The sequence below is a fragment of the Pipistrellus hanaki genome, assembly GCF_964339955.1.
Source record: "Pipistrellus hanaki genome assembly, chromosome: 17".
NCBI lineage: Eukaryota > Metazoa > Chordata > Mammalia > Chiroptera > Vespertilionidae > Pipistrellus > Pipistrellus hanaki.
The window spans coordinates 34,513,513-34,585,601 of NC_140519.1; the positions used below are offsets into that span (position 1 = coordinate 34,513,513).

General features: G+C 38.8%; 1 protein-coding gene across 1 annotated transcript; it reads left to right on the forward strand.

Annotated features, from left to right (window-relative positions):
• Window positions 1-5,193: 5,193 nt before the first annotated feature.
• Window positions 5,194-34,523, forward strand: TRHR (thyrotropin releasing hormone receptor; the record flags this gene model as incomplete). Its single annotated transcript, XM_084864473.1, has 2 exons — window positions 5,194-6,018; window positions 34,116-34,523. The coding sequence occupies exons 1-2, from the start codon at window positions 5,230-5,232 to the stop codon at window positions 34,521-34,523; spliced, it is 1,197 nt and encodes a 398-aa protein (XP_084720599.1). The 5' UTR covers window positions 5,194-5,229.
• Window positions 34,524-72,089: the final 37,566 nt, after the last annotated feature.

The following is a 72,089-nucleotide window of genomic DNA, read 5'->3' on the forward strand; positions in this document are numbered from 1 at the left end:
CTCTTTCTAGGTTATTCTGATTCATCATTGCTCTTTACCTCCCGCATCAGAACCATTGAACTAGATCATATAGTGATTCCCAGTGTTACTCAAAGTGTGGTCCACCGACCAACAGCCACAGCATCACACGATGTTTATAAGAAATGCATGCACTCAGGTCCCAACCTAGAGCAACCTAAACAGCCATTTGGGGAAGAAGCCTGGGATCTAGGTTTTAACAAGGTCTCTGGAAGATGCATGCTAATGTTTGAGAAATGCTGATAATGTAAATAACCATCCACCCACTATGTGTTTGGGACAACCCGTATAGAGGACCACCTACAACCTGGATAGCTAAGATTGCCTCCAGAAACAAGTGCAGGTCTGGTCTGATTCCTCTTGTGTAGAGAGGTAGGAGGGTCCGGCAGGGGTGATGTCATGTCAGCCACAGTATCGCAAGGACAAAGACTTGGCCAAGCAGATGATTTTTGGGGTAGCAAGGAAGGAGAAAGCGTGATACTGAGGGCAAATTATATGATTAGGAATGCCAAGTGTGGGAAGCAGAAGTACTAAATCTTTTTAGAATTCAAGGTAAGATCTAAAGTCAGACCTCTCCCATCTCCCCCGCAAAAAAAAAAAAAAAAAAAAAAAAAAAGGTCCTGACTAGGATTCTAAGACCATACATAGAAGAGCCTGTGAAGTCTCATGCTCATTTTTATTATTTTTTATTTAAAAAAAAATATATTTTATTGATTTTTTTACAGAGAGGAAGGGTGAGAGATAGAGAGCTAGAAACGTCGATGAGAGAGAAACATCGACCAGCTGCCTCTTGCACACCCCCTACCGGGGATGTGCCCGCAACCAATGTACATGCCCTTGACCGGAATCGAACCTGGGACCTTTCAGTCCGCAGACCAACACTCTACTGCTGAGCCAAACCGGCTTTGGCTCATGCTCATTTTTATTGATGCATGAGTGTGATGGCCTGGCTAAAGGCATGAGGGCAGAGGAAGAAGGGTGAGACTGAAATTGGCATGAAAGTGTGTGCAGTATTTTAGGCTCTCCAGCTACACTGTCCTTTTTTAAAACCACTGGCCTATTCACAAAGGAGGCATTTCTCTGTAGTCTTAGTACTAAAAAGATATAAAATGCTATAAAAAGACACAGAAGCCACAAGTTGAATGTCTTAAAATTTAAGCCATTGTGAGAAAAAAATATCTCAACCCAAATGCAAAGTTTATTTCTAATTTGTGCAGCTCTTTACACAGAAGGAGCATTTATTAGCTATTAGCTGATTGGGGTTTACAAATGAAACACCCAACTAATGAAATCACAGTTATTTTGAAAATATAATTTTGCAAAGAGTATTAAGGTGATTGGAATAGGCAGGACCATCATAAACAGGCAAGTCTGGGACGGTGGAGTCAGAAGTTTGGGCTCTCTAGAGTTGAAAGAACTAGTTAAGGGGCGGAAGGGAGGATGGTCCCTGTCAGAGCAGGAGGAGGACTCTTTGCTAGAAAACCTGCCTGTCTCATCACCAGCTCAGACTTCTATGGCCAAAGCAGAATCATCAATCACTCCCCCACCCTCCAAAATCCTTGTCATTTTACACAGCAGGGCTTTACATGTCCTGTGGCCTTCAGTCAGAAGAGCTTCTCTCACCCCACCTAGCAAAAGGAAGTTGTACGTTACTTTGAGACTGTTCTCAGATTACCTTGCCTAGGAAGCCTTCACTGGTCTCTCAGTCCATTGTCCCCACCACCCACAGACGACGTCTCCTTCACAATCTAAACCCTCTCCCAACATAAGTAGATTTTTTGTTGTTGTTGTTTTTCAATTGATTTTAGCGAGAAAGTGAGAGAGACAGAGAGAGAAACATTGATGTGAGAGTGAAACATCGACTGGTTGCCTCCTGCACTCCCACTATAGGGGATGGAGTCCACACCCAGGCATGTGCCCTGGTCGGGAATCAAACCAGTAACTCTTGTTTGCATAGAGTGATGCCCAACCAATTGAGCTACACTGGCCAGGGCAACATACATTTTTTAAATGTATATCTCCCTGTAGCTGTTTATAAGTTTACTTCTCCCAATAGATCATGACCTATTTGAAAGTAAAAAAAAAAAAAAAAAAATTATATATTGATACTAGGCCCTTGGTGCGTAGTAAAAGCTTAACAATTATGGGCTAAAAAAGAATAAATAAATAGAAACCCAAAATAGAGACTCAGAATGATGACCTTGCATAGAATTGTTGGAGAATGTAAAAATAAAACGACTTGTGGCAGAGCTGGCATTGCCAGAGGAGAAGGCATTAGAGATGATCTCTCCCTGACCTTTACGACTTAAGGATAAGCTTGAAGTACGGTTTTTTGAAGAGGCCTGGAAGCTGACTCTCACCCCAGGGAGAATGGCAGGGCAAGATGTGCTTTCTGAACTGTGACTTCAAGAGGCATTTGGGGTTGAAGGTGAGAGGGTTAAGGCAGGGTAGGGAAGCCATGCCTTCATCTGAGAATTTTTTTTTATCCTGAAATGGAGAGGTCTAGTCAAGACATGGGGCATTCAGAGCAATCTCCGTCCTCTAGATGAGAGAGAGGTAAAGGGTGCATCCATTGTCCAGTCTGCTAACCCAGTTGTGGGAACAAACTAGAATGTGGGCTGAAATTCTACTCAGGGTGAAAGAATTCGCACGTGGCTGGTACTCTCCATCGCCTCTCTCAGGAACAGAGGGCGAGAGTCAGATGGCTACAGTGTGATACGGAGGGAAGCTGGCCTGTGTGACAGATGAGACGTAGTGTGAAGTGAGGAAAATAGGAGGTGCTTCCTGTATCAAGAACCCCCACAAACTGCGACCCACAACCACTGCTCAGCTCCCGATGATAATTTCTATGCAGGAATATGGGCCACTATTGCCAGATCTCTCTTATTTTGATGAGAGGCAGAAGTCCAGATATAGAATACAATTTTCTCAATTTCAAAAGGTAGACAATGACCAACTTATTTTAAATTACACTTGAGCTTCCATTGTACAGGTCAAACAATACACATCTGAAAGCTGGATTGTGAGTTATTAGTTCGCAACTACAGATGATTTGAAAGGAGAGAGAGATACTCAGAGGGCCCTTATTTGTTCATTCAGAGGGTGGAATTTGCTTAACATGATCCAGAGCTTCCCCTTCATCCTGTTGTTACCTGGCCTTGGACATGGCTTTGATTCCCCCATGGCCTTGTCTGCTCAGAAATATATCCTTCCATGAACATCTTCTAGAAGGAAGATCATCTAAATGTCTTAAAAAACAGAGTATCAGCCCATTCAGTGTACAGGAAATGCAGTTAAGCGCTGTTTTTCTTACTCAGTTAATAAAACCAAAGTGGACAAGCATTAACATTTGGCATATTCAGTTGGAGCCTGGAGAAGGGAGATAGCTTACCTGGGCTTCCATAAAAAACGTATAAAGATTTGCCCACAGGCTAAGTTAGAGAAATAAAAATCAAAGTGAAGTGCACTTTTCTTAAGATAAAAAAAAAAAAAAAAAAAAGATGGGTCTATAAAGTTTCATTTCCGACACATGGCACAGAGGGGCACTGGCCTAGATTTCCACTGGACAAGTTTTCACCTGCAAATACACTGACAGAAAACATGGCTGGGCAGCACATGGGGCTGGCAGTCCAGAGGGTGGGTGAAGACTCTCAGAGCAATTAGAGAGGTTTTACTAAGTGACGCAGAGGCCGAATTGAAAAACAAACTTAGTTGATCAAATGCAGGTTTAAATGGATGTTCTCAGCTCAAATAGTTTTTTTTTTTTTAATACAGCAATATTTATAAGCCCCAGAAGATGGAAGCTGAAAAGGTTTTAAATACATTTTAACTCCTTTTCCTTTCACAGAGTAGGAGAGGAGGGAGTCGCTTTTACTGGTTCACAGGAGAAACAGTCTAAGGGTTTCCGTGGTAGAGAAAGAAGTTGATTTCAGCTCAGATTTTTCAAGCTTCCAGGGGTTGTGTCTGGGCTCAGAAAGGGGCGGCATTCCCGAAGTCCTACCAAACAGGGTGGGTCAAGCTATTTCAGGGGCTGCTCCGGTCCTGAGGGGCCCATAGAACTCAGACCATAAGCAACTATGAAGACTGTCTGCCTCTGGACCCCTCGCTTGTGATCAGCCTTCTAGACTGAGGGGTGTCACATCAGCATAGTTCAAAGTAAACCCTTCAAGGGGGAGAAGATTAAGAATCAGTGAGGACTGATTTGCATCTGTGAGTGTGTGTGTGTGAGTGTGTGTGTGTGTGTGTGTGTGTGTGTGTGTGTGTGTGTGTGAGAGAGAGAGAGAGAGAGAGAGAGAGAGAGAGAGAGAGAGAGAGAGAGAGAGAGAGAATTCTCATTAGGGGCGATCTGTGATTTGCCAGCCTCGCTGCTCCTGCTGCTGCTGTCTGGCTGCGGCTGCATGGTCCGTCAGCACTTGAACAGGGCTGCGAGGGCTCAGGAGGAACTGCAGTTCTGAAGACAGACTGGGCGCTGCTCAGTGGGCTCCCAGTCACACAAAGTGGATGAGAATCCCTGCAGGTTTGGAAACTTGGACTTCTTACTGCTTCCCCCACCCAGAGAGGCAGGCAGCAGCGCTACAGGAGAAAAGGTAAGGGATTGCTCTTTTCCTGGGTGGGCAGGGCAGGGGGCTCAAAGGAGATGGAGACTCCAAGGCTTGCTTTGATCCTAGGGAAGGGATCTCACCCGCTGAGAGCTAAGGAGGCAGATGCTCATTTCCTGCCGGGCTTAATCAGTGAGCCCCCTGGCTCCCTCCACCCCGTCACTCACCCCTCGTCCCTTTTTCTTATTTATACTTTCCCCAAGCCTCTGAGAGGTTTCTTGGTACCTGTTTTTCAGTTAGCAGATCATGTTTAGTTGTTCCCTCTGAGCACTCTTTCCAAACAGAGAGCTTTTTCTCAGTGTCTCATTTCTTAAGCATTTTTTTTTTCTCCATAAAACTGGTCCCTCTTTCCATAAGCTGCTCAAAAACAGTTTCTCCATCCTACACTAGAGGAGTTTTCAGAAGGACGCAGGAGCCCCGTTCTTGCAGCAAGAGGGGAGGTGAAAGGAGAGGAGGTGAGGGTTCCTGGGCAATTCCCTGGGTTTGAACGAGGCTGTGACTGACTGTGGGCTGTTCCTCTTCCCAGGGGCAGGGGAGCACTGCGATAAAGGCAGGACGCTGGAAAGAGAATGTTCTGAGAAGTGTCTCAAGAGAAACTTATAAGCCACCGAAGATGGAGAACGAGACAGTAAGTGACCTGAACCAGACCCAGCTCCAGCCACGAGCCGTGATGGCCCTAGAGTACCAAGTGGTCACCATCCTACTTGTGCTCATCATCTGTGGGCTGGGCATTGTGGGCAACAGCATGGTGGTCCTCGTCGTCATGAGAACCAAGCACATGAGGACCCCCACCAACTGCTACCTGGTGAGCCTGGCGGTGGCCGATCTCATGGTCCTGGTGGCCGCGGGCCTACCCAACATCACTGAGAGCGTCTACGGTTCCTGGGTCTACGGCTACATCGGCTGCCTCTGCATCACTTACCTCCAGTACTTGGGCATCAACGCTTCCTCTTGTTCGATCACAGCCTTCACCATCGAGAGGTACATAGCCATCTGCCACCCCATCAAAGCCCAGTTCCTCTGCACATTTTCCAGAGCCAAAAAGATCATCATCTTTGTCTGGGCGTTCACATCCATTTACTGCATGCTCTGGTTCTTCTTGCTGGATCTCAACATTAGCACCTACAAAGATGCCATCGTGGTGTCCTGCGGCTACAAGATCTCCAGAAATTACTACTCACCTATTTACCTGCTGGACTTTGCTGTCTTTTATTGTGTGCCCATGATCCTGGCCACTGTCCTCTATGGCTTTATAGCTAGGATCCTCTTTTTAAATCCCATCCCTTCGGATCCTAAAGAAAACTCTAAGACGTGTAAAAATGGCTCAACTCATCAGAACAAGAATCTGAATTCGAAGACCTCTAATAGGTGTTTCAACAGCACCATATCGTCAAGAAAACAGGTAAGCAAATCTGGACATCCAGGTCCACGAAGGAAATGTGGGCTAGAGTCCCCCTGTGAGATGGGATCAACTTTGCCCTCCTTAGCTGATGCCTAAACCAAAATACCATCATGTAAACATTTCACAGTGTAAGCTTCTGCTTTGCATATTAAATCCATCTCTAAAGCAACTGAAGATCTAAAAATAGATGGGAGAGATGCTGATAGCACATCAGCAGGTACCGGTTTTGGTGTTATTAAAGTATAAGGAACTATAAACAGAAGCCCCAGAAATCCATCTTTAAAATATTTGTGCCTCCCTGGGAAATGGTATGAAAATGTTTATACCCTTTCAGGCTTCTGTAGGGAGCAGCTGGATGTCTTTTAAGAATTCTATTGCACTGCAAAGATTTGATCAGATAGCTTGAGAAAAGATGAGGTAAAGCAATAATGAAACTTTTACCCTTCAATTGTTGCTCACGACTGAGACACAGCACTGAGAGGGGCTCCTGGACTTGCTTTTAGTCTCAGTGGGAAAGATTCTATCACCCTCACCTCCAGCCCCCCACAAAGTGTGTCGGCCTGCAGAAGCTGAGAATGTGCTTTACTCAGTCAATGTTCTGATAAAAAGGCTAACACCAAGCTCAACTGGTTACACACACACACACACACACACACACACACAGTTGCATTTTTAAAAATGTATATTTTTCCTACTAAAACGTAACTAAAAAGCCCTTTATGCTTTCAGATCATCTGAATCCCCAGGTGGCTACAGCTGGATAGTGGTTTTAGCAAATGAAGTATAACTTTAGTTACAGTTGATATGGTTTCTAAGAAAATATTGGAAAAATACGTTTATATCAGATACATATTTCCTATATTTACACAATTGTTTTAAGTTACTTATGAACTCGGCTTTAAGTTCCTTTCTTTCTTTGCTAAACAGAATAAACACATGGTAAACATTTTTGCTCACAGCTGAAAAAGAAAACTTGAAGTTAACCACTCTGGCTCTTTCAAATAGGGTGTCTCTGTGTGTGTGTGTGTGTGTGTGTGTGTGTGTGTGTGTGTGTAGAATATAATTCTTCCTGTGTACATTGATAGAAACTGAGTATACCTTGAAAGTACTCATATGGATCATTTATGTTAACTCTAGATTAACTTATATATGAAGAGTTATAATAGGAAATGTGGGCACAAGTGCAACAAGCTACTAATAAACGTCTGTGTTTTAGGTATACATGAAATTAATAATGAACTGTAACTGAAAAGAAATATTTACAGCATTTTAAATGATTATGTGGTACTTGATTTATATAACTTTAATATTTGAAGATACTTAGATGATAGAAAGAAAAGACCTGAACAACTATTGCCAACTCTTAGATTCCTACTGCTTTGGTCCAGCAGTACTACCTAATACAAGGCATATTTGGCCTTCTAGATCCCAAAACTCGATTAAGGAAATTCAGAGAGAACTGCTGACCATCTGCCAAGACAAACATTAAAAGATACAATAAGGTAGTAAAGCATATGTACATCTCAATTAGAGACCAAACGTGGGCTAATGTTTGCAGCAAAGAAGGTCAGTGAGGAAATTTATTCATTAGATGCCTATTGATATTCTTGTTATAAGATCTGAAATATTGCTTGTCTGGTCTAATATTTCCTTCCTTTCAATTACAGTGATTAGTACCGAACTGCATTAATAATGTGCTTTAGGTTGTTAATTCTGTTACATACGCACACTCTTATTTCAGAGCTGTTACAGATAGGCTGTCTTTACGGAGGCAGTGTGGCAGAAGAAAAAGGCAACATTTTGGCTCCAAACAATCCTGAGCTTAAAGGCCAGGGTTCCAACCAAGTTGTGTGATCTCGGAGAAGCAGAAATCTCTGAGACTCAGGGCAAACCAACATCCAGGGCTGTCTATCTTATGAAAGACATCTAAAATGGCATGGTAATTAACATCTGGGTGTTAATTAACCTCCTTCATAATTTTCTGGCATGCTGACAGCTATTAAGGAAACTACAGCCAGTCAGAGAAAGACAAATATCGTGTAATATTTGTCTTTCTCTGACTGGCTGTATTTTTCTTAATAGCTGTCACATGTGGAATCTAAAGGACAAAATAAGCTGACAAATAAAATAGGGCCAGAGGCATGGAAAAATGAACAGACTGACAGTTCTCAGAGGGGATGAGATGAGGAGGACAGGAAGAGATCAACCAAAGAATTTACATATAGAATAGTCCATGGGCACAGACAGTCATGTGGTGAAAGCCTGGGATGGGGGTGAGGTGGAAGCAGGGTGGAGGGGGGGGCATAAAAGAGGGGGATATAGAGTAAATCTGTAATAGAGTCAACAATTAAAAAAAAAGAAATACAGATTTATTCTTAAAAACATACATTTGTATTTAAACAGATTATTTGTTAAACAAATGTGTATATCATACAGTCACTTCTTTAAGGAGACTTTTAATAATTAGGGCATTTGGAATCGTATTGAGCAAATAGGGTTGTCAAAATAACCACAGTCGGCTAGCATCTGGAGCCAGGGATACCAAACGTGCTGGAATGTGCAAAACAATCTTGTGCAAGGAAGGGCCTTGTTACAAAAGTCAATAGCACGCTCCGAAAGAATTATGGGATGACATATGAATCAATAGAGTCGTATTTAAGTACCGTGTCCTGTCATTTAGCCCTAATTATAGAGGGGCTAGGAGTTCAGAGAAAAGGAAGGAAATTATGAAGCAAGCGACAACAGAGAAGACCTCACAGAAGAGGTGGCATTTGAGAAGGCTCTAGAAAGGTGGGGATACTTTAGAAAGTGAACGTCAGGAGGGGGACAGCACTCCACACAGAAAGGATGTGGCTGGGATGAGAAGGGCATGGGTTCAAAGAGGAAACAAGGAGGAGCACCTAGGGTGGGGGTTTTACAGGACGGAAGGACTTTGAGGAACAAAATGAATGATGTATTGGGGCAAGTAGTAAAGAGAAAGATGGGATCAATAGGTGAGAGAGAGAAGGGGGCGGGGGCTTTGGAGGATTTCAAGGATCAGGCAGAGAGGGGAGATTGAACTTAGTGCAGAGGCAACAAAATGAGAGTGGTGAGCAGGAGCAGCAGGAGGAAAGGGGTGTTGAGGGTGATGACAGGAACAGTTGTGGAGGAGGGAGAAGGCAGGTTTGGAGGGCAAGAGATGGGGGCAGAAAGACCACTCAGAAAGCTGGTGTCAGTGACCCAGGAGTGAGGCTGTAAGACCCTCTATCAGGAAAATGTAAAGGAAGGAATGAACCGGGGAGATGTTTTGAAGACAGAAAGGGTGAGATGTGTACATATTAGATACAAGCAATGCAGAGAGGACCGTTTCATGTGGACCAGTGTTCTGAGTCTGGAACAATGGTGGTGCCCCAGATAAATGGGAACGAGTGCCTTGAGGTTTTGTCCACAACCAATGAGCCTTTATTAGGCCTTTTCCTCTTCTGAAGTAATGATTTTCTTACATCTTTGAAAGTTCAAACCTCCACCTTCTATTACCCATGGACTTCTCTTTTAATATTTTCTCTGCATCTTTTTTTCCTTTCAGGCAAGTTTTAATAAATATTATGTCCAGGCCAGGTCTTTTTAACCAAGTTATTAAAGTCAACTATGCTTAGCCTAAAAGAACTACAATTAAAAGGGACAAATTGTAAGAGACAAATGTGAGTGTTTTTTTGTTTGTTTGTTTGTTTGTTTGTTTGTTTTCAACTTACATCCTCTATGCAGGAAACCCAGACCAGATTATTTCTTGCTCCTATTACTCAGAGATTTAATTACATTTTAGGAAACTAAATAAATATTTGGTAAATCCAGTGAAGTAAACTGTACAAACTAATGGCTTGGAATTGCATAGACAAGAGAATTCCCTGATTGACTACATCTTTTGCTTGCAAGTAGTTGTTTTGATATTGAGGAGACACAGTTTAAATGATCGGTTTGTCACATTTCAGCTATATCCTCACAATGGGAAAATATTCTCCCCGTTCAGGTTCAGTCCAGTCAGGTGTTCGGCATTGTGTAGGTAAAATAGCTCTATCATTGACTGCACATTTCAAAGGAATTGATTGGAACTTTTGGCATCCTGGAGGCAACAAAAACATGGGCTATCATATGGATAAACACAATCCATTCAAACATTTGCTTTCCACGGGAAAGAGGGGACTGCACAATACTTTGGTGATCACGCCACCAGCTTTAATTTCAGTTGAGTCACTGTAGTTTTCTTTTCTGTGAGCATAGCTGGTGGGGGAACGGTAACATAACCCAAATAGAAAGCTTTAGCACTTTATGGCCAAATTTTCATTATGGGTTTTATGTGACTAAACAAGTCTATAAAATACCAAACAGTTTTTGTGTCCATAAATTTCTTAAATGCCTTCTACTTTATTAGAAGAATGTTGGTATCCAAGAAACAAAAGCAGGGTTTTTTTTTAAAGCAATATATGCCTTTTGTTGCTGTTTCCACTGTTACCACAATGAAAACATAAAAGCAATCAAGTGTCTTATGAAAAAAAACAAACCAAAAACATAGAAAACTAGGAATAAGAAAAAAAATATCCTTTACCCCATCTCTTAAAACCACAATTTATTAGTATTCAGTTATATTATTTTTCTGATATTTGCACTGCTCTTTTTATATTATGGTACATATACATAGTATATGTAATTTTATGTCCTGCTTTTACATAAAAATGTTAAAATTATTATTCTCAAAGAGAATAGCACAGGAAAAAAATGAGAAAGACCGTGAGTCCATTTCTCTCAACCTCAGTTTCCTTATCAATAGAATGGGAATAACAATTACTCATGGAGTCACTGTTGAAACTTAGTCCAATGCATCAGACAAAAGTCATGTTTGCTCTCCTCCTACCTGCTCCATCAGCTGTCTTCCCTCACTCCTGTCCTCAGTGACTCCGACCCCTAGGCAGCCTCCTGGCTCTCTCATAAGCAATTTCCTACAATATGATGTGCTTGTTGAAATTGAAGACACTCAAATAAAGAAGGGGTTTTAATGTATCATCTCTCTTCTTCCCCTGCCTCCCTCCAACTCCCACCTCTATTGCTAGTTACTTTTAAAAGAAGAAATCTTAAACAAAGAGGAGGGAGCGAAATGGTGGAATGTCAGGCAGTGGATCTGATATTTAGGAGGATAAAGACCTTAAGTTGTACGGGTGGCTTAATCAATGATTCATCTTATAAGGCAGATTAATGATACTGAACTCTTCAGTGTTAGGCCTGAATTAGCAGTGTCTGAAGTTCACTGGGACTGTTTTAATAGTGTTTTCACAGGCCCATCTTTCATTTATAATTGTTCTATTTGTTTCACTTGTCTGGGTTCAAGCATATCATTCATAGTAAAAAAGTGCAATTTTGTCACTTAGCACACAATTATGCAAAGGTGCCATCTTGTTTTTATTATTAAAAGAAAAACAGCTTTACATTTTCTGGTTCGTATTCTACATGAGTAAAGACCCTGTGCACATCCCATAAAATGAGTAAGTGACAGTCCCCTGAAGTTAGACGCTTTGTATCCTATGGTTAGATGAACACTCATTGTTTGTTCCCAATGTTATACTGGAAACTTGGAGCCATCACTTTCTCTAGCAAAGAAAAATTAATTTTCCTAAATGTCTACAAAAAAAGAAAAACCTACACTCCTTCAGATTCTCATTTGGTCTCTCACACACACACAGTAAAATCAGCTAACCTTGAAAATGGTAAGATACTTTATACTTCTTAATGTATAATATAACGTAGCCTCTTGTGAATGCTTTATACTGCAAATAGATATCCCAGGTTCAAAAGAGATAATGCTGGGGCTGTATCAGACTGTGTACTCAGTCTCCTAATTGATTTAATGACTTGGAGCAAGGGTGAAAGGTATAAAGCTAGGTCTTGGGGTAAACATTAAGTAAAATTTTGCAGTAGGTCATTTTATATTCACTATCATCCTCAATGTAATTAAATGGACCCCAAGGCACTCAGCACTGGGAGAGGTGCAGATGCTACAGGGACACATAAAGACTAACTCCACCTTCAAGGAGCCCACCGTGGGCCACATACTCCTAAGTGGGCCATTCATTACGTTCTACAACAGAGGACACACATCAGTGAGGGATGAAGGAAAAAGAGGGGGATGGAGGGATGTTTTATGGAATTCATGACATTCAGCAAGGCCTGTGCAGGTGGGCAGAAAGTCTCAAAGTAGCAGTAGGGAGAAAGGGGGGGAAAAAAGAAGAGACAATTGAACACAAAAGGGCACTGTCTAGTGAGGGAAGTTCCAACCAGGTTCTAGTCCTGTCACATTCACCTTCTGTCTCTCCTCCCTGCCCTGTGGCATTCCACCTACTTCCATCACCCCCATCCTTACCACTACCACCTGCCAGTCTCCACAGACAGCTCCTGCAGAGACATCTCCTGACCTGTACTTAATTGTTCTGTGGACCTCATGGAAATACATCAAATTTAATATGTCTAAAACTAAACCCATTATTTTCCCTGATAAACCTCTACCTCTGTGTTTCTTTCCTAGTTTAGGTGCCCAAGCCAGACATACAGGAGTCCCTCTAAGAGCCTTTCTGGCCCACTCACCTGAAAATCTCAGCAGTAGCCAAGTCCTGGAGCTTCTAGCTCCTAACTTTCACCTCTGACCTCTTCCATCACATTGACATTGCCCCAGTTCACCATTTGTCACCTGCATTCATCCAATACACACCTCACCAACCTCTCTGACTTCCATTCTGTGCCCTACACCCCCCTCCCCTCCATCATTCTGTACATTGCTCACTCACAGGTCTAACACTGAGATGTGTTATCAAAGTGATCTTTATAGCTCCCCGAGGCCTAGAATTTAAACTCCTCAGCATAAAAAATAAGATCCTAGATCCTTCCTGTGTTCTCAGCTTCATCTCTTCCAGCTCTCCTAACTTACACTTTATGCTCCATTGATACCAGGTTATTTGTAGTTCTCTGAACTTGCTCTGTTCTCTCAGCTGGAATGCCCTTCATCTGGCAAACTCCCAGTTATCTTTCAAATCTAAGATCAAATGATGCCTCCCATGCACCCCATCAAGCTTTCCCTGAACTTCTCAGGCAGATTTCTATATCTAAATGCATAGCTCTAACTATATATGCTAGGACTTCTACCTATGCTTTTACAGCACTTTGCATCTACTTGTGGTTGAATAATTCTTTTTTAAAAATATATATTTTATTGACTTTTTACAGAGATGAAGAGAGACGGATAGAGAGTTAGAAACATCGATGAGAGAGAATCATCGATCAGTTGCCTCATGCACACCCCCTACTGAGGACGTGTCTGCAATCAAAGTACATGCCCCTGACAGGAATCGAACCCGGGACCTTTCAGTCGGCAGGCCGACGCTCTATCCACTGAGCCAAACTGGTTTCGGCTTAGTAATTCTTATGTATCATAATTGTTAGCTTGTCAGTCCTCCCACTGACACTAATATCCTTTGGAGTAAGGCCTTGCATCCCCAGTGCCCCCAGCACTGAGTTTGGCAGTGCCATCAACAGGAGGGAAAGAAAAAATCCCAGAATTAAAAAAAGCATGTGCTATCTGAGGAATAGCCATATGTGGGCCATAGATTCATATTAGGGAGACATGGAAAACACATTTGGAGGATGCGCAGGCTGGGGCCGGATTAATGAGGCCAGAAAACCCAACACAGGATCACCACCTCCTGCCTTCCCAGGTCCCTCACCCTGCTATTGAGCAATGCCAGGGTCACACTCCGTAGGCAGCGTGTACTTTAGCTGTGGAGTTTCCATTCCAATGGGCCCTCAGTGATCTCTGCCCATCCATTTACAGGACCATAATGAGTTCCCTCTTTTCAGGCCTTAAATGTTTATTTCAAAACTTCCTATTCTCCTCGAATCATTATACCTGGAATATTTTCCCTCTGAAATCCTCCCACAGCCAACCTCTTCTTTCTACTGCCATTTCCTCAACCCCAGCCTCATTTCCTCTCTGCACTATATATAGATGAGAACTCTGATATCTCTGCTTCACCAAATCATTGCAAAGCCTTCCTAACCAATCACCCTGCCTCTTAATTCCCCTCTTCTCAATCATCCCCCAGAATGTTCTTAGGGTCACTAAAGGTAAACTTGATAGCATCACTATAATACACTGCCTGAAATCCTCCAATATCCCTACTTCTTATAGGTCTAAACCCAACGACATTATCATGGCACACTGGGGCATATTTATGTCCAGTTTTCTGCCTGCTTTCCCAAACTCATCTTCTTCCTTCCCCTACATGCCATTTGACAAGAGGTTTCCTAAACTGGCCGTACTCTACCATGCCTCCAGCCAGTGTGCACATCCTTAGTCACAAGCATTCTGCAGGCCTCACTTTCCTCTTACTTCAAATCTACCCTCTTGTAGGCCACCTCTCAGAGCAGGCTTTCCGGACCTCCACTGGCAGGCTTTGGTGTTTCCCCCTCCCCTTTGTAGCATTTTGTATTTATGTCTGTTCAGGACACCTTGTTGCTGTAGTAATTTTCCCAAATGTCTCTCCCACCAGATTGGCCGGAACATCGTCCCATTCATATTTGTGTTCACAGTGTCATGGTTCCCAGGGGACATATCGATAAATGACAAAACTAGTAGTGATTGGATATAAAGGATGAGAGAGAGGACAAAGTCGAATATGTCTCCAAAGATTTGTTTTTTTAAGGAGACTGAAAATGGAATTGTTAAAAGCAATGCTGAGGGAGAGATGTTAAAATCTTCAGATTAAGATGGGGATGTGAAAAATTTAAATTGTAAGTATATGGTCAAGATCAGATATGTGAATTTGGAAATCATTAGGATAATGGGGAAAAAGGTGTGACCAAGGTTGAGTTTTAAAAGAGATAAGAACAGACTGACAAGTACTGAGTTCCAGACCAAGCTTTCCCTTTAGGAAGCTAGAAGAGAAATTGGGTCTTTGCTAGAGATAAAAAGACCTGTTTTTCTTATTTGGAACCTAGCCAGAGGACTAAAGACAAAATTTCATTGGATTCTCTCATCTGGGAAAGAAAGTAAAGAAAGAGAATGATCCAAGGAGAGAGAAAAGGTTCAGTTAAAACAGTACGTGGCTTGAATATATTCCTTGATGAACATCATTCAACAAATACATTTTGAGTTAAATTTTAAACAGTGAGTTATTCTACAAATATAAAACGTGCACAATGGTAAAAACGTTTATATGCAAGTCATTCAAGTCTATTTTCTTTTCAAAGTGAAAGAAAAGAATAAGTGGACTTATCTAAAACTGAAAAGTCATGGCCTGGTCACCAGAGTCAAACACAGCTCTTCAGAGATTTGTGACAGGCACATGGGAAGAACTTGAATAAGCTAAAAGTTCAATTAGCTCAGAAAATTAAATAGGGCCAAATACATGTGCATATGAAATGGGATGAATAATGTAAAAACACATGACAGCCATATTTAGTTGACATAAAAATAGATAACATCCTTTTGGAGGAGAGAAACTGCTACAACCTTCCATAATCAGCACTGCTGACTTTTGGCTCCATCCCTTGCATAGATTGCCTGAACATAATTATATAGCTGCGGCAAGTAAGTAAGACATCCTATGCCTCTCCATTCGGTGCCTTTGTTGTTTGAGTTTTATGGGGATTTATGATTATGGAATAGCTCCGCATATTTTCTGAAGGCAGCAGTTCGGAGCTTAGAAAATAAGGAAGTGATTCAGAGAGCGGTGGCACCATCGTGAGAGGGAGAGAGGGCAGAAGCGGGATGAATGCAGAGCACGCCGGGATGCTCATTTTAAAGATCATTGGTAAAGTCAAGTGATTCAAACTGCCACCAATAAGCAGACTGACTCCCTGCCATGCTCTCCCCCTGACAGGGGTTCATTTTTTGTGACTGATTCTACTTGGCACACGTTTGAAAGATTATGCATTCAGAAAATTTGAGTTGGGGAGGGTGGGAGAAAAGCATGCATGGAGATATTTTCTGCTCTACCTGGAAAGATAGAAATAGGCTCAGATTCAGGGTGAGTTTACAAGAGAACTGTTTAACAGAAATTATCAAATGCTAGGATGGCCCTCCAGGCATGTCTTTACGAATCAATTAGACTGCTCCGTGAATACGTTAACATCAATCAAGTCAAAACATGTGTATCAACCAACTGCAGGGTACAGACGCGGTGCTATCCTACAGCTAAGAATGGTCTTGTTAAATGATTTCAATCCCTTCCAATGTGTTGTTATAGGAAATAGTGGAATCAAGGGCAGATTTTCACCTACTCACTGATGACTTTATTGAGAACCTACTGTATATAAGGCACTGTGTTAGGCACTGGGATTGAAAACAGAGAATCTACTCATAAAAACATCACAGTCTAATAGGAAAAACAGGGAAGTAAGTGGATAATTAAAGCCATAAAAAAATAAAAAAATAAGTGTTACTGTAGGGAAAAGCATGGATTAGTGTTACCTGACCTAGGTGGCTTGGGAAGAGATGAGCATCAGAAAGGCTTTTTGGAAAAGGAAATGCTTAAGCAGGGCCTTGCAAATGAACAGTAGTTTTGTAGGTGAAAATGGGAAGGGAGAGATTATGCAGTGGGAACTATAGAGGTGAAGATCAGGGGTCCCAAAAGTACACAATTAGTTCAGAGAACATCAAGGGGCTCATTAGAGCTGGGCAACAAAAGATGAGCCTAATAGAGTAAGGAAATATGGGGTTTATGTAAAATATTGAGGGGATATGGATGGAAAGTTACATGGAAAATCATATTATAATCAGACGTATGCTTGAGGAAGGTCACTGTCTTCAATGTAGGCAAGGAATAGACCAGAGTCAAGGACGTTAATTAGAAGAGTGCCATAACCATATGGGCAAGACAATGATTCTGGTAAGGCCTAATGTGATACCAGTAAGAATATAAAGAAATAGATACATTGAGATTAGAATCAATAGACTTGGTGTGAGTAGATGCAAGGAGAAGGGAAGAGAAAGGAGTCAAAGGTAACTCACTTGAGCCATTGAAAAAGAGAGTGACTGACAGTGGAGAGCCTGTATTTCAGAATATCACTCCCTGGGGTCAGAGCCACTGACTAAGTGATATGAGCAAGTTAATTTGACTCAGTTTGCACATGTGCAAAAAGGATGCTAGTAACAGCACCTATCTCTAAAGGTAGTTATTATTATATTATAATTTAGTGTAAAAGTCCATATAAAGTACTGAGCATGGTGTCTGGAACATAGAAATAGTAAATGGTAGCTACTATTATTATTAATTGTATAAGGCCATGGTTAGCAAACTGTGACTTGTGAGCCACATGTGGCTCTTTGGCCCCTTGAGTGTAGCTCTTCCACAAAATACCACAGCCTGGGCGAGTCTATTTTTAAGAAGTGGCATTAGAAGAAGTTTAAGTTTAAAAAATTTGGCTCTCAAAAGAAATTTCAATTGTTGTACTGTTGATATTTGGCTCTGTTGACTAATGAGTTTGCCGACCACTGGTATAGGGTAAGTTGCCTAAATGAGGAACAATTGATAGAGGCACATATTTCAGAACAGTGAGTATATTTCATTCAGTTTTGCCCATGTTGTATTTAGTGTCTATAGTCTGAAACGGTTCAGTTAGAAATATAGGATTAGAGCTCAGAAGAATCATCTTGCCTAGAGATGTAGATTTGGAAGCAAACAATATACCGATGATGGCTTATTGAAGACCCTGGAGTAGATATGATTATTGGGGGAAATTTGGTAGAATAGAAAAGAAACTGGAGTAGCTAAAATTCTGGGGAGAATAGGATGGAGAACCTGTAAATAAATGGAAGGAATTACCAGAGAGGAAAACCAGAAGAAAGTAGAGTCACAAAAGCCTAAGAGAGAAACATAGGAGTGGTCAATAGAAAGAGGTAAAGACAAGAACTGGAAAAGCACCTGAACAGGCATTGGTAACCTTAAATAAATTAGATTTCATGGAGTTGATGAATGAATAGATGGGGAGCAGGGGACTAGAGGTCAGAGAATAAGAGTAGACAGCTGTTCTAATAAACTTGACTAAAAGAAAGAGAGAGAGAGAGAGAGAGAGAGAGAGAGAGAGAGAGAGAGAGAGAGAGAGAGAGGACAGTAATGACAGGGAGAAATAAGTCAGAGTATTTTAATTTGTTTTATTTTTTTTACTTCTTAAGAAGAAACCTGAGCCTGCTAAGGTAGAAAAAAGATACTAGAGTGGGAGGAATTATTTGTAGATACCAAGCAAGATTCAATTTCGATAGGGCATGGTCCTGAGGAGGCCAGAGGAATACCATAAAGACTGTAGCAATTTACCTTGGAGAGAAGTGGGGTATCTTTCTTTTCCTGTCTGCTGAGATTGTGTCTAGGTCACTGATCCATTTGCAGCACTGAGCACCATGTCTGGCACCTAGAAGTATCCAATGAACATCAAACAAGTAAGTGGATAAACGAGTGGATTAAAGAAGGAATGAGTAGGATGCTAGGATAAGAGATAAAGATGATTACTGTTACAGATCAATTTTAGGTTATGGGGCAGGAAATGATGAGTTCTCACAAGCTGGCTTCTGCTTTCTCAGTGAAAGAGAATGGAAAGTCATCAACTGAGAATGAAGAGGCAATGGCAGAGGGAGGGGACTCGAAGAGAGACTTGGCAATTCATGCTGGGAAATGAGAGAGGTAGATGACAGGTTAGAATGATAACAGGACTAAGTCCCATTCACATTTAGGAAAACTAACCTGGCACAGCAGTAAATTACAGGTGCTCTGAATTCGTTAGCGACATCTAGACACTTTGCAGTGGGCCTGTCCTGAGACTCATTCCCAGTAAACATATTAAGAAAATTAGGAAAAATGCATCCCTTTAGAGTCTAAACTTTAGACTATTAGAGGCCCTGATCCTGATGTTCTTTACACTTGGTGTCCTATTTATTTATTTTTTAAATCTTTATTAAAAAGAATTACTTATGTCCCTTTTCTCCCATTGACCCCTTCGAGCCCACCCCCTGGGGTCCTACTTAGATGAGCATTTCATCGTCCTCAGTTTGTTTACTTTACTGTGGTGGCAAGTGACATACCCACAACCAGTTCAATTTTACAGTTAGCACTTCATTCCCTTCGCTGAGGCAAGGATCTGCTGATAAGGGCTGGACTGATCGGAGGCGGTGCATCACCACAGGGCAGAGACTTCTACAGTCACAAAAAAGTTCCATCCGATGCCCCGCCTTCGAATGGATAGAAGCCAGGGGCCTCAACAAATCCCTTACTCAAAAACCCGGAGAAACAAACAGCTCATGACGATAGCTCATGGCGACAGCTCTGTACTCGCCGCAAGGAGCCACGTCTCCCCTGTATCAGCACCTTCAGCTGGCATATCTGGTGTTTTATTTTCCCTCAGACATCTTGGCTCTTTCCAATTTATCTTTGAAGGATCCTGGAAACACACTCAAGAGCAATTAGCCTTGTGACAAAAAGCAACCCACTCCATCTTGCACACGGTTCTTGACTGTGTCACTGACTTCAGCTCAAAGACAGATGGTATCATAAGGTGTGAATAACAAACAGGGATGGACATGATCAAGGATGCTTGACTCTTGCGGGCTTTGTGCCTCAGAAGACCCTAGAGAGGCACTAAAGGTAAAAGCCAGGCAGGCCCCACAGCACAGCCCTTCCTTTATCCGTGCACCGCTCTCCACACTTCAGCATCATAAAGGAGGTTTGTTTATTCCTTAGGGAAGCTTTCCCAACTCAAGGAGACTGTGTGCACACCACTTGAAATCCGATGCAGACCCAAAATCCAGAGGGGTACAACACTGCTGTTATTGACTGCGGCCTTTAAGCTAATGAATAACCATTTCTGTTTCTGGCTCCTCCCCAGCTCCACCCAGCTCCTCAGGATAATTAGTCAGGGGAGGCTATTAGATCCCATAGGGCCTATTGTCCCCATTCTAAACATGCTTTAAAATAGATAATTATCTATGCATATACTACAACTAGAAAAGGCAGTCTTGAATGTATATATATATATTTTAATCTCGAAGACTGCTGCACTGAAAGAAAACTCATGTTCCTATTACGCCCAGTTAGTCAAAAGACAGAAATTTCTGGGCTGTGACAGCATGAATTATCTTCTCTAATAATCTCTAATGGTCATTAAAAAGCTCTTGGGAGCACTGAAGGAAGGTTCATTAATTTTTACAAACTGATCCTTGAGTGTAAGCCCACTTTCCGACAAGGCTGCTATCTTTTAAAGAGTTATCAAGGAAAGCTATTCTAATTAGAATGTTATTTGTCCGGGAAGGTCACCTTTCGGCCTCGGCTAAACCAACCCAGTAAGATTCCAATATTCAAAATAGAAACAAGTTGTTTAGAATACCACGTATTCTCTCAACACCCCAACAATTTATCATAAAGATGGCGTAGAGTATGAGGATTATCTGCAATGAAGCTCACAAAATCATTTCCCCCCCAAAAAAGAAATGTCTGCAAAGTAAGGAATCCTGGTGAACCATTGCAACTGGGCTATAGGAAAGGCTCTGTACAGGAGCCTCTGAAATGAGTAGTGATTTCCTTGTGAGCTAACTAGCCCATATTTCAGCTCTATGCCGTGTTTACAGTCATCATAAAAATTTGAACATATTACATCTTACATTATAAATTTGTCAACTTTTATTTCACTCCCAAGCCCCAGAGGTGCCGGACATTTTACCTTCAGTAGCAGAAGTACATCCAAACATAAATCCCATCCCGTTACAAGAGTCACTATCTAAATATGCTAGCTCAGATTCTTCAGTTAATACTGTGCACCACGCTGCTTGCCTGGGCTTCTCCCCACCTGGAAGGCAACCTGGAAAACAGTCTGACCCACTTGCATAGGGGCCTGTGGTTTATTAACTTTTCTGATAGGTGTTGTTTATGAGCTTTTAGTATGCACCAGGCATTGTGCTCAGGGTGTCTGCCCATCATCTTCTTTGCACTAATGACAATTTATCATCTCCATTTTTTTTATTTATTTGTGAGGGAGGAAGGGGGAAGAGAGAGAGAGAGAGAGAGAGAGAGAGAGAGAGAGAGAGAGAGAGAGATTGATCAGTTGCCTCTTACACATGCCCTAATTGGGAATTGAACCTGCAACCCATGTATGTGCTCTGAATGGGTATTGAACTTGTCACCTTTGGTCCATGGGACATTTCAACTAACTGAGCCACACCGGTCAGGGCTAGCCCCTCCAAAATCAGGTAATAGATACAAATAACATATAAACAAATAAGCATAGTATATTCCAATTGTGACATATCAGGTTGTGGAGAAAAATTAAGCAGATAAGGAGGATATGAAATGCTGACATTGAAGAGGTACAATTTTATATAGGGTGGTCAAATAAATAGCCATTTTCAGAATGCAGTGTTCTTTTGATTCTATATGCAAGACACTAGCTAATGTCACTTAATAAATCAATGCCTGAAACAACAGAGTTTTTCCCATTAATGCAATGCTAAAACACCAGGCTGGCCTACATAAGTCACTGGCTTTTATTCACAGGAAGTATAATAGCATTATTGATACTATTCAATTATATTTCATAAATTCTATAACAATTTTTCTGAAAGAAAATACATTCTATGTTCTAATGCAGAACCAAAGCATCTCCCAGTGGCAGGAATGGGACCGCTAGGTAGGCCAGAGATTGAGAGAGGTTTGAGATGAAGGTTCCTTTAACCCAAATACAGTGTCAGCTCTCTAAGAAACACTTGTCCTTTTAGGGCCAGACAGACAAGAGACTGCCATCTTTTCTGTGGTAGCCAGAGTGGTTAAAGCACCGATTGGGACAAACTGTCTGGATGGAATTCCAGTTTTACCACCTGCAGGTGGTACATGGCTTCCCTCATTTGTAAGATGGAGTTAATGATCCTACCTTCCTCACAATGCTATTGTTGAGGGTAAATGAGCAATATGTAAATAAAACACTTAGAACAAGGGTCCAGGCACAGTAAGTCATGAATATTTTCTATTACTAGTTTCAAACATAGCTTTCACTTTTCTAGCGTTTACTATGTTCCAAGCACTAGTGTAAGAACTCAGTATACATCATCTCGGTTGTCCACAGCAACGCTGGGAATTAGGTAAGATCTCTTTCACCATTTTTCCAGAATAGGAAACTAAGACTCAAAAATAGTAACAGACTCCAAATTCTAACAGCTGGTTAGTGGGGGGAGCTGGATCCCAACACAGAGTGACTGCTATAAATGAGGAGTCTCTGACATTGATTAATTAGGAGAGTCTGATTTAAACACACATAGAGAGATGAGAGAGAAAGAGAGAGAGAAAGAGAGAGAGAGAGAGAGAGAGAGAGAGAGAGAGAGAGAGAGAGAGAGAGAGAGAGAGAGAAGGGTTTGTCTTTCTCTGGGCCAGGAGTGTAAATTGCCATCAATCAAAAGCACAACTTCTCTGACTGGCTCCTGTCCTGATGCCTGTATGACTCCTAATTTAAACTTCTATGACAGCACATGCCTTCTGGGGAAGTTGCTCCCACAATTAAAAAAGGACAGCGTTACCATTGCATTTTTCGGTGATATATTTTAGAGAGGCAATGCCAACCATGATTCTGTCATAGGAAAAAATCAAACATAAAATCAAAACTTTGGTCCACAAGCTGACAGCCAGTATTACTAGTATTTGACCCACATTTCTCTTAGGCTCTGTGGATAATTAGATGAAGAACTTGAAAAAATTAGCCATAAATCCTCATCATGAAATCCTCTATATGTCCTTTGTCCATTTTATTAGAAGTGTTCACCTCTCCCACTGGTTGGCAAACTAAGGTCATGGGCCCAATTCAGCTCTACTTCTTGTGTTTCCAAATCAGGTGTTCAGGGAGCACAGTCAGGCCCATTCATTTATGTGTTGTCTGTGGAGGCTTTCATGTCACGGCAGAATTGAGCAGTTGTATGGCCCACAAAAGCTAAACTATTTGCTACCTGATCCTTTATGGTTAAAGTTTGCTGACCCCTCAACTATGTCTATGTAAAAGTATATTTGTGAAAATATTGTGTGCTTAGTAAAGACTCCAGCACATGACAGGTGCTCAAGAAATAAATGATAAAACATGTTTGGATTCCACAAAATTACAAAGACAGGAATGTTCAAGCTTATCACAGACAGCCAAAATTAGCAGCTAGTGAATCTCCTGCCTCCATCTTGATTCTGTATCCCCTAGAGAAAATGCTTTGGCCCTGATATGGGAGCAACCTTGATTTCAATGGGCCCTAAAAATACAAACTTAAAGATGCAGGGTGACATTTAGAGAGAAAGCTTCACGAGTGACAGAGAAACCACCCATGAATAAATATGAAAGGAAATAGATGAACACAGAGCAAGAAGCCTATCAAAGTGAGATTTGTATCTTTGCATGGCAAATCTTACTTTACCTTGGCATATATTAACATAGTATTAATCAACATCCCGTAATGGGAAATGAGCTCAACATAAATCATATGGAGTCAGCATCTCCTTAGCTCTTTACTTTTCCTGGGTTCTTTATAACAATACATCCAATAATTATTTCTAGAGTAACAGACTAAATAACAGAATATCAATAGAATAAAATCCCCCAGAACATTTTCTTCACCAGAATTATAGTCTGATCTATCATGCTCCTTTTTGAGACTGAATCTTTGCCCATTGATTTTAATGTTTAACTTCAAGCATTTTTTGATGCCTAGCCTGATTTTAGTGGCTAGTGAGAAAAATAAGCAATACACACTGTTTCTGTCATCAAGATCTTAAATATCAGGAAATAAAAGCCCCAAAATAATAATGGTATTTGTATTAGAGCTGAAAATACTAAAGAATAGCATAGTGGATTTCTTCCTTCCCTCCCTCCTTTCCCTTCTTTCCTTCCTCCCTTCCTCCCTTCCTCCCTTCCTTCCTTTCTTCCTTCCTTCCTACCTACCAGGTGCCAGATCTGCATGTTGCTCCTTGCAGGCAGGGCAGGGATCTTCAAGGAGCCATCATTCTAGGGAGTAAAGAGAGGCAATAAACAGGTAAACAAATGAAGTAACAAAACCCTTTCAGAATGTGACTATTAGGATAGATAAAATAAATGGGGATATGAGAGAAAGTGATAGGGAGGGCTTAGTTTCCACCATTCTCTCTATAATAATAACATCTCTAGATCTCTTTCTCTTCACCTATAAAATAAAGAGAATACTTACTTTATAAAGACTGAATAATTCAATAAAGTATCTGGTGCTGTGTTTAAAATATATTTAATGCTAATAGAGTATCATCATCATCATCATCATCAATCATCATCATCATCAAAGGCTTCTCTGTCACTTGGTTAAATCTTCCACATTTTCCCAGAGACTGAGATATATAATCACTCTAAATATAATATTAGATATTGTTTTTTGAGGACCACACTTTATACAAATCACCTCATTTATTCTTTATACTTACTCCTGTTTCACAGATAAATAAACTGAAGCTTAGAAGGGTGAGCTGTCTTGTCCAATGGCATACAGCTAGTAACAGGAAGAACTAGAATTAGAATCCAGCTATGTCTGAATCCCCAGCCTGTCCCCTTCACAACTATACTAATACTACAAAGTGTCCTGGACAATGTGATCCAATAGAGACCCTGATGACGTGGTGCTCTGGGGTGAAAGCTTGGGCCTCACAGCACAGGACCAGCATGCCGTGGTTTGCATCACTCACCTACAGAGCCAGAGGGATTCTAGTCAAAGAGGCAAGAAGCTGATCCATGCAACGAAACTTCATTAAACCTGTTAGTTTAACACAGAGTAGTCATAAAGCTAGGCCTCCTTACTAGGGATGCAGATTTCAAGGCAAGCTAAGAAACACAATACCCCTTTAGATCAGAAAGTTCTAATATATGTTACAAACTGTGTTTTGTTTTGTTTTTCATTTCTTTTTTTTAAAAAATATATATTTTATTGATTTTCTACAGAGAGGAAGGGAGAGGAATAGAGAGTTAGAAACATCGATGAGAAACATTGATCAGCTGCCTCCTGCACACTCCCCACTGAGGATGTGCCTGCAACCAAGGTACATGCCCTTGACCGGAATCAAACCCTGGGACTTTTCAGTCTGCAGGCTGACGCTCCATCCACTGAGCCAAACCCGTTTGGCACAATGTGTTTTTACATCCTCCTCGCAATTGATCTTCCAATATGTTTTCATATATGAACTGCTGACTCTCAAAAAGCTTTGAGTGATAATGAGTGGTCAGGCTGAGACTTCAAGCCACGTCTCCTGATCTTGAGTCCCATGCTTAGCATATTCTGAAGCTAACACCAGTGGAAAACGCTGAATTTGTGGTTTGCTGAAGGAAAGAGATGAGCCACCTCCATGTTTGTTGTCTCCGTGAGTCCTTTCTGGACATCTAGGAAGTTAGGTCTGAAACTCCAGGGGCACTAGCATGGTCCAGGCAGTCTTCCCCGGGAGATGCACAGGCACGGGAGGAGCTGGCTGTCTCCAAGGCAGGCTCAGCCCTGTGGAATTTTGTCCAAGACTTTTAGAAGCAAAACAACTCAACGCCCACTAAAAATTTGGCAGCCCTGAGAGCTTTCCTCCCCTCTCCATCACTCACGTTTTACATTTTAAAATATTCTCATTGATTTTCCATCCCCTGCTGCGTGAGCAGCTGAGGGATTGCTTCCCTGGATCACAGTCCATAATGTCACCCTTACCGGGCTGTGTGGCCAGAGACGATCAGGGAGGAGATTAGATCGGGAAATATGTCCCCCAGAAAGGATCAATTTCTCCATAGAAGTATGACAGGTAGCATCTAGGCTTCTAGCTCAGAGCCGGCCACGATGCTTCATTCAGAATTTCGAAGGTCTGGTTCCAAGGAGAAAAATGATCAGGAAAAGTAAACATGCGCTAGAGAGCAAAGGTAAGAAAACCACAGCAGGTGTGTTAGGGCAGACCTCTCCACATGCTGAGCCATTTGCCAATAATTTACCTGGAAGAGAGAACATAAAAAAATAAAAGGCTAAATAGTCCTGGCCATTTTGCTCAGTGGTTAGAGTGTTGGCCCATGGACCAAAGGTCTGGGTTCAATTCCCAGTCAAGGGTATGTACTCGGTTGCAGGCCTGATCCTGGCCTGGGTCAGGGTGTGTGCCAGAGGCAACTGATCAATGTGTCTATCCCACATCGAAGTTTCTCTCTCTCTCCTTCTCCTCCTTCCATTTCCACTCTTTCTAAAAAACCAGTGGGAAAATATCCTCGAGTGAGAATTAACAAAACAAACAAACAAACAAACAAACAAACAAACAAACAAAAAATGGGGGTGGGGGCTAAAAGCACATGCAACCCACAGCCGACAAACTGGAGCTTTGTCCCAGCGTGGCCCATAAAAGAATTCAGAATGACACTTTATTTTCTAAATTAAGGTGTTATTATAATTTTGAATTCCAATTCTGCCAGCTGAGTTATTCCCTTCCCAGTGTGTTCCCAAATATCTGCCTCCCGCGAACAAGAAAACACGCAGGTAGCTGGAGGGGGCAGCCATTCAGCGAGCACAATTACCAGGCCACAATCAATACTGGCACCTCCGCACGGGCACCGTTGCTAATGTTGTGGAAAGTTCTGCATCTAATCCTTGGCTCTGGTTGCAAATGTTACCTAGTGCACAGCTCTTTTCCACCCTGAGAAGAACCTTGAAATCAGAAGCATTCAAAAATGTGTTGCATGAGGACTTCGAATCACGGTGTGAATAGAAATATCTTTGTTAGAGGCAACAACCCTTGGCTGGAAATAAAATTCTCCTTCTCCTACTTCATGCTCACATAAAGCCTTCACCAATTCCACCCTTTCACTTCAGAATTAAATATGTTTCTTCCCCAAATTCAAGGTATTATAGTAAAGAGGAGACTTTGGAGTAAACATGGGTACCCTAGTACATGTAAGGTAGAGGTTGACTTTTATTCATTAGCATATGGTTTTTCTCAGCATTGGTCTTATTCTCTGTAAAATGCAGGTAAAGTGGGACTGTTATGAGGAACATGCCAAGCACAGTGTCTGGCACATATTTTAATGGTCTTCTTCTCTTTCATCTGCTACTTCCTACTGATAGATTGGAATGCCCTCTCTTTAAACCTGGTTTTCCTCATTCTAGATGGGAACATGTTCAGAAGTACTGCACAGACTGATTGGTGCTTCGGATTTCTTAGGATATATTCCTAGAAGTGGGATCAATGGGTCAAATGGTAGACCCATATTTAATTTTTTGAGGAAACTCCATACTGTTTTCCATAATGGTTTCACCAGACTCCCAGAGATTCTCAGAAAGTGAGGCTCATGACCACTCGTGGTCTCTAAGTGAACCTTCTCCATGACTGCCAAATGTTGAATGGGGCCCCGTTACCTTCTATTAAATAACTTTTGTCTGCCTGTTCCTTTTAAAACTTACACAAATTCAGTGTTTAAATTAGCAGTTCCCCTTTGGAAAGATGTATTTCTTTTATTTCTAAAAGTGATACCCCTATACCTTTGAATAACTTCATTTCTTCAACAATATTTCAGTTATAGTGAATTTTCAAAGATAAAATAATAGCAGGTCAGGAAGCCAGGGTCCTGGGTCTAGAAGGCACCCTGTTTTTAGTTGGCTATAGAGAAGTAAAAAGAATTCTAGTAATTTCTTCAGCACTTCAGAAAACTGCACCACCCCTGCGAATACAGCAATTAAGATGACTCTCAGCAATCAGGGTGATTAAGAGCTGAATCTGTTCCTTTGGTTTATCAACACCTTGAGAAATACACACATACACTCTGGGTACTATTTTCCTTTCTACTTCTGGGCTGATAATTGGCTCCATGGAGCTGGCATTTTCAGAAAAACCTCTGCCCTGCAGCTCTATCTGCTCTGGCAGATGCACCCCTCCTTCTGTCCTGGCAATGGAGAGCCAAATACCCTACAGAGTGTGGCATCGCCTCATCATATAAAAAGGATGGCTTTGTAATGGTTTCCACATGCTTCCTAGTCAAAAGGATGCTCCACTTCATTACACGGTCTGCTGTTAGACTGAATTACTTCTCATCCCTAGGATAGGCCCTGCCACCTCATGTCTCTTGATCATCACACACACCATATCGTGTAGGACCGCTCTTCCTGTCTCTCCTTACCTTCAGGTTTTGGCTTAGATGTCACTGAAACTGAAAGGCCCTCACCACCCATCCTCAACCCCAAGTTCAGATCAGGTGCTGTCCTAGAACTCCACATTTCCTCTATCTTAGCGTTCATCACATTGTATTGTAACTGCCCGTCAGAGTACAAGGTTCCTGAAATCACTGGCAATGTCTCTCTGCATTACCGTCAAATCCACAAGGGCCGGGATATGGACAGGTGCACAGCACGGCTGCAAATGAATCTCTGAGAATGAATGGGTGAATTCCTTTCCAATCAAAAATATACTGTAAGATCATTTCCCCTGGATGATTATGTCATGCTGTTTCTCAAGGACATCTTGAGGCAGAGATCTCTATAAGGAAGTCTTATATAATTGCATAGCCCATGCTTTGCCTTGGCAAAAATGGCAATGCTTAGATATAATGGCCCAAGATATTTTCAAATTAGCATTTTTGTTACTTTATTTAGGATAAAGCATAACAACAGAAATAAAACTTCTGCTACCACTGTGAAATTAATTGAGGGTGAAAGACAATTTTCAGGACATTTTCTTTCTGGGTGCTTATTCTCACAATAAGAGGTGCTAAAATCCAAGCTATAGCCACACTGAAAACTTGTGGAGTTAGCCCCAGGTGCCCTTCGTGGTAGGTATCTTCTTTCTCACAGTCAACAATGCCAACAGCAAGTGTGAGATCTTCTGATCTCACCTGGCTTCCATGGTCTCCAAGAAGCAGAGAGCTAGAGAGATGGAGGAAAGTGTCCGGTGATACCTGTTACTTTTACTCATTATGCATTGGAAGGGGTTTCGTCACATGAGCATGCCTAACTGCAGTGAGGGCTGGCAAAAGTGAGCCAGCTGTGCACCTGGGAGGAAGCAGAAAGAGGTTTAGTGAAGAGGTGGCTTGCCTTCCCATCCCACCTCATGGGGCCACTGACTCCTCTTAGAAAGGAGTTGTTAGCTGCAGCAGAGAAGGATGGTGTCACACAGGGATGAGGGCAGTAAGTGCTCTGGTGATGATTAATGAGAAGAACATCTTTGATTTACTAAAGCAATGTATTCCTGAAGACAGTGCTCACTTAACAAAAGTAGTCCCGCTGGTGTTTCCTGGTGATCTCCCATTGGGGATTTCAAATAGGAATTAGAATTTCAAAAAAGAGTGATCTGTTTGCAGGAGCCCATAGAAGGTAGGACGCTAATATTTGTATTCATATTTATTGCCATTTTTAATACCAGCCATCCTCCAATCCCATTTCATAAAAGGGTGAGTTTTATAATTCGAATCCTGACCCCGCCATTTACTGGCTCTGTGACCTTGAGCTAGCCTCTTCGTGTAACCTCTTCACTAAGCTTCGGTTTCTGTGACTGTGATCTACTAATGGTACAAATAACTCAGAGGAGGTGGTGAGAATGGCCATAGACAGTGCAGGTAAAGAGCACAGTATGGCCCAGTGGGAGTGGCTCAGTGGTTGAGCATGGACCCATGAACCAAGAGGTCACAGTTTGATTTTCATCAGGGCACATGCCCAGGTTTTGGGCTCAACCCCTCGTAGGGGGCTTGCAGAGGGCAGCCTATAGATGATTCTCATCCTTGATATTTCTACCTCTCCTCCTTCCTTTTCTCTGAAATCAATAAAAACAAAATAAAACTTTGTGAACATTTTAGGAAATGGTTATATTCAATCAAAGATTTTGAAATTAAATAAAAATAATTATGAGTAGAATTACATGTAATCTCTGTTATTCCACTGGAGACATTTTCCTCTGGGTCAATCTTAGAAACTCGTTAACATTTATTTCATTTCATACCTCCATAAATTTAAAAAAATATATTTCAAATAAAAAACTGAAATATATTAAGGACTCATTTTACTAATTAACCATCTCCATTTAAAAGGATTTTTGATATTAAAAAGTAAAGCACTTGTAAAAATTCTCTAACAATATGTTGGGGAACTGAAATACACAAAAAGATCATGGTTGTATTTTTTTAAAAGAATTCTTTCAATGCCCCAATTTATTCAACATTTTTTGAAGACTGTCATATCACATCTGGCACTAACTCCCTGGAGAAATAAATAACCTTCCTCCTGCCCTGAAGAACTCATTGTCTATTGAAGAAATGGACAAATACGGTTCATTGCAATAAAAAGTTTTGGGAGCGATGTTTAAGAATTCATGGAGGGCTGTGGAAGCTCATGGCAGTGATTCTAAGCTCAAAACAGGTTGTTTTTCTTTTCTTTTTTTTCTTTTTTTTTTTAAATATATTTTTATTGATTTTACACAGAGAGGAATTGAGAGGGACAGAGAGTTAGAAACGTCGATGAGAGAGAATCATTGACCAGCTGCCTCATGCACACCCCCTACTGGGGACGTGTCTGCAACCAAGGTACATGCCCTTGACCGGAATCGAACCCGGAACCTTTCAGTCCGCAGGCCGACGCTCTATCCACTGAGCCAAACCAGTCCCGGCCAGGTTGTTTTTCTTTGACACAATGAAAGTTACTCCCTCCCTGACATTAAGTGAAGACAGAAAGGTAGATATAAATGTGGATTCCATGTTTCATCTGACAACGGTAGAGGAAAATATAAAGGTAGATGAAAGTCAACCTTTAAGTTCAGAAATTTAGTAGCAATAAGTTTGTTGGATTTATACTTAGAAGAAGTTAAATGTTTTGGTGACGATGATGGGGCTAACACAGTAAAGATATCATCATTGGGTTGCAAACGGCTTTCACAGAGAAAGTGAAGCATAAAGGAAGGAGGATGGGCTTTGGCTTAAGAAGATTTAGAATGAATTACTGCTCTCTCACTTACTACCCATGTGTCTTTAGCAATTTTCAACTGGTGTGCCATACAGTTAAATTCTTAAAACATGCAATACCTGACAGCTAGTCAGGGTCACTAACTTTTTACCCCTTAGCTTGTCAAATAAAAAGATGGCAACTGCCAACAAAACAACAGCAGTCCATTGGTAAATGAATCAAAAGTATACCTATTTTTTGTTAGATAGGCAAAAAGTATATTTTTGGTATGCTGCAGAATTTTAGTAATTAGTTTATGTGTGCCATGAAAAGGATTAAAAATCACTGCTTTAGACAGCTCACACTCCCTAAAACCTAATTTCTTAACACAAAATAGAGGTAATACTAGCTTACACATAGAGTTATAAGCATTAAATATGATAATGTTCACATATCTTTGTGATGGGGCATCATGAAGGACTCAAATGTAGGCTACAGAATCCTTGGCAAGGAGCAGAAGGATGTTGGCAAGTGTGAAGCAGTAGCCTGATGTCAGAAACCTGGAGTGCTGGGCAGGAAACAAAGGCAGGGATGTGAGTGATTTTATGACAAGAAAGGTAGTAACTACTATAGCTCCTTCCAAAGCTCAGAATATTTATCACTGAATTAAGCCTTTGATTTCCCATGACCACTTATTTACTCATGATCTTAACTCTGCTTGGGAAAAATCAGGCTTCAAGAGGTACATTGTGAAAACCATACCTTCCCACTGAACAATGGCTCAACCCCCAGGGAGCAAAATATGAAATGTAACTGTTCTACCTGCACTGAGTTGGAAGAGATGCTCAGGAAACGATAAGTGAGATGAACAGGAGGGCAGGGAGCTTCCAGAACATGATATAACAGCCTGTAGAAGTAGAGGAAACACAGTAACTTATGAGCAGGAGGGTAGCTCACAAAGTGCCATTGCAAGAAAGTAGTGGGTGTTATTCAAGGAGAGATGGGGTTCAAAAAGAGAAAAAGATTATACGTACCCATGGGTGAGTTGGTATTTGGAGTTGGTATTTGGAGAGCCAAGAAGGAGGCAATTACTCTAGACCCAGCAAGTCAGGACTCATGGGGAACTCCTAGGTAGGGGGAAAGAGATGCAGTCAATGGTAAGATAGAGCCCCACAATCGAAAGACTAGGAATGCGGGGGGGGGGGGGGGGGGGGAAGACAGTCTCACATAGGAGATGAAAATGGATCCTACAACCAGGAGTAAGTACCAGGTTTGGAGCTGAATTTATAGTAGATGCCAAGGAAAGAGTAGGTGTCTAGATGGGATCTTTATTTCTACATGGAAGAACTTTTAAAAGTCCTCGATAAAAATAGGATTCCCCTCGTTGTCAGAACAAAATAGAGGCTTCAGTGAATCAGCTGAGAGGTTAAGAGGGAAGAAGGAGGAAGAATCAGATCCTTCTCTATGTTGTTGGGTATTTTCCAAATTCAGAACATTTAGAAAGTATGGGTTCAGGAAGCTGAAATTTCTCAAACCCTGTGGGAAACTAAAGAGAGCTAGAACCTTGTTTTTAAATGTGTAAAGTCTCGCTCTTGAAGAAAAGCAGCCAGTTATGATCTCCCCCACTGCTACAACTTTAATACACCCTTCCTATAGTTGAAACACTGTGGTCTCTTTATGCAGTCATTAGTAAAAGGGTAAAATTTCCATAGCGCTTTAAACTTTCAAAGCTCTTCTAGCATTCATTATTTTATTTTTCTCCAGACCTGTATGAAGTAAAAGCAACGATATAATCAGACTTAGTTCCTGGTGTAGAAATGGAAGTACAGATGAATGACTTTATTAAGATCTTAAAAGCACTTAAACAATCAAAGCCAGATGATTTAACTTTGATTCCTGGCCAATTCCCAGCCTTTCACTGAACACAGAGATGAATGAGGGAAGAATTTGCTCAATTGTGCCTTTCAATAATCTTGTCCCTGGCCAATCCTGGATATTGAACCTCATCTTCCCTCATATCCTAGCTCCTGTGCACTGCTTGGACTTAGGACCACACTAAGTTCCAGAGTTTGTTTCCTCTGGCCTCCCTCTTCCTTTACCCCGGAGGAAAGCTGTGCATGTGAAGGGCAAAAGCCTTGGATTCCTGCTGACATGGATCCCAATCCCAGCTCTAAGGCTCTACAACTCTTACCACAGTGCTAACCAGCATCTGAACCTCTGTTTTCTAATTGGAAAAATGGAGTATGCAATACCTATTTGGGAGAGTCTTAAGCTTTTTAAATGAGATCACATATGTCAGGCACCTACCGTGTTTCCCCGAAAATAAGACATCCTCTGAAAATAAGACCTAGCACAACTTTGGGAGAAAAAATTAATATAAGACACTGCCTTATTTTCGGGGAAACAGGGTAGTATAGTGTCTGGCATGTCGACATTCTATAGCCATTGGCTTCCTTGCTGAGGACACTTTCTCCTTTTCAAGCTACGATGTTACCTTGTTTGACATAGGGGAGCAGGGCTGGCTCCTTTTTACAGATGAGGTATAAGCTTAAGCACATTTCTCGGGATCACATATAAGGTAAGTAAAGATGGGATTAGACCCCAAGCCTCCTCATGTTTGTTGAAGACATGCATTTGGCACCCTGGGTCACATCCTCTTAGTGTGACTGGTTTCAGCCACAGCTACAGAGGATGGGACCTACCTGGAGAGAATGTCCTAATCCAGGGACCCACTGTCCCCTGTCTATCATCTTCTCTGCCTCAAGGTTCTCTCTGAAGCCCCCAGGAGTTTCCAGGCAGGAGAATCCTGGAGTGTAAGGTTATTAAAGACCCTAAAGATATCCCTCAACAAAACAGGGAGGGCAGCCAGTGGATAAATGCCTGTCCTCTCTTCCTCCGGACAGTTAGCCCTGGAGCGCACTATTTGATTGCCAGTTGCCCACAATGGGAACTTCTCTATCACACACCCTTGCTTTGGGCTTTTCTTCTTCTATGACACTCTCCTCCATACCCTTGATCTGGCTTCCTGGGACTATCTCCCAGATAAACTTCTGACGCTTAAGTCCTTGTCTCAAACTACATCTTGAAGACTAAAGGTTGGGATGGGGGTTGCATTGCTTTCACTCTTTTGCTTTGCTTTGTTTCCATTCGCATTTACAGGCATTTCTCTCTCTGTCTCTCTCCACAGGTCACCAAGATGCTGGCCGTGGTTGTAATTCTGTTTGCGCTTTTATGGATGCCCTACCGGACCCTTGTGGTTGTCAACTCATTTCTCTCCAGCCCTTTCCAAGAAAATTGGTTCTTACTCTTTTGCAGAATTTGCATTTATCTCAACAGTGCCATCAACCCAGTGATTTACAACCTCATGTCTCAGAAATTCCGAGCAGCCTTCAGGAAACTCTGCAACTGTAAGCAGAAGCCAATGGAGAAACCCGCTAGCTACAGTGTGGCCCTAAATTACAGTGTCATTAAGGAGTCAGATCACTTCAGCACAGAGCATGAGGATATTACTGTCACTGACACGTATTTGTCTGCCACGAAAGTGACTTTTGATGACACCTGTTTGGCTTCTGAAATAGCCTTTAGCCAAAGCTGACTCACGAGTTAGAAGAAAATGGACCATAAAGTGAATCTGTGCAGTTAGCCACCCAAGAGAGGAAAAGACTGATACTCGTATGTGAAGACAGAGCAGACAGTCTTTTCCAGCACTCTAACAAATCCTGGCCCAAGATAATCTAACCCACAGAATGACTCACATTTTCCTTCTAGTGTCACAAAAATAATATCACAAAAAATGAAGCAGATCTGTGAAAGAGCCAAAGGGTGAAATCTGAGAGTGCAGCCCTTTGCATTAAATGTGAGAAGTTCACTTTATTTTGGGGGCTATGAAGTTTAGATAAAATCTAGACATCAATTTACATTATTTATAATAACTCTATCAAATGTGATTTCTCAACTTCCCACCGAAGTATTTACATATGGGTGGGACAAAGTTAGGTTTACAGTTGTTCATATGGAAAATAATACAATAATTCATAAATAATAATATAAGAATAAACTCTGTGTTTCGCATACTCACAACTGGTAAGCCTACTTTGCCTCACTCTGTATTTGGTAATTTTGCAGCCTGTGAATGCTTAAGTGTTTGCATTTAGCATTTCAACAAAGTGCAGTGCTATGTCATGAATATCTGAGACTACAGGAAAAAATAGAAAAAAATATTTTTATTTATTAAGTAAAAATGAGATTTCAGACAAATATGCTCACTATACTAAAACAAATACAAAAGGAAATGTCACGATTCTTATAAAATTTTGAGATGATTTTTATATCTTACCAAGTAGACAGTCATCATTTTAAGTGTAATGTAAAATAAACCACAGAATAGTTAAAATTACAAATTAGGAGGAAATGTATATTTAGTTGTTAGATAAATCCAGCTCTTATCAATTCTTTGAGCCTCCTAAGTGATGACTTAGAAATGAGAATTATTCAAATTGAGTAACTGTGGAAATACAAATGTACACACAATTAATATTGAAAAGCATTGCCAAGGTAAGACCAAGTATTTAAAATAAGGTTTCGCTTGTCTCTGAAACTTTAAGAAAATCCTCCTTGAGTAAGTATCATTGTTTGTAAAGTTCTGAGCCATGTCCAGGGAATAAATCATTCTCACTGACTGTGGCTTAAAAGATGGAAACCTTCTCAAAAGCTCACTTGCTATTCTGTCAGTCAGTGTGACTCCTCTCTGATCACTATACGTATATAGCTTACAGATTTTAACTTGTCTTCATTTGTCTTTCCTTGCTGCTTGCTTCTTATTTGTAGGTTCTTTATCTTTTTTTCAACTGCTAGTGGTATTTTGTTTACAGAGTTTAAATCAAAGCAATGCAATATGCTGTTGGCTTTATTTTCAATAGACCTAAAACTGATTTCAACTCATAATCAGTATCTCTTTATAGTTATGATTTAGACTTGCTAGTCTGTATCAGTGATTATTACAGAGCTATGAATGTAAATTTTCCCAAGACAGTGTCTGGTCTTACTTTACTCCCTTTTAAAATGACTCATCTACTAAGATTTGGCCAATCACCATCTCCAAGTATATAAACTTCCCTTGTGATGACAGTAATAGCTAATTTTTAATGACTTGGCCAGAAGTACTGGGTACTTTTAAGTATCCCATAGGCTAAAATGTTCTCTATCTAGCCTGTATCTCTTTTTGTGCATTTTTCTGGAACCCAATCACTACTGATAATTATCCCACCCCACCTTCTTAATGAAGAAGACATCATTCTGTTTTGGAAACTTTTTAAAATGCTGCTTTGCCATCCAGAACCTCATTTCAGGATATGCTTTGGTAAAAATTGGCCTCATCCACTCCAGGAAGACATTCATATCCTGTCACTGTGTCAGTAAACAAATACAGCAAATCTATATATGTAAAAGGATAATATGCAAAGTGTTCCCATAGGAGTTCGACCAGGACACCAAGAGTGCTATTGCTTGCTATGACATGCATTGACCACCAGGATGCACATAGAATGAGGAAAGGCCCCAACCAGCAGCTGGTGGCTGGCAACCAGGGAAGGGAGGCCCTGGCCAGCAGTCATAAGGCTCGATTGGCTCTGATCTCCAGCCAGACCTAGGGACCCTACCCATGCATGAATTTCATGTATCGGGCCTCTAGTATTTATATAAATTCTCTAAACATCTATCTGCATGACACTAAGAAACCTATTTTAACTGACTTGCATCCTGAATTAAATGTTAATCTTGAAAGCACCAGAGGAACCCAACCCCAAACCACATGGGCACATGTGCAGGTGCGTAAAAACACAGACACACATATGTAAATAAACTGCTTAACAAAGGGAATTGCAATATATTCAATTTTTTTTCATTATGGAAAGAACTTATATCATTGAGCTTCTAATTATGTTTCAGGCATGCTGATAGGCCCTTAACCAACATTATCTTCATCACAATCTCACTACTGCCGTAAAGTCTCTGATGATAACACCAAGGGTCAGGAGTCAATGCAGCTTCCCTAAATTGTGTAGATACTAGGGAGAGAAAATGCCATTCCTTTCTTTTTTAAAAGCCAGCATGATGATTAAATTATTTTAGCCTGATGCCCTGAATAATAAAACATATATATATATATATATATATATATATATATATATATATATATATATATATATATATATAATGTGTGTGTATTCTTTGCAGGATGGTAATATCAGATGCAAATTTACAATTTGTCTTACGTGTTATACACAGAACACAGTATACCTTTCCCACCTTTAGAAATTTAATATATGTGCTTAGTTTTTCCATTTTAAGTTTTCAAAGTTATTTGCACCCTGGCCAGTGTGCTCACTGATTAGAGCATCAGCTCATGTACCAAAAGGTCTCTCTCAGATTCGATTCCCAGTAAAGGGCACTCACTTGGATTGTGGGTTTGCTCCCCACCCTTGGTGGAGTTCATAAGGGAGGCAACCAGTCTATGTGTCTCTCTCAACTCTCTGTCTCTCTCTCTCTTGTTCTCTCTCTCCCTGAAAAAAAAAAAAATCCTCAAGTGAGGATTAACAGCAACAACACAATTTTTTTTTTTTTGCTAATAGTCTGTTAGTTTTAGACCTTATGGGAAGTTCAAAAGAATACAGTATTTCTACTGCAAAACAAATGCCATAACAAAATTAAGAATTCTCATGCAATGTTCAATAGATACCTGGATTTATTACATAGAAGAGATACAACTTTTTAAAGTATTCTTTCTCACACTGTGCCAAATCATAAAGTATTTCCATAAAGAATCAAAACTTAATATACCATCAAATGGCAATTAAAGAACTAGATTAAAATTTGCTGTTGGAGTGAAGTAATATTATTAAGGAACCCCCTTAATAAAATTCCTTGAGTTATTTATTATTTCCAATTTCATTAACTACTGAGTGTCTTTGGTTAGATCTTGCACCTGAGGTAATTAGGTAAAGGTCACAGATCATGAATAAAATAAGACTTCGCCATCAGTGTTGTGAGTGTATTTCTAGAGCTTCAGTCAGCACAACTATTCTAAATGCTGGAAAGAAATGGGAAAAGTCTAAACTAGATTCAACTCTAAACAGGCTAAATGTACAGAACAAGACACCTTGACAATATTCAAAACAAATGGGCCATTTCAGTTAAGCAATTAGCAAAGTCAAAGGAAAACTGTAGCCATAAAATTTAGTTGAATATAACAAAACATAAAATGAAGGCTTTGTTTAATTTCCAGAAGAACGTGTTGGAATAGTAAGACAATTTGTCAGTAAAGCTGAGTCACGAAGTTTGAGACTACTCTTAAAGAATCAGAATTATTGTACATCATCCTAAACTATGTTAAATTTGAAAATATGTCAGAAGGGAGAAAATATTAACTTTTTAGAGGAAAAAGAGGTTTTAAATAGCTTACCTATGACTGTGAATTCTATGAATACTACCTTGAACATTAATGAATGGAGTAAGAATAAAGAAAGTAGATGTGAATAAGAGGGCATCCAAAAATAACCAGTCAGTCTCAGGTGCAAAGGGAAGATTTTTCAAATGTTTGGCATCACTTGTTGCCCTTGAAAAAAGCAGAGGGTGAAAACCTCTAGCAATTAATTTTCTATTTATATTCAGTTATCTAATGTAAATATCCATCAAAACCAAGATTTGTTTGAGCAAATACATTTTCAGAGTAATGCACATGAAGATGTCTTACAGAGTTGTGTGTTAGATATGTCCCTCTCTTTCTCCTCCTCTCCCATCAAATCTTATTCCTCCGTAAGCATCACCTTTCCTCAGAGTAGGCAGGTTCATCTGACTTCAGCTAAGGCTAATCTTGAACATGAACTGTCTTAAGTAAAAGTGTAAATACGCTGAAACCAGTTTGGCTCAGTGGATAGAGTGTCGGTCTGCGTACTGATAGGTCGCAGGTTTGATTCCGGTCAAGGGCATGTACATTGGTTGTGGGCACATCCCCAGTAGGTGGTGTGCAAGAGGCAGCTGGTCGATGTTTCTCTCTCATTGATGTTTCTAGCTTTCTATCCCTCTCCCTTCCTCTCTGTAAAAAAATCAATAAAATATATTTTAAAAAAATAAAAGTGTAAATACTCTTTCAACCATATTTATTTATAAAAAGATATTTTGTTGTTCTGAGCACCTTCGTGCTTTTAAAAAATCATGTTTAAATTATGGAAAAACTGATGCCTCTAAAATCTCTAACTTATGTCCCCATTTTTATGGTGGGGGTCACATGTAGAATGAAGCTAGCTGCTCAATATGGGTGTTTCCTCACACATCCAAAAAAAGAGGTTTGGTATTTCTGAGGTTTCAATGAGTAACCAATGAAAGAGCACTCAATGTGTGAAAAATCTCTGCAGAAACAAAAAGGCTTTTCCAAATTTTGAGGAGCTCACAGACCATGAAAAAACAAACAAAACAAAAAAAAGAAAAGAAAAAAAAAATAGTTGAAACCGGTTTGGCTCAGTGGTAGAGCGTCGGTCTGCGGACTGAAAGGTCCCAGGTTCGATTCCGGCAAGGGCATGTACCTTGGTTGCGGGTACATCCCCAGTAGGGGGTGTGCAAGAGACAACTGGTCAATGTTTCTCTCTCATCGACGTTCCTAGTTCTCTATCTCTCTCCCTTCCTCTCTGTAAAAAATCAATAAAATATATTTAAAAAAAAAAAAGAAAAAAACAAAACAAATAAACAACAACAAACAAGATCAGTACGAAATCATTTCAAGATAACTGCTTGGCAATGTTTAGACTATGAATTGGAGATGCCATGTTTTAAAGAAACAATTATTAAAAGTCCATTTAGAAATAACTTAGGATGACTTTTAATATAAAAATCATTTTTAAGTATTGCAATTCTATGATATTTTATGAACTATAACCAGTTACATTGATTCATTTAATTCATAACTTCATTAATTACATGGGGGAAAAAGGTCAGGTAACACCCTGTAATATTTTTGTTCAAATGCTTGGTCTATAAGTATAATCTCAAATCACTCAGCAAAAAACCCCATTTACAAGAGTTGCACATTGGGGAACAGTTTTGTTACTGAGATGGTTAGCACCAAATGGACCATGCTGATGTGAACGAGACCTATATGATTCTAATTTTAATGACCAAATAATCGCTTGAGAAAGGAGTGGCTTTAAGTGTTTGCATACAGAGCTGTCGGGCCTATTTACATTCTTGGACACCAAGCCCGGTCATCGTCAATCCAACCTGAGGTGGCTGGTTTATGTTTTAGAAATTACATCTGGAAAATGTAATTTTCCAGAAGGGGCTGGATGAAATAGTACAACTGGAACGGCCATTGTCAGGACTGTCGCATCTGGATCCGGCAAGAAAACAAAAGGCTGTTTTATGGCCAATAAACAGCAAATCCACACAATTGCCTATATGCCCTCATCGAGGAGCATCTGGTTCACGTCCATACTACAGGCTCTCAACTGCAATAACGGACGTGAAAGTACTGTGGTAATTAATTATAAAAGTTAAAATGATGAGATAAGCAATGGAGTTGACTAGAGCTTCTGCAACTTATTTGAGCCCTAGAGCAACACTATAAGTGACAATTTTTTTTCCTTGCAGAATAATAGACTAATTTGTATGCATGTAGTTGTTCTCTGACTTGCAAAACAAGAGAATGAACTTTCTCAAGAATGTTACAGATTGATATTGATAAAGGTGGAAACTTGCCAGAAAAGAAAAGTAAACTCAATATGGCTGTAGAATGAGACGCCACCAGTTACAACTGCATGTCTGATTCCAGAAGTCAAGAAGAGCAGTTTCTACATTCCTGAAATGACACCAATGCCCCAGTCAGGAGGCCAAATGTTTACTCCGGAGCCAGGAAGGATAAACCACACCCACTTTGGTAAAGAGAAGAATTACCTGGGAGCTTACCTTAAAATTTATTTATTTGGCCCTGCCCTAAGAGATTATAATTTCTTAGGTGATCTTTGATGCCTGTAGTCTGACCACACCTTAGGAACCTCTGAGTCCTGGTCCCCCATGTAGAGGCTTTAGGCTTTTATTCATCACATAATTCTTCATAAACAACCTGCATGAAAAAATCCTTGAGGGTAAGTCTATTTCATCTTCATATTTCACAAACTATCTAAACTTAAAGGATGTCCATAAGTATCTGCTAAATGAATGAATGGATAAATGAATCAAGAACTAAGAAATACATTTTAAAATCTGCTAATGCCCAGTTTGCCTATAGATCTATAGATCTGTCTGTACAATCAGATAGCTAGTTTTGTTTCTTATTTTTCCAAACGGTTCTCTTTGTTAGGAATAGAGATGAACATTGTCTCTGCCCTCAAGGAGATGATCATTTAATGACAACATTGATCTCAGAAATACAAAATTCCAAGAAAAAGGGTGTCCATGGGACCTGGAGTCACTAAAGAAGACTTTGTAGGAATGATAGGACTTCTTTTAAAGATGCACTTGGTTTAGATAGTTAAAGGAAAGACAACCCATGTGGGAGAAATAAAATGAGTGAGAGCAGGGAGACACAAACCTTAGAGCAAAGCTCTGGACAGAAGGTTGTATCCAAGGCAAGTATGTTTCATGAAGGAGTGGTTAAGAAAGGCAGCTCATCCTTTAATATTCTCACCACCAATAAAGCCCCAAGTAAAGGAAGTCAAAGACCTACTTACATTTGTGAGGAAATATTCACCCATACGCTAGAGCAGTGGTCGGCAAACTCATTAGTCAACAGAGCCAAATATCAATAGTATAACGATTGAAATTTCTTTGGAGAGCCAAATTTTTTTAAACTTAAACTTCTAATGCCAATTCTCCAAAATAGTCTCGCCCAGGCCGTGGTATTTCATGGAAGAGCCACACTCAAGGGGCCAAAGAGCCGCATGTGACTCGCGAGCTGCAGTTTACTGAACATGGCGCTAAAGTATAGAGATAAAAAGCATATTGGTCAGCTATGTTAATTTCAATTATTATCTATAGAAAATATAGTACACTATTTGTCCTATAAGTGTTATAATTCTAAAAGTATTCTTATGGTCTTAATTTTCCAAGTTCAAAATATATATAGTGTGTATGTATATATACATATATATATATCTTTGTTTCTGTACTATATTGTCACTATATATTTCAAACTATTTATACTTATGTATGTTATCTGGGGACCTTAGCAACAATTGCTGGTTTATCCAATTATGCTTAACATAGAAATCAGAGCTAGCTCGGGGACCTTGGCTCTTTATAAACTTAAACTTCAAGCTTAAATATGATATTGAAAAGCATGTATTGATTGGCTTCTGATTACTTGTGACAACATCATGGACTTGCATGTTGCTTATAATGTGCTTCTGAATGTGTTGGCTTCTTTCTTCTATCAATTTTAGAAAGAGTTATGCTGACCAACTTCATCACTTGGGAATTAATCATTGTGTCCTTGTGGAACAAGGACTCTTCTTTAAGAAAAGTGCAGTATTATGAGCTCTGCTGTGGGAAACTGTGTGTCTTATTTCAATCTGTGTATTGTGAGCAATAAAACATCAAACTAAAAGAACTGGCTCTGTAGCTTTCGTTTTCTTCCAAATTATTTCATTTTGGTGTAACCTGACCCTACACCACTTGACCAGAAGAACTTAATTTTAATTTAGTCTGTTTTAATCTTAAAACAGACTCTCAACATGTATCAATCACTATGGTGTATTTAGATTATTATAAGTAATATACAGATAGACATTTTCCTTCTGTCGTTGGTGATTTTATAAATCCTCACCTAAGGACATGAGGACATTTTTAAATTAATTTTAGGGGAGGGGGGAGAGAGAGAAACATTGATATTGATGTCAGAGAGAAACTTTTATCAGCTGCTTCCTGTACGTTCTCTGAAAGAGGATTGAACCCACAACCTAGGTATGTGCCCTGACTGGGAATCAAACCTGAAACCTTTAACTAACTGAGCCACCCAGCCAGTGCGACATTTTTCCATTCTAAAAATAAACTTAATGTATATGGAGCAAATACGACTTGCTCATCAAATACATTCTGTCAATGATATTAATGAGTTCATTTAATGTTGATATTGGATGAGACAAAAGCCATGAGGGTAAAACAAGTGGCTAAAGTTTGGGCAACACTGAAGTAATTGTTCCAAATGTCTCTGTCTCATATACATACATACATACATATATATATATATATATATACATACACACACACACACACACACACATATATATATATATATATATATATATATATATATATATATATTATTGATTTTTTACAAAGAGGAAGAGAGAGGGACAGAGAGTTAGAAACATCGATGAGAGAGAATCATCAATCAGCCGCCTCCTGCACACCCGCAACCAAGGCACGTGCCCCTGACCGGAATCGAACCCGGGACCCCTCAGTCCACAGGCTGACACTCTTATCTACTGAGCCAAACCGGTTTTGGTTCTCTGTCTCTTCTTGAACAAAAACAAAGCAAACTCAAGTGGCTGTGTGTTATTGTAAAGCAGATTCCTCCATTACTTTTGTAATTCTACAAAATCTCCAATTTACCTGGAATAGGCAGGTCAAAAAACACAGGCCATGAAGTTCAGTTTTGTGCAGAGGTGGATTTGGCTACTCTAGTAAACAGACTCCATTTGATAAAGCTCATTTTGCCACGTAAAAGCAAATTCTTGCTTAAGTAAATCCCAAGCTTTGCTTGAATGACCTCATTTTTTCCACACTTGAAGAATATGGAAAAAATAAAATAAAATAATGCATTTGAAACACTATCATATTCAGTGAACAAGAGAGGATTTTTAGAATCTCTATTCTAGAATAAAACATGCTTGCTGCCCACTAACAGGGTCTACCTTTTAGAACATGTGTTCTTAGATTATGACATGTAGCACCTCCAGCTATATAAATTTTCCTCAATTCCCTCAGGTGGCTGGTTTAGTGAGATTTTGCCAAGTAGCATATTGATCTTTCCCAAATATCCTGAAAATGCTATAAAAATCAACAAAGACACATTTTTGCTCACCATGATCAATAAAATGCAGTGACTAACACATTACCTGGAACATAATGGGTCATACAAAACTATCCGTTGATGGATATAAATGAATGTGCTTATTAAAGAATTAAATTTAATGAAGAGAAAACATTCTAGACCACAGAAAACAACTACGGTACTAATAGTATGATTGCATGTATACACTGAAGTCTTAGGCCTCTTCAATCTCAAATACCATCCACTTATTCCTATTGACTTTAGATATGTTCAGCTTCATGATTCAATGCTGTTTCATTTGACATGAAAATCCATTAAATGTGATCACCCCATCCACTCCACATATCTTCCAGTTCTGCTGGTAAATTTGCTATAAAAGGTTAGATAATGTAGATGACTCTATGCAAATAAGCCAGTGCAAGCTGTCACCTGTGGAACTTTGTGCTGCATCTTCTCTTTGGCTCCCATGATTTCAGCACACCGGTGCTGGACAGTTCCTCACACATTGCTACCCTCCTGCCTACAGCAACCAAGGTGGTTCTGTGCTTTTCAGCCTCGCAGCTTTCTCTAAAGCTATGCAAAACCATTCAGCTGGAGCACAGGTAATCCCACAGTGAGGGATGGAAACCGATAGACAAATGTTCCACCCTCTCCTCTTCTGATGGAATATATCTGAGGTGCCTTCAAAAATGGTTCTTTATGGGATCTTCCTCATGACTAAGCTCCCATTCTCCATATTGGCAGCCACATTAAAAACACACCCTTCATCAACCTTTCTTTCTTTCTTGTCCTAATCTCCAATTTCCATACTTCTGCTTATTGAAAGTCACCTCCAAACTGTAACATTGCACCAAATCCTCACTTTGGGGTACAATCAGGGCTACAATTTTAAGTGGATTTCTAGAATAGTAGATCAGAAATGTCATAATCAGAAAGTAATACCGAAACTAAAACTCATTATATTTCTAATCAGAGATTTCTGTCTAAAATGTCAATGAGCTGACCTTGCATATGTGTGTCAGTCACTAATTATAAAAGTTGTTCATCTATACTACTGAATCATAAAGAATCCTGTCATTTCAACTTATCTTTGTTCTCTTCATTCTCTCTTATGAAATTTATAAGTATTTGAGTCAGCATATAATTATTGCATTTGTGAAATAGAGATAGAAATTTCTAATTCATGCATGAACTGTGAGGATTAAATTAAATTACACGTAAAATTAGTTATAAGATACATGGCCCATGATATGCACTCAACATTTTTAACAATTACTAATCAGACTTCAAACAAGGAATTTCAACCATATCAAGTCACAGATATTGAGAAATGCTGTGATGATTAGTGACTTTTTTTCCCCAAATGTCTCTTTTCCATCTGTGTGTCTATTCAGGTCCTTTGTCTATTTTAATAATTGATTGCTTTTTTTGGTGCTGAGTTTTATAAGTTCTTTATAAACTTTGGATATTAAATCCTTATCAGATGTATCTTTGGTGAGCCAAAAAATCCTAGAAGAAAGCATAGATAGTAAATTCTCTATCATTTCTCATAGCATATTTGTTTGATTAATCTCCTCAGACCAGGGAAACAAAAGATAAAATAAACAAATGGCACTTTATCAAATTTAAAAGGTTTTGTACAGCAAAGGAAACCATCAACAAAATGAAAAGACAACTCACCGAAAAAGAAGGAATTCCCTAATTATTAACATAGACAATAATTGCCAAGAAAGTTTATAAGAGAGAAAAATCACTCCAGGCTAGGCCAGCCATAGGAGACCTTGAAGAGACAGTGGAATATGAGCTGAATGTTAAATAGTAGCAGGATATGAAAAAGGAGAGTAGGTAGACATAAAGGGAAGCATTCAAATGATAAGGGATGAAATGATTGGAGACAGAAGAGTGTGATGAAAACTATGGAAGATTAACTCACTTACAAGAGAATAATATCAAGAGCAGAATAACAATATAAAGGCAGGTAGTGCTCATACAAAAGGGGAATTTAGTTGGGCTATGTTTTACTTTCAAATTAAGAAATTTATTCTGAAAATACCAAGCATTAAAATCATAATCATACCTGGCCAGTGTGACTCGGTGGTTAAGCATTGACCTATGAACCAGGAGGTCACAGTTCTATTCCAGGTCAGGGCACAGGTCCGGGTTACAGGCTCGGACAGGAGGCATCCAATCAGTGAATCTCTCTCATCATTAATTCTTCTATGTCTCTCTCCATCACCCTTGCTCTCTGAAATCAATAAAAAATATTTTAAAAAATCATAATACTGTCATGTATTGTGATTTTTTGTGTCACCCTGAAATTCATATGTTGAAATTCTAACCCCAGGGTGATGGTATTTATGGATGGGGAGTTTGGAGGTGATTGGATCAGAGTCTTTATGAATGGGATTAGTGTCCTTAATAAGATTCCAGGAGCCAACTCCCTCCTTCTGCCATGCTATGACAAAGCAAGAACATTACCTTCTGTACACCAGTCATCAGATTTGGTGGTGCCTGATGTTAGACTTCCCAGACTCCGAAACTGAAAAACAAAGCCACTCAGCCCATGGTATTCTGTCATAGCAGCCCAAATGCCCTAAGACTAATACTATTGTGCTTAATTTGTTCCTGGTTTATAATAAGTAGAAAGTAAGCAGAATAAAGTACACTCTTTGAACTTGTCTGTAAATCTAAACTATTACATAATTTTAAAAAAAATCAAAAACAAATGTTTGGCATGGAACTCTAGGAAAAAATTGATTTGTTCTAGAATGTTTCTCTTAAAGCTCCAAATTATATAGACATTGAAATTTTTTTAAATAGTCAAATGGAAAAATTGGGCAAACTCACCAAAATTATTAACAAAGTTCACAACTCTCAAACCATAATTAAAGAGTAGCAGGGCTTTATTTACAAAAACTTTTTGAATGGCTCTCACTTGAGTCAGTTATCTTCATATTTTGTAATATAGCAGTGTAAGCCAGAAAAGCCCACAACCTAACCCCAAACTCTCTCTCTCTCTCTCTCTCTCTCTCTCTTCTCTCTCTCTCTCTCTCTCTCTCTCTCTCTCTCTCTCTCTCTCTCTCTCTCTCTCTCTCTCTTTCTCTCTCCCCCAGATTACAGAATTTTCAGAAGTATAAAATAATAGTGATCCCAGGGTGACCACAGACATGTTTCTCTCTTCACTTCATCCACATAACTATTCACCAACTAAAACCATTATGTAACTCCTGCATGACTTTGGTCATACTCCAGTGTTATAAAATGGACACTGGTTAGCTCCAAGAACTTTCTAATGACTCTATCTTTGCCAAGTCACCCTCAGAGAAACTCCACATTCATGACTAGCATAGTGTTTTCACTTTTACCCCACACTCCAGACCTTGAATGTCACATATTATGTCATTGGCTATTATGGCAGGTGATATGGTTGTGGAAACTTCCAAGTTCTAAGGAAGACTAACTTGAACTGGGGGGAAAAATCCTGAAAAATAGGTGACAATAGCAGTCGCCTCTACATTGTTTTCTGCTTACCGGGCTGTTAATAATCGCCTGACATTCTGGGGAGACTTCCACAGCTGATCAGATAAGAAGGGAGTAAACACCCAAGGAAATGGTCTTTAGTTTTGGGGAAGAGAAATCTCTATGAGTGCCTTAAGGAAGGCTCTCAAATGAAAATGCACTGATGCTCATTGAGAAACGATCTTTTACCCACGTTTTCATAAATTAGATCATCTCCTTTCTTCAAACCAGAAATTTGTGAAAAATCTTTGTTTGTCTTCTATAGACATAATACCAAAAAGAGGATTCCCCGTTTTGAGAATGTACACTCATAAGAATCAATTACACTTATCGACTATCTATTATATCCTAGGCACTGTGCCAAGTGTTTTACATGCATTATCGAATATCATTCTCACAAGATTCTCATGAGATATGTACTACATATTCTCTTTTATAAATGAAGAAACTCCATCAGAAAAGAATTAAGAGGAATTACATACCAGGCACTATTCTTAGCTTTGTGTGGGTTGTCTCATTTGATCTGCAATTCTATTCCATGAAGTCTTATTGTTATCTCACATTTACAAGAGAGGAAACTGTAACCCAGAGATGGGCACATTTCTTAAGGTAACACAGTGTGCACAGAGTTAACTATCGTTTGCATCCAGATAGTCTGACTTCAGAGCCTTGTTTAGAAGCTCATATCATGCAATGTGTCCAAGGACCCTGGGCACATAAGCATAGATGGAAATCTAACCCAGCCTAATTGGATCCAGACTACGGGGTCACATTATAACCTTCAGCAACACTGAGCTCTAAAGTGTATAGCTTCCTCCACACATACACATATGTCATTCAAGGTTAAAACCACCCTAAATGGTAAAACCAAGCTTACATGTATGCTAAAATTAATTTCTATCTCGCTTTTCTGATGTCAAAATTCTAATTATGGCCGTATAAATCAAACTCTTCCACATTTTTGTCAACTCTAGGAGAATGCCACTCAATCTACAATCTCCTATTTTTGATACAACAAAAAAGAATCGAAAAGTCTTTCTCATTAGATTATAGAAAAATATATCCGATGTGAATATGCTGAAATAATGGAAGTGCAACAAAAGGGTGGTTTTTCTCTGCTAATAATTTGGCATTAACTCAAAGTGCCCTAAGGCAAAGTACAATATTTCTGTTTCCAAGTGAATTAAAATGTGCAGACACAACGAAGTCACATTAACATTCCCACACAATTTCACTGGCTGGTCAACCCACCTGTCTAACCAGAGGGCCTCAGCTTCCACGTTAATTATCTCTCTTTAAAAAAACAACAACAACATATATATATATATATATATATTTTTTTTTTTTTAAAGAGAGGAAGGGTGAGGGATAAAGAGCTAGAAAGATCAATGAGAGAGAAACATCGACCAGCTGCCTCCTACACACCCCCTACTGGGGATGTGCCCGCAACCAAGGTACATGCCCTTGACCGGAATCGAACCTGGGACCCCTCAGCCCGCAGACTGACGTTCTATCCACTGAGCCAAACTGGTTTTGGTTACTTTAGTTATCTCTTGCAGACCTGAGGTGTATCACCTTTCTCAGGACCTCAGCCCCCACATTGATGCAGAATCACTGGAGGACAGCAGCTCCTAGTTGCCATGGCTGCCAGTTCTCACCCTGAGAACGTGGCTTTGCCCAAATATTATCTCTTTTGAGTTCAAAAGGTGCAAAGCTCTGAGTTGCCAAAAAGAGCTGCATTTTTTTTCCTTGATCCAAGTAAAATGCATGTCTCTCCCCTCTTTGGTGTCATCTTTTGTACTAACCTTGGTTCTGTAAACCACTGAACATGCCCTGTGTGTATAGCAATGACTCCTATGAAAACTAGTTCTCAGCTTCTATCTATAAATGTTCTCCTGCAAGATCAGATCCAGCCTGAGTTCAAGGCTAAGGAAAAACACCACACTGTCCTCTGCCACTTCTCATCTCTGCTCTTGGACACACATCCACAAAATTTCAGCCCCTGACACCTGACATCTTCCCCCCGCCCCCCCGCCAACCCTGCCCTGCTTTTTAAAAATATATCTTATTGATTTTTTTTACAGAGAGGAGGGGAGAGGGATAGAAACTTAGAAACATCAATGAGAGAGAAACATCAATCAGCTACCTCCTGCAAACTCCTCACTAGGGATGTGCCCGAAACCAAGGTACATGCCTTTGACCGGAATCAAACCTGGGACTCTTCTGTTTGCAGGACAACACTCTATCCATTGAGCCAAACCAGTTCAGGCTCTTTTCCCCCTTTAGTACAAATCAACTCATGAAGGAAGACAATGAAGGGCTTGACCCCCAGAGCAGTAGACAGAATCCCAGCTTAGGTTCTGAGAAAATTACAGCTATATTGAAAACAGAGTAAATTTGAGCAACAAAATAGACATGCTCATTTACTCTTCTTTCTGGGACTTTAAAAACCAAATGTTAAAGGAAAGAGGGACTCAAGGGGTCCTGAGCTTACTTAGAATCTGAGTTCAACCCTCCCCAAGCAAAAAATACTGATACCAAGGTCAGAAATGAATATTTGTGGCTTTAGACTGTCTCTCAATAGTCAGTAGCCTTAAGGATTCAGATGGAGTGAGTGAAGGGCAGAGCCAAAATGAAACATACTTGGATGTCAGTAGACTATCCTATATAATAAAAGCCTAATATGCTAAGTGTTCAGTTGTTCAGTCATCCGTTCAATTAATCAAAGCATAATAATGCTAATGATATGCTAAGGGTGCTCAACCACTCGCTATGATGTGCACGGATCACCAGGAAGCAGATGCTCTGACAAGTAAGTTAGCTTGCTGCTGGGGTCTGGCCAACTGGGACTGAATGAGATGAGCCAAACATGCCCTGGAGCCCTCCTGTGGTCCCTCCTTGGCTGGCCAACCTCCTGCATCCCTCCTCAGCCCCATGCACCAGTGGGGTCTTTCAGCCTGGCCTGCACTCTCTTACAATCCAGGACCCCTCAGGGGATGTTGGAGATTTAGTTTCGATCCTATCCCACTGGCCAGGCTGAGGGACCACACTAGTGCACAAATTTGTGCACTAGGCTTCTAGTACATGAATAAAAAGAGAAATGGCTGCTTAGTTTAACTGACAGATGACAAAAGTAGAATTTTGAAATAAAGGAAGATTTAGCTGTTCAAATTATATTCAATGTTAACTGTAATTATGGTAAGTAAAATAATACCTACTTGAACAAGATGGTATTGTAAGGATTAGAAATGATTATATAAAAGTATTAACCTATTGTAGGACTAAACATTTGTATATCTGAATGTGCAGAGAGAACTCTTTTCAAGGAATACAAGCTAGTGGTAAATGTATTAGAAAATGATTCTGCAGAAAGTATTCATATCCCTCATGGTTAGGAAGTTGACCAAGTCACTGTGTTGGTTTGGCCAGTTTAAATTTATTACTTGAATGTCATTTTTCTGATCATGGCTAGGAATAGTCCCATTGATGAATTCTTTGGGACAAAGGAAAATTGAAGGAGTTGAGAGCAGGAATTAGGCTCACCCCCAGGTATGGGTCAATAAACGGATAATGGATTTGATTTTGGATTTCACATCAAACCCTGAAATGAATGGAATCATACAGTAGAGGCAGCAGAACAGAAAGAGGGTCAGAGAACCAAATATAGAAATCAGGAAACCATAAGGGAATGTAAAATAAATGAAGGGGCAAGGCAGAAGAACCAAATCCAATGGATGTGCAGACTGGTCAGGTAGCCAAGAACAGAGATCTTGGTATAAAAAAGATTGACTGTGGATTTTCTTCAATTCTAACCAATTTCTAAAATCAATTGTAATTTTTAAGAGTGTTTTTTTTTAATCAGAGTTTCCTTTTTCATACCACTGCCTCTGCAAATCAACTCTATTGATTTGTTTTTCCCTGCCTCTGCATGAAATTTAAGACTTCATAGCTTCTGTACTCGCTGTAATTTTTTTTTCTTTGGTATTTTTTAAATTATTTTTCTTTATTGAACTCCCTGTAATTTTTAAGACAATAAACCAAAGGATCTAATTTAAGGTTAGAACTTCAAACCCTCTTTCAATTTATGGTAAAATGTCTACATCTTCCCCAGCATCTCTCCAGCCCACTTGTTGGGCTTAACGCAGGTGATTAACCTAGACTGGAGCAGAGGACATGATTAGCTGCTTCTCCACTTTCCCCCAAACTGCCTGGCTTCTTTTCCTCCCCCATACATAATTCTGCATGAAAGACTGGAGGTTGAAGGGGAAAGCTGAAGCATAGAGGGGGGAAAAAAGGGGGATGGTGTTTGATAAGTCTAGTTTTTAACCATTACTTGCACCTTCTAGGATGTCAGACACCTAGCCATTCGTTATTGATTGGTGCTTCTGTGGGTGTTTTGAGGTGTCTTTCTCTTCCTCTGGGTTTTCTCTACCAGTTCCCTTGATGAGTTGATTCTTCCACAGGCTGGCTACTCTGCACCTTAGCTAGGATCTCACATTCCTTTGGGAGTTTCCAATGTATTCAAGGTCAGCACCTATCATAGGGTTCACACCAGTCTCATAATAAAAGAAGGGCTCCCAGTGAAACCCATGTTGCTATAGATTGGGCATTTCTGGACCACCTCTCACTTCAGGCATTGACTTTTCCTGGGAACTCATGAAGGTCTCGAACTGGATTTTTTAATTCACGTCACATGACTTGAGAAGGGCAGAGGTAGTGATGTCTGGTAATAATCTCACAAGTCTTCTCTAAAGAAATCATCTCTATCATTTTTGAAGGGTTAGTTCAATTAGCTATTAAACGGTATTTTCACTTTTAACAGACATACAAATCATTCTGCCATCTCTTTAACTCTACACTAATTTCATCACACCCATCCCCCTTATAAAATCTGGAGATGGGTAATGGACTCAGCATCCCAAAATTGGTGACAGAAACTCACATGTCGTGACCACATAGTCTGGTGCTTATTGCTTAGGGCCTTTGGAGCTTGGCCAACATTCCAAGACCATGGGAAAAATCATGCCTAACATCCGGTTACCTAACAAGAAGCCTCTCTAAAGAATTTTCCTGTATGTTTCTGTATTACTTGCTGTCCTTGGATTTCCCTATGGAAATCTTCAAGGGACATCACAACTTCTCTCACACAGTTCACACTTCTAAGAAGTCATTACAGCTTCACGGTTAAAGGTGCATGGCTTATCTCTCGCCATGTTCAGCTAATAAACACTGCCCCATAGTTCCTGAGTTATCTAGCACTGCACAAACTATTTAAATCCCCTTTGTGCCACATTTTCAACATGTTGAATGGCCACAATACTTGACTCATTTGGATTGTTGTGAAGATAAATGGAAACACTTTAAAATCTGAACACACTCAGTAAAAGATGGTTTGAAAATATTTACCTTGTGCATAGATGAGCCTGTTCGAAGGAAGGCTCTTTTCATGAGGGTCTGAAAGGAAGTAAAGCAGGGTTCATTTTGTGCACTGGAAATTTTGGCTTAAGAGTACCCTTCTGTAGTAGAGTAGAAGCAAAGTCATGTTGATATATGTATGTATGGCACAGACAATATGTTTTGATGGAAAAGCAAAATAAGCCAGATATATTTTGACATACCAGCTTATTTTATGAAATACATAGTTTTTAAGTGATCAAATCTTGTCTCTGTACAATGATAGCTAAGTGTCATAAGACTGCTTCTCTGGGATGTAGTATTACCCCGGTAAAGGATGGCCTATGGTAAAATGCATCTGAGTCAAGAGATTGAAAAAGGTTTCAGAGTTTACATTTTGAAACAGTTGTTATGCCAACTATGAATTTCTGTCGGACAGTCCTTAGACTGTCTCTTTCTCATCTATATATATAAAAGCCTAAGCGACCACTTGACTGGTCCAACTTTCAACCGGTCGACTGGTCGCTATGACATGCACTGACCACCAGGGGGAAGATGCTCAATGCAGGGGCTGCTCCCTGGCAATCAGTGTATCCCTACAGCAGGAGTGCTGCTCAGCTGACTGAGGGGTGCCAGATGTAGGCTCACGACTAGCCGTTGTAACCCAGGAGACTGCAGTGTAGCGGCAGCAAGCCTACCAAGCAGTGGTAGGTGCAGTGGGGCTGGGATGAGCAGGAGCAGCAGACAGGAGCAACAGGCGGTATTGTACTGCCAGTTTCAGCCAGATCCTTGCAGGCCATGCCAAGGCACCCCACCAGTGCATGAATCTGTGCACTAGGCCTCATGTCTTCAATAATATTCTATGATACTTTGCTAAATACTCTACAAAGTTTCACATACAATGTTTCTAAAGAGATGCCATCAATAAATCCTGCCACCCTAACTTTAATAGTCATTAATAAGGTTTAATAAATGCTATTTTAGGAATGTCACATGCCCAGTAGGCTTAAGTATTCTCTTTTCAGTTACTAGCAGGTATAACCCAAATAAATTAGCATGTTTCCTTATAATCCAGTTCCCTGTATTCAATATTTTTACTCTCTGGTTCTCAAAACACATCAATTAAACCTGAAGGAGCATTTAGGCACCCACCTGTGACCCAATTTAGAAGAAATTGTACAGCTATAAGCTTAGAACAGAGCTGATGGACTCAAGTCTATTTTTTAAGTGTCAAAACACTGACTACTGAATCCAATTATTACAATCAGGAACATTGGTCTAAAATATTTTTTGAACCAGACACATTTTGAATTTCTGCTTTCCTCTTGATAAAAGGGATTTTCTTAATGGGCAACACCAGTGTTTCAAACGGAATCCCTAATGATTGAGAGAATTGTGGAACTCAGTTCACATTTACATATGTATGTGATTCAGTCTCCCAAGTAAATATTGCAACGCTAGCTTATACTGTAATATGGCCGAATATCAGTATTAATTAAAACATCTCTGTGTTTTCTCAATATTTTCTTTTGACATCAGTTATGTTCTATGGGAGACCCTGAGATATTCTGGAAGAGACAGAGCCTGGGAGACAGGGGCAAGTGCTTTTAAGTATTTTTAAAGCCTGAACGTGGGGAAGAAATCCAAAATTATGAAGACAAGAGAAGTGGAAGTCAGGAGAAAGTGTCTCATCTGCCTTGTCTGTGTGGTAGACAATGGAAGGGTGAGTGGGAAGGTGGGTGGATGGATAGGTCTGCTTTACCTTCATCCTTAAGTTTATTCCAACAGGCCAGGTATCACTGAGGATGTGTCCTCTTATCAAAGAACCTGGACTCAACTGTCCTAATGAATCAGAGAAACCAGAGTAGCACAACTCTCCTTGAGGGGAGGAAGGGGGAAGACCTGTCTGAGTTTGAAATCCAATCACTTAATATCTCTGAACTTCAATTTTACCTAATATTAATACAGACTAAACAATGCTAGAATTCAATGAGATAATATGTACTACAACTTTATACACAAAGAGGGGACATGCGATTTTCTTCAATCCATCGGAGGTTTCTTTAATATAACTAATACAGTGTACATTTCACAGATCAGGATATCTAGACTCAATATTCATCAAACATACTGGAAGGTTCTTAACCATCAGCAGACCAAATTATGATATTTCCTATGCAAGTTTATTGCAGCAAAAGAAGTTCACACAGCCTTAAAGACTCTTTAATAGTCAAATAAATTTATTCATTCAAAATATGTATTTGATGATGGCTCTGTGCTAGATCCTGTGCTTATAATTTTGCCTGGACAAAGGTAAACAGGCATTTAGGATTTATTTTGTCACCAAATGTTTAAATGACATGAATTAAGAAAAGTAGTTTCAGAATCAAAGCTATAATTGCATGTCCAAATTAAATATGTGATATAGTTAGGTATAAGAAAAATAGGGAATGGTGGGGATTTTGTCATATTTTGAAATCCAACCTAAAGATATTCAAATTAAAATGAATTAGAAATCAACTGTACTACCCAAATGGAAGATAGCAGCAGTCTGGATTTGGCTGGGTGGGTCTGAGCTCTCTTTTATATGGTTAGTTATAGACTATGTTTATGAAATCAATTTGCAAAATCAAACATTCTCCAACATTCTAGAGCTTTCTGGTTTTTTTTCTTAATTGTTCTTAATTCATACATGGAGGGATAGTTGACAATAAGAATTTGTATGTGAGTCACCCCATTTCAAGTTCCACTGCAGATCTTAGAAAAGAGAGGAAAGGAATAGATGTATCTTTAATTGAGTCTAGCAGATTGAAGAGTAATATATTTTTTTTTTATATAAAACTTATCAGAAACGCAGCAGGGCACCTGCTTTCAGGAACAACATTGGGGCCTCTTGGCACTGATACGAAGAAACACAAAGAATGAGGCCTTTTCTGGTCTGAATAACAAAACAGGATGGCCACCAATAGCTCCTAAGAACCTAGAGGCTTGTGGGTTGTGCTGATTACAGGGTCAAGCACCAAGGTGGACAAAACACCCATTGGAAACCATCTCCTTAGAGCAGCGATTTTAACCGTTATCTCATGGCACACAGAAACTATTACTAAAATTCTTCAGCATTCCAAAAATAGATTACATTTTTGGGCCAATTTGACAAAAAAAAACAAGTGTAATTTTGATTTATTCACACTGGACAGCTACTGTTGTGTTGGCTGCTGTCATTGTTTTATTTGACAATCCAAGGGAAAAGAGGCCAGTGTCCCTGAATAAATAGTCAGGTATTGCATGTTTTAAAAATTCTTGCTGCACACCAGTGTGCCATGGCACATCAATTATGTCTTAGAGGATAAAATAAACAGCATTAATTTTTACAAGTTAGATTTTGTGTTAATTGATAACGGCATAGATGCAGCTAGTAAAGACAAACATATAACATAAACAACAATGCAGTTCAAGAGGTGAGTGGATATAACGGGCTGACCAGAAATGATATATGTCTCTTCAGGTAATTTCATACAAGAGATAGAAAAGAGAGAGTATGAACACAATTTCACTTGTCATATTTATAAGATTCTAAAACAAGTCAACTTTTTTGATACACTGTATTTCTCTGAAGTAATAGTTAAGAACTTTGTAGTTTATGCTGCTGAGTCAGACCAATGTACATTCCAGTCCATAAACCCTTTTTTTGAGAATCTCATATCCTTCAATCCCAATTTTCTCTCATCCTAGACTCTTGTTTTGTGTCTCAAGGCTCAGCTTTCTAATGCCTTTGGAAAATTTCCACCTACATGTCATGAAGTTATTTTCAAATTTATATTCCTAAACCAAATTTATCATATTTGCTCCCAGTTTCTTTGATCTCTCCCATTTCCTAGTCTAGTCATTTGGATCATCTAGTCTCCCAAGCTCCAAAACTTAAATTCAGCCCTAGTTTTCTCTTCTCCTCATGCACCTAATGGGTCCTGAAATTTACTTCACTGTGACAATTATGATTCATCATAAATGTATTTCAAACTCTACATATGTGATTTAGTTGCCAAGCCTTAGTTCAGATTCTTATCATTTCACATCTGGATATTTGGAAGTATTTTTCTTTTTATTCCTAAGTAGATATTTACAACTACATTTTAAACACCTGTATAAAGAGTGGATGTGTAATCCTATAAATCATATGAGAAACCAGGCAATAAAAGGAAAAGCATCCTCACACAGCTCAAGAGCAAGCCACCACGTGGCCAGGTGTGCCACTAGCAGGTGGTCTGGAGCTCACAATAAGGCTGTGATGTTCTCCTTGAACATGAAATTTTTCCCCAACACCAAGATGGAACAAGAGAAAAATAAGGCCACTGTATTACTACGTCTAAGCGGAGAGATAAACAGAAACATGGAACAAACCACAGAAAAAAAGTAAGCAACTCCTTTTCTAACTACTATAAGAGAACTTATTTTATTTATTGTTTGTTATTTGATTTGTTAATTACAGGCTTAATCTCACTTTTGTTCCCTCTATATCCTGGATAAGGTGCAGTAACATATCCAACCATGGCATTACCTTTATCTTCTGAGAATTCCGGAACCAGAGTAAATCCCCACTTCCTTAAACTCTTAACAAAATGATCTAAGAAAGGGCTAACCCCTATAAAAAGTCCCTGTCAACACCTTCTTCCTGAAATACCCCTCAGTTCTCCCTGGCATGTACTTCCTTTATGGCAACAAGAAATCAATTCAACTTTATTTAACTTTGTGTGTGTCTCTGATCATCAACACTGATACAGAAATTATATATACATATATATATATATACATATATATATATATATATATATATATATATATATATATTTAACCTGAATGTTCCTATATCAGTTGAGAATGCCCCCCGCATCAAATAATACAAAGTCTGTTTTGTAGTTGTTTGCATTAGTAGGAGCTTGCATTATAAAAAGTAGAGAGAAGTGTTTGATATCAGAAGTTTTCCTCTAAAATAACAGCTTTTGGGGAACCAGGCACTTCTGCTCTGCCACCCTAGGCTGGCATTCTGATGATGATTATCTTATGATCAGAGGGTTGTTCCTGCACCTCCAGACATCTTTCAGAATTCCAGGTGAGAAAAAAAGATTTTTTCTTTTTAAGAGATATTCTCTCAGCTGAGTGGAGAAACACAATGGGGACCAGGCCAGGAGGGCCTTATGTGCAAAGACTAAGAGGTTTGGACATTATCTTTTTATCTGCATGGTAGAGGGTATGGTGTCTACTTTTGGGTAATGTGTATTCCCAGCACCCAGCATAGCACCAAGCACATGATACTCTATCCACTGATGGTTTCCAAATTGCATTATTTCTTTGAGAGCTATTGATGGACAAGTCTACTTAGAGAAGAGTTTTTTGTTTGCTCCCATTTATTGTCTTATTTTTTTTCCAGTGTCGGCTCATGGATTCTTATTTTATTCAATGGGTGATGAACTGTTATTATAATGGGTTATTCGGTGCTCTCGTCCTAGATTTGACCAATAGTAGCCTCTTCAAGCTGGCATCGATGCCCATTGACATGTCTCCATCATTCTTTGAGCACTATCTTAGTTTTTGGCAGGACAAAGTGTTCTGGATTAAAGAAAACGAAAGAAATATAACAATTAAATGCAAAATGGATCCTGGCCTAGTTCCTGGACTGGGAAAGAAAATTTTTTTTTTCTATAAAAGGTATTACTGGAACAATAGGCCAATTTGATTAGATTTGTAGATTAGGTAAGAGTATTGCATCAGCCAAAAAACGGTTTGGCTCAGTGGATAGAGCGTTAGCCTTCGGACTGAGGGGTTCTGGGTTTGATTCTGGTCAAGGGCATGTACCTTAATTGCGGGCACATTCCCAGTAGGGGATGTGAAAGAGGCAGCTGACCAATGACTCTCTCTCATCGATGTTTCGAACTATCTCTCTCCCTTCCTCTCTGTAAAAAAATCAATGAAATATATATATTTTTAAAAATTATTTGTATCAAAGCTAATTTACTGATTGTTAACTGAGAGCATATTCTTGTTTTAAGGAAATGCAAACTTCTGTGTTTAGAGGTCAGTGGGCATTATGTCTGTGACTTACTCTCAAATTATATTTAGGAACAAATAACAAAAGAGAATTGTATGCAAATACGTATTTATGTATATATTCAACATAGCCACTCTTGCATATATCTGAGAGAGATTGATAAAGCCAATGTAACATGTTATTGTTTGGGAAATCTTGGGTATGGATATATGGAAATTTTTATGTTGTTCTTGATATTTTCCCGTAATCCTGAACTGTTTTGAAATATAAAATTTAAGAGAACAAACATACAAAAAAAAAAAAAAAAAGATCTTGGTTTTGGGAAGAATGATTTATCAGGAATGAAAAGTGGGAAAAAGAACCTAAGAAAGGACACTATTGTAGTAATCTGGGGAAAAAATGAGCATGCCAGGGACTAGATGACAGAAGCCATGGATATATGGAGATGTAAACAGACTCAAGGTACAAAGTAGAGGTGGAGCTGACAGGACTTGGCTATGGATACCTGAGTTTGGAGCCACAGCAACTTGATGGATAGTGGTCATTTACAGATATGGGAACTTGAAGAAAAAATTTTTGCAGAGAAGGGAAAACCAAGAGCTTTTATTTGGACATAAAATTTGAAATGGGCTTTAGTCATCCAGGTGGAGATATATGACATGCATAAGCAACTCAGGGGAAAATTAGTGTTAAAACAATTTATGGAGGTGACTGAAATAAAGGTGGCATTTAAAACCACAGAAATAGATAAAATTACCTAAAAAGTGAATGTGGGAAGAGAAGAGAAGACAACCTTGAAGAGCTATCATATTTCAGAGTGGATAGACAGAAACTGCTATGTCATCTTTGAAGCTCAGTGCAAAATAAAAATGTAGAGTCTTTTGTTAAAAAATTATTAAGAATTTCAAAACTTATTTTTCATGGCTACATATTTTTACACTCTATATATCCAACTTCTTATCCTTTATAGTTAAACTAGAGGCTCTATGGATGAATTGTGCAAGGGGCTCAGCCCTCCCAGCAACAGTGACTAGCCTCAGCCCTCACAGCTCCGGCTTCATTCTGAAGGCTGTCCAGAAGGACAGCCGGAAGGTTGTTTGGCTGTCTGGTCTAATTAGCATATTATGCTTTTATTATTATAGACTAGAGGCACAGTGCATGAAATTTATGTCTAAATTGGCAGTTGGACATCCCTCTCGCAATATGGGACCACTGGCTCCTAATCTCTCACCTACCTGCCTGCCTGATCACCCCTAACCACTCTGCCTGCCTGCCTGATCATCCCTAACTGCTCACCTGCCTGCCTGCTCGCCCCTAACTGCCTCTGCCTCAGCCCCTGCCATTGAGGCTTCAACTGGAAGGTCTTATGGAAGGACATCTGAAATGACATCTGGAAGGTCATTTGGCTATCTGGTCTAATTAGCACATTATGCCTTTATTATTAGATAGTTATATTATCTCAAAAACTCAAGTATTATGAATAAAATTTCAGTAAATATCACTGTACTTTTTATAGTTGGTGTGTATTTGATGCTTATTGACAAATTAGTCTCCAATCCCAGGAAGTACACAAAATGCCTATTCTACCAGTCACCTCATAACATGTTATTTTAAAAAAACTATCGTTGTAATTTTAAAATTAACACTTTTTGATTAGCAGTAAAGTTGAACATTGTTTGAAGTTTAACATTCATTAGTATTTCTCTTTTAATGTTCGAGCTCTGTATATGTAGGGAGGATTAACTTGTCATATTTGTTGCAAGTGTTTATTCTCAAGTTATCATTTTACTGTTTTATTTTGTTATATTGCTTTTAATGCTGATACTTATTCTTTTGTGTAGGCATATCAAAGTCCTTTTAAAACACATTTATTGATTTTTACACTTAGAAAAGTTTTTCTCCACAGAAACTATATATATATATTTTTTTTCCTTTTTATCATTATTTTATTTTTTACATATATGTATATGTGTATATGTGATATATGATATATGATGTCTGTGTGTGTGTATATGTATATTATTGGTTCTGTTCTGGAGAATTCTGACAAATACATGTACTAAAAGTCATAAAGATATTCTCTTCTGCCTTATTTTTTATAGTTGATTGTACAATCTTTTACATTTAAATCTATAAGCTACCTAGAATTGACACACTATTTTGTTTTTTTAAACTGCATATTACTTTGGTAAATATTCATATCTCATGACTGATGGCATCTTTGGTATGATTTGTAAAACTTTATAAATATCTACAATGCTTCACTATTAAAACCTGATTTTATCTATTTGTTTGAAAGAATCATTTTAAATTTTTTATTGAGAGAATACTATTGGATTATAAAATTACTGAATTACTATTTTTTAAAATTACATTTTTGCCTCTATTGAAATAATAGCAATGGTCTCATAACTTCTACATACCTGTAATAAATAACTTTAACAAATTTCTAAAATTTAAATGATCATTAATTTCTTGATTTATAAATTTCATTATATTGTTCTGCTAGATTTAATTTTTAAAATATGATTTAACTTTTAGTCATATCTGAGTTTGCCTAATGGAATTTTTAAAATTAAGGATATAGTCTATTATTCATAAAAAGATGAATGATAAATGACTAAGTTTGCTTAATTAGTCCTTTTCTCCTTTAGTATTCTATGAAATTAGCAGTATAAATTTTATTTAGAATATTGATTTGATCATATCCCATACTAATTTTAATGAATTATCTATTAATGACATATTCTAAATGATCTATAAATAGATTAATCCAAAAACATTTTAGAAGAGTATTTTAAATTTTAACTATTTTTTATTCAACCATTTATAATACATTTCAAGCTCTATTAGGACATGATTTGTACACATTTTGCTTTTGAAATTAAGGTTATCAACATAACCTATTATGTAATTAAATATTGTAACTACCATGGTTTTTTTTTAAGAAAAAACTACAATCATTATGTGGTCAGAAATTCAATATTTGATAAGTCTATCTTATTATTTGTAGTTTTTATTATTACATTATTTCTTTGTCAATAGTTATTTGTCTACTTGATCAGTTAAAACCTGAAGAAACTATATAAAACAACATTTTTGTGTCATGAAAATTTCTCCCTGTGTTTTGAACAGATGTTGATATATATGTTCACATTCATATGCAGTTTTATTTAAATGCTTTACTATGGAAATCTACATATTTATACAAAAGTAGAGAGATAGTTAAAATAAATCTAACTTATCTTCCACTGAGCATCAACAATTGAGACAACAAAGACAAAGAGAAGATGGGAAGACAGCACAGAGAGGCTGTTGCGCCTGCACGTTTGGAAAGAACAGGCCAACTGAACTGACCCGGATAACTAACGAGTATCTTCTCTCCAGCCCAGGACTTTGCTACTTTAGTGAGTTAATATTGTACAATACCACTGGTACTTTAAACCTAGAAATGTTTAGCATGTATCAAACTAGGTACATAGTTATTTTCTATTAAGTATTGTTATCTACTAAGATCAAGAAGGAGCAGTTTAAAAACATTTTCTTTTCTTTTTTTAGGGGCTGGGTAGGAAAGAAGCAAAGGTTTTCAACTTGGTCAAGGTCATCATAAAATCCCATGACTTGGAGAATCTAAAATAACATCTTTCTACAGCCCTACCTTGTGCTCCAGCCACAAAAGTAACACCAGGTTCTTTATAAACTGCAATACTGGCAGTCCCATGTGTAATCTCAGCAGTATTTTGGCAGAAATATACTTCTTTCTGAGGAGTTATCGCTCAGTTTTATTTTTCCTTTTCCTAAGTGGAACATTGCAAATAGCTGCATTGTAGCTTATTGATTTTAGTTTTCCTCATTGTCTAATTATCTTTTGATCTTTTGCCTTAATAACATTTAAATGCAACTCAACACTTCCAAATATAAACCAAGTACAACACAAACTTCTAAATGAAAAACAGGTTTCTTTTCAAATAATGTGATCACTATGTCATGGAGAGAGAGCAGAAAAAGCAATAGAATAGTTTACTGAAGGCATATAGAACATATGGCTTAGAGTTTATTTCACAAGACAACTTTATAAATGGAAATACCATATCAGGATGACCCTCTTGAAATTTCATGAACTCTTGATCAGAGGGTGTATTGCAATCTCGGGACTAATGGAAGTTAAGAGAATCCATAATCCCCTAAAATTGAATGCATACATTTTTTTTACATATGTGCTTTCTTGTGCATATAAGACCCATAGAGCTCTTGAATTTTTCAAAGGGATGTGTGGCCTCAGTAGGAAAAAAAAACACACTAAATATGTTAATATGTTACCAAAAATTTTAGAGTTTTATGGAAAAGTGTTGTGTAGATTCAGATATCTTGATCTAGTTGCTGCAGTCTAACCAGGATGAGGACTGTGAATTGCTATTTCTATTGAATGGTAGCTGCTATTCATGAAACATCTATTGCTTTGAATATTTTATCTCTAATCCTCATAGATCTTTTCAAGATAGACATTATTCTCCTCATTTCACAATTAGGAGACTGAGCCTCCAAAAGTCTAACAGAGCGTATAATTGCTAGAAGCTCTATTTGGCTACTAATCATACATACTTTTTTTTTTTTTCTCAAAAGGTAGTAAGTAACATTTCCTGTTTTATTGAGCAACTGCCATATCAGACTATAAGCTGAAGTTTTTACAGTTGTTAACTTTCAATCCTCATACATACCCTGCAAATGATATCATTATTCTCATTTAACAGATGAGTGAACTGACACTAATGAGCCCTCATGACTGGAAACAGGCAGAGAGCTGGGTGTAAATACCAAAAAGTTGTAAAATGTTGGTTGCCTTTTACACGCTCAATAATCTTTTCAAAGTGATTTTCTGAATGAGTTCAGAGTGTGTTCAGATGAAAGCTTGAGCTTCTGAAGAGTATTTGGACAAGCAAGGGACGTATACTCTTGTAACAGAAAGTCTGGAAGACAGTGAGTGGCTCAGGGATGGTGAGATGGCTGGAGGATACTGAGCAATGAACCAGGCACATCCAATCTTCCTGTTCTATCACAATTACTATGCAGCTATCATCCTGATAGCTACATTCTCATTCAGCTTTACTTCCAGGTATTACCATGCATTCTTATTCAGCACCGAAGAGTAAGAAGCACAAAAGACATATTTTAAAAAGCCTTTTCCTCATGAGAATTCATTTGGGAAGAGGAACCCTTTGAGGACTCTCTTAGGAGCCAGAGTTTAATGGCCACTCTTAGTAGAAGCAAGGCTGGGAGATGACTTAGGTACACATTGCTGCCCTACATTAATTCTGGGTATAGTTAGTAAGAAAGAAGAGGAATGAAATTGGATAGAAAGCTAGTGGGTCATGCTAAATTGTTCTTTTCTATTTGACCTTATAGGGGGCCTACTGGTGACCTCATTCAGTAACTGTAGGAAAAAAAAAACACTAATTCAGAAACACACAGTCTAACCAATCAACAAAAATTACTTGAGCAATTACTAAACATAGGAACTGTTCTGGAATCTTCGAATTCAATGGTAAAAGTTGCAGATACGATTTAAGACTTTATATATTGTGAATTTTATACAAGAAAATGTTCAGAATGTACAGGAGTATAATGAGCCCTGCCAAAGAGGAAATAAGATATTGACATAAACAAATGTTATAGGGACATAACCTAGTTTGAGTGATCAAAAGATGAGGCCTAGAAGCTAAGAGTTTGTAAATATAAGACCTAGAGGAAGGCAGGAGCATTTCAGGCAGAAGGAACAGAATGTGTTGTGGAAGAGGAAGAAAATGTGGTGCACCGAACACAAGGAGAAAATACATGCCACGCAGCAGGGCACTGACAATTTGAGGAGTCACAAGAAAAGAGGCAAGTGCTAGAGAAAGGGGCCAGATGACAGTGGTCTTCTCGGGAGCTGTTTAGGTCTTAGATCTTTAAACTAAGATCAATGAGAATCCAAAGGAGGGGTTTAAATATGAGTGACCTGTGATTGAATTTTCCTTTAACAGATCATCCTGACTCTTGTAAAGAATGCAATGGCAGGAGGTGATAGAGCATTTTATTATTCAGAAGTACGAGAATGGATGCTTAGATTAGTGTGGCAATGTCACTGTAAAAAGAAAAGGGATGGGTTCTAGTGCTATTTTGGTAGTGAAACCTGCCTATCTGGGTCATGGATTGGGTCTTTGGATGGGAGGATTGAGAAGTAAGGAGACTCAGGTTTCTGGTTTAGGTAACTGGGCGACAGTGACAGGTAAGAATAATAAATTTGTAAAGTTGGAAGAGATTGTTTAATCCAACATCAATAATTTCTAGATGTGAACTCAAAGTAAGAATATGAAGAAACTTTTACAATAATTGTTTTCCAATGGCTGAGCTCAGATAGATTCTTTTTTTTTTTTAATCATTGACAATATTAGAAATGTCCCCCATTTCCCCCCCCCTCTTTACCCCCCTCCACCCAGCCTCCACCTTCACCCCTGGCCTTCACAACAGTGTTGCCGTGTCCATGGGCTAAGAATTTATGCATATATGTTCTTTGGCTAATCTCTTCCAGACCGCCCCTCCCCCCATGCCTCTACTCTCTGAGATCTGTCAGTCTGTTCCATGTATGCATGCCTCTGATCCTATTCTGTTTGTCAGTTTATTTTGTTCATTAGGTTCCCCATATAAGTGAGATCATATGGTATTTACCTTTCTTGGCTGGCTTATTTTGCTTATCATGATAAGATCCATCCATGCTGCTGCAAAGGGTACGAGTTCCTTAGTTCCTTCTTTTTTACAGCCACATAGTATTCCAATATGTAAATGTGCCACATCTTTCTTTTTATCCACTCATATACTGATGGGAACTTGGGCTGTTTCCAGATCTTGTAAATAATGCTGCTATATAGGGGTGCATATATCTTTCTTGATTGGTATTTTGAGATTCTTAGGATATAGTCCCAGTTGTGGGATCACTGGGTCAAATGGCAGTTCCATTGTTAATTTTTTGAGAAAACTCCATACTGTTCTCCACAGTGGCTGTATCAGTCTCATTCCCACCAGCAGTGCACAAGGGTTCTGTTTTCTCCACAACCTCGTCAGCACTTGTTTGTTGATTTATTCATGGTAGCCATTCCGGCAGATGGATTCATTTACCAAGATTTATTGAGCATCTATTATTTTCAGTTCCTGTGCTGTCACCTGGAGATGTAGAGAGAAACAATAAAGATTTGCTTCCTCTTGCTCAACATCTCAGAGTTCAAGCCCAGGCTGGCTAATTTCAGCTTCAGGGATCTCCTATGCAACTGCATACATTTATTTCTTCCTTTCTGAGCATTTACATAGAGTTGCATTTTACGGTTTTACCTGTACTTAAATTAATGCCTTTGAAATAAATTATTTTACCAGTTTGAATCTGCATAACTTTGCATAACTGCACTTAAATCTTATCAACATTTCTACATATTTATTACATTAATAGTCTTTTTAAAATGCATACAACCTTTCTCTAATATTATTTTGATCTGCCAGCTATATAGCTCTATTTGCTCAATTATAGGTTAAAATAGTCAAAAGCATAATTTTGTCCAACTTCATTTGTATTCTATCTTAAAAAAGACCATGTAAGTGATTGTGGTTGAATTTTAGCTTTTAAAATTCCATTAGGTTTACTTAGAGGACAGTGTTACAGGATTTCAAATTCTTATTGTAGTTATTCTGATTTTTTAATGCTTTTTATGAGAGAGTTTAAAATAAAGCAATTAATTCTTTACATTTTTTATAAAAATTTTAAAGGTACATTTTGTTGGTTCTATTTCACACTTTGATGTTTATTCTTTTTTTATTCTGTTTGGCTTTCATGCAACGTATTTCATTAGAAAACTCAGAGAAAGGTTTCCTTGACAACAATAAAGATAATTAAGAGGGTTTTTTTGTTTGTTTGTTTGTTTTATCTTGAAGTACTTGTTGCAATAGTGATTTTTTATTTTTATTTTTAGTGTTTTGATTGACTCCATAGCATATGTTTTCAATATGTGAATTTCCCCCAAAATAAGTCCACAGAGCCCCAGGCTGTCAAATGATTTTACATTATATGCTCTATCATTACGTATGGTTAGTTAATAAATGGCTTCAAAAACAAAAAGGGGACCCTAAACCCAAGCAAATGATTTGTGGATCAAGAAAGAATGTGCAATTTCCTGTATTTTCAAGTAGAATTAACGTATTTTTCCCATATGCTGTTTCAGAGTACATTTTGAAAAATTGATTTAAAATTTTATTTATAGCTTAATTTTGAACTTTTCATAACAGTCTCCAACAGTAAGAGTGTACAATAATAGAATCATCTGTTCTGGAGGTGCTGAGCTCCTACAGTTAGAGAAATGTGTCCATGAGAGGGAATGATAAGCCCAGTGAATTGGTGGGGGAAGGGGTAGAATTTTGGGACATAGCACTCATTAAAAGTAACAGTAGAATTTATGGTCGTGATGTGATAGTAGCAGCAATAATATATGGCATTTGTCATTATTACTATAATTACTGAGGAGATATTATTGTAGAGGAAGTTCAAACATAGGATAGATGGCCAAATTATACATAAATTCGGAATGTTTCCACACCTTGGATTTACTGATTTTCTGAGGTTTACATGTTTAAATTGTTTTGTGTAAGTGAATATTAAAAACTATTCAGTGAGCCTGGCCAGTGCTGTTCAGCGGTTGAGCATCAAACCATGAACCAAGAGGTCACTGGTAACAAGGGATCAAGCAGGATGTAGCCAATCCATGATGTTTCTCTCCCATTGATATTCCTATCTTTCTAGCCCTTTCCCTTTCTCTCTATCAAAACTCAAAGAAACAGAGGACAAAAAACAAAAAACAAAAACTATTCAGTATTTTTTTCTACGTTAGCTAGAATTTTAAATCAACGTTGGTGTATGAAACACTTTAAATAAAAACTTCATATTCTAGATGAAGAAATTATCTTTTCAACTAATATTATTAAATAGCAAGGCAGTATTAGTGATGTCATTAGTCAACTTTTGCTTACGCCAAAGTCTCTCCCTACCACAAGGAAAGCTGGGGAATGTCAGGTAGCTGGGCAGCCATAGCCTGAGCTTCTATTACTATGGATGGATGGCAGACTGGACAGGTGTTCTAGACTGCTAACAGTCCCTTCGCAGACAGAGGTCTGGCTTCTCTCCCAGCTGTGTAATGGAGAGCCTTAAGGTAAACCATAACAAGCCTCTGCCTCTGGTAACCAACTCTTTCCTGGAATACCATAATATGTATTTTGTACACTAGTAAGAAATGGACTTGAAAAGATGCTGAAGATGTAAATACTATTCAGAGATTCATCAAGAAATGAGCTTCTCATTTACAGGGAAGCCTGACTTTGGGCTAACGTCAGCTGCTAAGGGAAGCTATACAATAGATGCTGTAGCTACCTCTGTTGCTAATACATATGTCCTTTGAAAATTTTATGTTATTGGGAATTGGGGATTTTATCTCACTTAAAGTGAAATGTGTACATAGTCTCTTCCCATCAATCAATCAATATATCCATCATCTATATTATTTTTAGTTATAAACACAATATATTTTGCTCTTTTAAAAATATTTTTCAAGGGGATTCTTAAAACAAACGAAGCCAGAAAAAGAATCAAGAAAACTTAAAGGAAACAAAGTGTAAATATCAGGACACAACTTCTATTCAAATTGGACTTCTCCTTTAGTTATTTAATATAATTTAAATGGAACCATCAGAATCCTCTTTGTATTGTAATCTTTTGCAATCTATTGCAATTCCTGATCCCTAAAATCACATAGTGTTATGCTCATTCTAGGATTTTAGGATTCAACCTTTGGAACAAGCAGTTTCTTGAGGGCTTCAGAATATTGAATCCATAATCTGTTACACGCATTTTCTTTAAAGTAATGTGGAAGTAGGCAATTTTATCTTAATTGGTCTATCTTAAAATTATTTTAAATTGCATAATATTTTTTTTTCAGAATAGTACAGTAAGAATAGAGGGCCCTCTGTTAGAGAGCATGCAATCAAGAGCATCACATTTTATATTAAAACTCCTAAAATCCAGTCATTTCTAACAATCATTGTGGTGAGTCATTATTGCTTGATTACTCATTAAGGTCTTATTTGTGCATGGATAAACTTCTAAAACAGGAAAATTTTAAAGAAAGTAAAATAGGAAGAGAGAGAAGATTACCTGATAATATCTGCTTTTTGTGTTTTAATATTTTTTATTGATTTCAGAGGGAAAGGAGAGGGAGAAAGGGAGAAAACAATGATGAGAGAGAATCATTGACTGGTTGCCTCTTGCAGTCCCTGACTGGGCATAAGTCCTGACTGGGAATTGAACCATGAATTCCTGGTTCAGAGGTCAATGCTCAACCACTCAGGCACACCAGCCGGGCCTGGGAATGTCTGTTTTTATTACAACCTTTATTTGCCTTTTTGTCTGTGAAATGTTTTAAATTGAAAAATAGCATGATCAACAATCAGTAGCTCCAGCCGTGGGATGGAGGGACCATTGCTTCAGGTTAGTTAGTAGAGTAGATCCTACAAAACTGTGGTCAGCAAACTGTGGCTCGCGAGCCACATGCGGCTCTCTGGCCCCTTGAGTGTGGCTCTTCCACAAAATACCACGGCCTGGGCAAGTCTATTTTGAAGAAATGGCGTTAGAAGAAGTTTAAAAAATTTGGCTCTCAAAAGAAATTTCAATTGTTATACTGTTGATATTTGGCTCTGTTGACCGATGGGTTTGCTGACCACTGCTCCAAAACATAGGATTTGAGTGTTAAGTTCTACATTATACTAGAGCTGCTTTCTACTTTTAGTTTCTTCCTACTGCTCTTAGTTCACTGAGGAGATGTTCCTGAAAAGAGGGAAACATCTCTGTTGATCTCCCAGCATGAGGTTTCCTTGCTTGTAAGATTCGGGATGTCTGGCTATTGTTTTAGGGGCTCGTTAAGTGGCAGGGTTTTTTTTTTTTGTTATTTTGTTTTGTTTTGTTTTTGTTTTTGTTTATATATATATATATATATATATATATATATATATATATATATATATTATTGATTTTTTACAGAGAGGAAGGGAGAGAAATAGAGAGCTAGAAATGTCGATGAGAGAGAAATGTCGACCAGCTGCCTCTTGCACACCCCCTACTGGGGATGTGCCCACAACCAAGGTACATGCCCTTGACCGGAATTGAACCCGGGACCTTTCAGTCCGCAGACCGACGCTCTACCACTGAGCCAAACCGGTTTCGGCAAGTGGCAGTTTTAATAGTAATTGTCTGACACATTGATGTGATTATGGATGAATCATCCAGCTCCAATGCAGCCTGGGATGTGGCACATCTATTTGTGGCCTGCCATTAAAATACCAATGGAAAATTCAGAAACTGAATGTCAAAATGGTCGTGAGAGAGAGAGAGAGAGAGAGAGAGAGAGAGAGAGAGAGAGAGAGCGAGCTTACAAAAGAGTATTGACTCTTTTGTAAGGAAGATTTGGGTTATGAGAAAATGCACCATATATATATATTATCTTCTTGGCAGAAATATCCCAGCACTAATAGAAAAGCTTCTTAACCATCTTTTCATTTCACAGTTTGTTATGTGATTTGAAATAACTACTTGGAACTTAAATTGTGGATCATAATTTTTAACTATTGTTGAATATAACGCTGGTCTTTTTTAAAAATAAAACACAATCAATACTGGAAAAAGAATTGCCAGACATTACCCAGAATCCCATTATAATTTTTATGAGCATATCATAGTTGGCCAAGTTGTTTTTAAATGCTATTTTTCTTTGCCCCAGTGTCTCTATAGCTTGAGATGTTGCTCATTGATCATAAGTCTAGTTTGACCTTGTGCTAAGTTGGTGCTAAAACACAAAATACAGCTCAATATTTTAAAGTCTGTACTTTTTTCCGACAATACAACAACAAAATATATTGTAAATGATAAACTACGTTTGATTCCTGAACATAGGTTTCAACTGTGTGTGTCCACTCATATGTGGTTTTTTTTCAATTATTATAAATGTATTTTCTCTCTTTTTTTCAAAATGATTTTCTTAATACCATTTTCTTTTCTCCAGCTCACTTTATTATAAGAATACAAAACCTAACACATATAACTTACAGAATATGTGTTAATAGACTGTTTATATTGTTGGTAAGTTTTTCAGACAACAGTAAGCTACTCGTAAAATTTGGGGGCAGTAAAAAATTACTTGCAGATTTTCAACTGTGAGGAGATTGAGGGAACTTAACCCACAATTGTTCAAGGGCCAATTATATATGAAATGAAAAGGTCAGTAGTTATCTGGCCATTTTCATCCCAATCTAGATGGTGCAAAATACAAACGTTCATTATTATTACTGAGAATTCAGTAATAATTGTTTTAGAAGAACCTCAGCGAAACAAGATTGTGGTGTGATTTACTAGTAAACTGCATTTATTTACTAGTAAACTGTTTCAACTCATTTAAAAGAAGTTTTGTCTACATAACCTTAGTCAGAAAACAGGAAATTAAAGATCAATAAATGTGCCTTGACTTTTTCTTTTTTAGGATTTACAATTTAGATCTAACATGATTAGCTGTTCATTGAAACTTAAACTGTCCCTCAGCAGAGCAATCCACTATTATGGGCCACTATTTGGTTAAGATATTTTCATTTATTAAGCCCATCTTATTTAAGGGTTAAAATTCTACTGCAGATAGTAGCTGGGTATAATTTCACTTTTGAGAACGTATTTTGTGAGAGTTAATTTATAGATTGATCTTGCAGATACAGTAAGCACGTACAAAAGAGCAGCTTGGAGGAAAACTAAGCACTGACATTTCATGTTCCTCTTTATTTTAATACCATACTTTAAAGTTTAAGGTTTTGTTAAAAGGAAACTATTCCCTTTTCCTCAAAGTAGTGCGGGTGGGTGAAATAAGTTCTAATTTTTGAAAAGCAATGAGATTATTCTTGTTTGGAAAATAGGTGAGTTAAAAATAGCAAATAGCCAGGACCCGTTTGGCTCAGTGGATAGAGCGTTGGCCTGCGGACTGAAAGGTCCCAGGTTCGATTCTGGTCAAGGGCATGTACCTTGGTTGTGGGCACATCCCCAGTGGGGGGTTTGCAAGAGG